The 64,012-nt window shown below is 39.4% G+C and overlaps 3 protein-coding genes across 5 annotated transcripts; 1 reads left to right on the forward strand and 2 right to left on the reverse strand.

Moving 5' to 3' along the window:
- Positions 1-4,283: 4,283 nt before the first annotated feature.
- On the reverse strand, positions 4,284-33,119 carry DUS2 (dihydrouridine synthase 2). 3 transcript variants are annotated; one of them, XM_074913301.1, is made up of 16 exons: positions 33,089-33,119; positions 32,569-32,708; positions 29,629-29,674; positions 28,025-28,116; positions 27,033-27,076; positions 26,164-26,224; positions 22,953-23,000; positions 18,097-18,162; positions 14,599-14,669; positions 14,029-14,115; positions 11,579-11,747; positions 10,508-10,629; positions 7,866-8,009; positions 6,682-6,769; positions 5,957-6,030; positions 4,284-4,765 (listed from the first exon to the last, which is right to left on the reverse strand). In XM_074913301.1, exons 2-16 carry the CDS (start codon positions 32,689-32,691, stop codon positions 4,528-4,530), a joined length of 1,473 nt encoding a protein of 490 aa, XP_074769402.1. In that variant the 5' UTR covers positions 32,692-32,708; positions 33,089-33,119; the 3' UTR covers positions 4,284-4,527. The 3 variants fall into 3 exon arrangements, with proteins under 3 accessions (XP_074769402.1, XP_074769403.1, XP_074769404.1); XM_074913302.1 differs by lacking the exon at positions 33,089-33,119 and adding an exon at positions 32,788-33,047; XM_074913303.1 differs by lacking the exons at positions 27,033-27,076; positions 28,025-28,116; positions 29,629-29,674 and having other exon boundaries at positions 33,089-33,118.
- A 49-nt stretch (positions 33,120-33,168) lies between these two features.
- Positions 33,169-35,241, forward strand: DDX28 (DEAD-box helicase 28). Its single transcript, XM_074913300.1, has one exon. The coding sequence runs from the start codon at positions 33,176-33,178 to the stop codon at positions 34,778-34,780; it is 1,605 nt and encodes a 534-aa protein (XP_074769401.1). The 5' UTR covers positions 33,169-33,175; the 3' UTR covers positions 34,781-35,241.
- Positions 35,242-38,195: 2,954 nt separating this feature from the next.
- Positions 38,196-56,086, reverse strand: LOC141963800 (galanin receptor type 1-like). Its single transcript, XM_074913458.1, has 3 exons — positions 55,379-56,086; positions 53,687-53,752; positions 38,196-38,513 (listed from the first exon to the last, which is right to left on the reverse strand). The coding sequence occupies exons 1-3, from the start codon at positions 56,084-56,086 to the stop codon at positions 38,196-38,198; spliced, it is 1,092 nt and encodes a 363-aa protein (XP_074769559.1).
- Between the last annotated feature and the right edge of the window lie 7,926 nt (positions 56,087-64,012).

Here is a 64,012-nt window from a genome sequence, read left to right on the forward strand (position 1 = left end):
TGGACTAGACTCCCTCTGGAACTCATCAATTCTTCTCCTTAACTGACCTAGGCAACTGCTGTTTAACAACAAACGAGGCACTCCCTCCTCACCAAAGGCTTTGTGTCTTGCTTTTAATGGTTTTCATCAGCTTTGTCACCAGAAACTGAATAAAAGCTTTAAACATCAACATCCTACACTGTGGTAAAGATGGAAACTTAAGCCTTACAGGCCATCTCATCGACATAACTTCTTGACTTGAAGTCCAAATATAAGCAGACTCCTGTTTAATAAGGCAACAGCTCTCCAGTATGTTGAGCTTGTAGGTTTGATTAAAGAAGTGGTGATAAACCACTTTTGTGAATGAACATTTCTTTCTAGCTAACACCTGTTTGGGACCTCTTGCTATCTTGCCAGTTAATGTCTTTGAAAAGCATCCCCTTTTGCAGGTCATAATGGGTAAGTAAAAACCAAACCAAAACAAAAAACATCCTACCTCCCACTCCTCCCCCAGCAACCCAAGGCATGCTCACTCTTTGAATCAGAGAGCAGCTGAGCCGACATGTGGTTCACTTGCCAGCTTTCTGAAATTGCAGAACTGGGGAACTCTAGGATTTTGATATCCAAACTCTGTATTTGTACCGCCAACATCTAACCTCACATTCCAGGGCGGGGTTGGGCTCAGAGCCCGGGACATTCCAAAAAGCATTCCAACCAGCAAGGCCCCGGAGGTAGCCCCACAGTGAGTGCATCCATGCTAAAAGGCTAGTAAAAAATATCTTTGCATTCCCATTCACGTTTCTAATAAGTAGAGTACACATAGGCTATAGGAAGGACAAGTTACAGTTGTCCCCATACCTAAGGATCACCCTTCGGCAGGTATTATTATGAATAATTTCTGCAGCATCAATATCAAGAAACAAAACACAACTGCTTTTTTGTTTGCTTGCTAAAAAACCAGTTGCTTCACTGAGTTCCACAGGATTAATAGGGAAACATTTTCACTAAGCAAAAAATAGAGCACAGCTTTGGTTAGTATTGAGCAAGTATCATATTCACACCACATTAAATTTTTTTTAAAAAAGCAGCTTTCTGAAGGGTGAGGCTAAATATCCTCCAACCCAGCTGCGGTCTCAATTGCCACCCTATGCAAGAATGCAGAAGTGCAATGGCTGGATCCTTAAATATAGCAGAATTCAGCATATTGTTCTGAAAAAAAAAAAAAATCTGCCACCTGCTGTTTGTGAAAGGTACAGCAGAGAAGAGAAGCACAGAAGAAACTCTCATAGATGAGTCAACCAGTGTAGTTTGCTCTTCAAAACTAATGTGAGTAGAGTATTTCTAGAAGGAAAGTACTGGTCACTGAAGTAATTACCTTAAGACCAGTGCTGAGAAGGGAACACACATAGTAAATACAATTATCCCATCTGTAGAACTGGTTAGGATGAACTGAATGATCAAAACAGGATAATAAATCACACAGTTGTAATAGAGTTAAGAGCAATAAAAGCATGTAACAAAGTCATTAAACCAAGCATTCTAACATACACTCACACATGTATACAATTGCAACTTTTTTTTAGTCCTTTTTGAAACTGATCAAGGGTGCCAAACATTATGCTTTCTAGCCATTTGCTAGAATTTACAGCCCTTCTATATTTAGCATTGAATGCTCATTCCAACAGAGTGACTCCTCACTCTCATTTTCACATGCTGTTTGGCCTAGCTATGGCCATCCATAATTACACCACAGACAACCTCGTTAATGTATACAACTATTACAATGAATTAAGAGAAGTGTAAGCATGGGTGACCACATAATTTAAGTAAGAATTTAAAAACATGCAATTGTTAGAAAACAGAAACACCTCCCCCCCAAACTTTTAGCACCCATTTGATTTAATATAAACACAACACATACTCTTCACAGACTAGTGTTAATATAGTATTTGTTTCAGCTCTTAGAGAACTATATATACCCAGTATTATCCATATTCCTCCATCAATCAAAACAAGGCACATACTCTGTAACATAAGATGATTAATAAAGCTTCTACATGCTAGGGTATTCATACAACCTGTTCAACTATAGTTTCTGTGAATTTTTGACAGCATGTTGCAGAAATCTGCTGCCACTCAACATAAAACCAAATTTTACACATTCTCAGGTGCTCTCATGGAGTCACCTATGTCCCACCATAAAATGCAATACAGAGCACATTTAAGTCAAATGCTAGAAAGAATGTAGAAGTCTACGTAGGCTACATCTCATTAAGGAGAAGGAAGGATGCATGTCACATCATGTGACAAAATATCAGGAGAAAAAAAAAGGTACAAATACTGTTATGAAGGCCCTGGCTCCTACATTGAATGATCTTATTTCATTTCTGAAAGAGGTCCTTATCAGCAGTGGCAGACTTCTCCTGAGTGAATTTTTAGAGGGGCTCTTCTATGAGCCAAGATAGAAATTACATGCTCCCCATGGTTGGCTTATCTATAAATTGGGCCTGATCCACTGTAATTTCCACCAACCCATGGTAATTCCTGCCATAGAAGTCTGCACTGTATTTAGGCACCACCATCTATAATAATTAATGTTTACCCAAAGATTCAATCTTAATTTTAGTCAGATAATGATGACAAGAGATGAAGCCAGATTCTTCTAAGCAGCAGAACAAAAGACAATGGGCGCAAATTGAAATACAGGATATTCCATGTAGACACAAAAAGAAAAAAAACTCATTTTTTTTACTGTAAGGGTGATCAAACACTGGAACAGGTTGCCAGCAAAGGCTGTGGGTGGAGTCTCAATCCTTGGAGATAAATGCAACCCAGCTAGACACTCCTGGGAAACTTGCTCCAGCTGACCCTGCTTTGAGCAGGGTAGTTGGACCAGATGATCTCCAGAGGTCCCTTCCAAGCTCACATTCTCTATCATATTGAACCTTGCAAGTCACACTGCTAGCAGGACCTAAGAACAACTTTTTCTCTATTATTCTCTGATGGCTCCAAATAGTCCTGACAAAAACTAGATACCAAGATACCACTCACAAGAGGAAAATGGCTACTTCTGAAATTTCTGATTAATACTGCAAATTCTTTTGCAGCTTTGGAGTAAAACTCTAGCACTAAAGGTAAATCAAATGTAAGTATATTTAACTGCATTTACTGCAATGTACAAAATGAGCAAGAAAAACTTTTTCGTAGATCGTTTAGATTTACTATAAATTACTCTGATCTAAACAGCAGACATTTTAAATATGAATACACATCTATTTAATTTTACAAGTCTGAATATCATCTGGTGGGATATTGTTCTTCTGTTGTAAAAGAATGATTTAATGCTGGCACTATCGCTTTCACTAAAATTCAGATTTTTAAACAGGAAGACTGTTTATGAACTTCGTCATGGCATGATATCACTGTTCCTGTTTTCAGACCAGAACTGATAATCTGAAGATTCCTCACCCCACTGAGGGAAACTAAACCACCATTTCAATAAATTGGTAATAACTGAAATCCCTGAATTCTCTTAATCCATTAAGACATTCTTTCGGGAATTCGGAACTCTAATTTAAACCAGACAAGCTCAGCTGGATTGCCATGAAATCAAACTGTGTCTGTATCGTCTCTTGGCATACAGCATGTACTTGTAGTTTACTTTAATAGGAGGTTATGATGATGGCAAATTAAAAAGAGAACAAAATTAAGACCACCACTATCACCAATGGCTAAATACTGAGGCAAACTATGTCACATTTCAAGAACAAACACATAGGGCCATATTTGGATGCCCATTTTTGCAAGTAATATACATGTATACATTTACTAGAACTTCCAAATTCAAAAGAACAAACCAGCTCTAAGTCCCTTCATTCAACAAATTGATGGCTACCAGGCTTGGTTCCAATTCCTTACTGGAAAGGCAGAATTCTAATACCTCAGACCAGGAAAGGACAGTTAAGTCTACTGTCATATTTCTGGAAGGTAAAATGTAGTAGAAATTATGAAAGAAGAATGTTATTTTAATTTCTAATTCCTTCTATCTGTAAAAAACTTTTTCTTGACACATGATCGGTGTAAATAAAGCTTGCAAGACGTGCATAAGACATCTGACAAAACCGTATCTGCTTGGCTACTAATATTTTCCTATGTTGATTTTTTTATTTAACTACATAGTTCCATAATGAATCCATCTGCTTATGGATGATGTATTCATACATCTTTTACCAGGATACCGTAGACTTAAAAATAAAAAAACAAATAATAAAACCAATGACAAAATCGCTTTGAAAATACCTGGTATTTTAAAAAAATTTATTATTTGGGACAATCTTCTCAATGTTCTTTAAAATCAAGTTACTAATTTATCCTGTCTGAAAGGCACCATAGGGAGAGTGAATGATGAACAGTAAACATGCCATTTGCATTTCTCACAACTGGGTAATTTATCTGTCTCCGATAGAATCCAAATGAAATGTGAACAGCAAGATACACAAATAGGAGCTAATTTGTAGCTGCATAGGTGTGAAACCTCTAATTTCCATGCTATCGTGGCATCTTAGGCACATTCACGTCAGAAGTTTCTTCAATAAAATTAGCTTTTTTATGGGAAGGCTCAGCAAGATCTTCTCCGTGGTCTCTGTTATTCAAGCGCTCCTGGTCTTCTCTCTTGCGCTTGTTAATCAGGTGATTTTCTCCCTCACATAGCTTTCCCTCTGGGACACCCAATGTTCTCAGACAGACAATAGCTGCAGCCTGTTCTGCTAGTTTCTTTGACTTGTCCCTGAAGAGCAAGCAGACAGAGCACAGGTGAAAGTAGAAACTGAAGTCTCTACACTGCCAAGAGACAATAAATTTCCTGTCTCTGATGCAACATCATGAAATAAACAGCATCTGTAATCATCTCACAGCAGACAACAAAACAGGTCAGTTCCAGAAATTATTTGAAACTTGCTCTGCGTCAATGTTGATGCATCACTCCTGATGTAATATTCCTAGAAAAACTGTTTCTTTCAGATCTTGTGTCTCAAACACTCTTCATTTCAAAAGTCAATGTGTGTCTGGCCCAAGAGGTTGCAATCCTCAGGAAATTAAACTTTTACAAATATGATTGCTAAACAAAACTGAGTTTTGAAGGATTGCTTTTCTTGAAGGACACTCAGGCCCAGACATCACCTCTGGCAGGAGTACAAGTTCATTGACACTGACAAAAGCAGGAACTGTTCCATAATAATAAAAACTGTCATTTCTGAGAAGGACTGCAGATTACCGTATCCGAAAACATATTCTTCTCGAAGTTTCTTATCAGCTGAGCTTAACTGCCTACAGTCTCTGAACACTAATGCTGCAAACACCAGTAATTGTTGTGTGCATTTGTCCTCTTTCGAGTGTTCAATGCTGAGCTCTAGCTTTGCAGTTAAGATCAACTTGGGTGCAAATACCTGAAGTCAACTCCAATATTAATGGATGATTGTATAAAATACCTTAATGAAACTTCAGAACAGTCCTGGATGTAACGGTTGATTAACTGTGATCTCTGAGAAGACCCTAAACTGTCCTTTTCTTCACTGTATATAGACTTAATCCTGACTCCTTATCGAGAATGGATCTTTTGTACTGGCTGAAGACATTACATTACCTCCTCCAACCGTCCCCTCTGCCTCCCTTGGTTAGTTTCTGAACTCTTCACAGACACAACTGGATCAGATCGCTTCCCTTCCAATACAATTTGTGAACTAATGTACTAAGTGAATTAAAATCTTGATTATTCTAAAGCTTACTTCCTCTTGTCACACTCAATTCTCAGAAATTTGTAATCCTTTCTCCTTCCCAGAGGTAGCTTTAGAAGGTTGCTTTTAGTAGACTTTGATAAAAGTCAACTGGAATAAACTGGAGTACCCTTTCAGTTCAAGTTTTAAGCAACATTTCAGAAACGATTATAATACAGTCGCAAAAAACATTAAGGATATCTTACCACAGAGTTGATCTGTATTTTTGCTCAGCTACTGTCACTACTGAACAGAATAATCTATCCAGTGGTCTTTGAACCTGGGGAAAAAAAAAAAATAATTAAAGGGAGGGGCGTGTCAAAAACCAGTCATGGCATTTACAACAAACATTGTCAAGGTTCTGTTTTATGTTTTATAACAAACATTGTTAAGGTTCTGTTTTTCTTGTCTTTATACCACAATCAAGTAACACCTTTAAAATTACTGTAATTCACACAACAAATTTAACCTCACATATTTAAGGTTTAAAAATAAGAAGAATGCAATGATTTTTGCTTTACAAAAGAATTAATCGAATAATGTCTCCACCTCACCAAGCAGTCACTTCAGTCCAGTATAATTCCTACCTATAACAGTGTGCAACAACAGAGAAAACATTCTGAATCCAAATTATTTACTCCACAGAAGTAGTAAAAGAAAGTCAGTCATGGACTATGTAATGACCTGTAGTTACAGCAACTTCATTCACACACGAATCAAAAGCAGACTGAAGGTCTGACTTTTAAATTTTTATTTTCTAATAAAACAAGCTGTTATTTTCATACATGTGTATTACCATTTCTGAAGCTGCTTACTCAAGAGCAATGTGAGACTGGAAAGCAGAATTTCTCACTACTTTGCGTCCTAAAATACTTAATTTCATAGATAAAGACAGAGGAAGAGGTTTGAAAGGGTTTCTTCATTGACTCACAGTTTCATAAACAGGCTGAGGATGCTTTTCTTTTCTACACCATTCCAGAAGATACATTTTTGGTGTAATCTGTGGTGGATATTCTCGCCTAGACAGAAAAATCTGGGGTCAAAAACTGTGCACAGAGATAGCTCTGCTTATTATATTACTTCTACCAGTTATTCTTTGTGTTTTAATTTTACAGCTCCAATTACGGGAAAAATGCTGCTTCCTTAATAGATAATTCAAGTAGTAAGTCTGACATAACTTCTAAAATGAAATCCAAACTTTTCTATTAATTCTTCCCAAACATTCACATCCTGTAGTAATACAACTAGAGAAAAGATACGTATCAGAACAGAGATTCTAACTAAATATATGACACAGAATACAGATACAGTTTGGCACTGCTTATTATGAGTATCTATATGAGAGTAAACACTACAAGAAAGAAAAGAAGCTGCTTCTGTTAGGAGACAGTAGTCATCAAATAAGTACCTGATAGAAAAAAAGAAATACTGTAAAACCACCGTATTTGATCCTCAGGGAGTCTCGTAATATATCGTGTAAATACTAAAGCATTATGAGTGGATTTGAGAAGCATTTTATATCACACTCTTCTTGAGCTGTTTCATAAGACTTAATAGCAGACATAGTAAAAATAGCAAACACATGCGTAACATGGAAGCTATAGGCTTCACAGATTATAATCAAAGGTTTCTTAAAATAATATTGTACCTAACTCCATGGGTTGGTTTTTCAAGGAATACCTTATAAGTGGAACACATTTAGAAGACTGCAGATGAGTATATACCTGCTTCAAAGACAATATTATGAAAATTGTGCAGAACTTTTAGGTAATGTTCACTAAAGTAACTGAACTCTATATCTTTGTGTACTCGCATATAGGTACAGATGTTTGAATTCTAAAAAAAATCACTTAGCACTTTTAATAAGTTCACTGAGAGAATTAAGCAGTCTCAGGAAGCCTGGAACTAAAGAACATCTTACAACATCCAAACAGCACAGGAAGAGTGGTGATGCTAGTAATTATGTAATGATGTACACAAATTGCTTCATAAAAATTCACTCAGTAAGCGCTGTTATGCAAATTGTTATTTTCAAAAACCTGTAAGGCACTGTCAAATTCACAGTGTTTTTATTTACAGATGCAAGATAGTGAAAAACTTAATTTGCATGCTTACTTGTCAAATCTAACAGCCATTTTTATTACATCTGGATCTTCCATTTGGTCATCTTTAACTTGTGTCTCAGTTTCTAAAGATGTTTTCTTTGCTTCAAAAATAGCTGTTGTTTCTTCATAGAAGTCAGCCATTTCAAAGACTTCACTATTCAAACAGAATTCCTTTGTGTTAGACATCAGCTTAAAAATTTTTGTATCACATTATGATAGAGAAAAGTAAGTATAGAAATCAATTGTGTTTAAATAAGAGTATATATGTACAGAAAAGCACATGGAAGTGTGGCTATATTCTGCACAGTGACACCGTATTGTTTCTCCTTCAGTTGCTATTAGACACTGTTGAGCTACAAGTAGAAAAGTAATGTTCTCATTTCCAGCACTATATATTTAATTTGCAGCCTGAAAGTCCAGGTAGAATCAATCCGAAATGCAGGTCCTGCAGTGTTCATGTTATCAGCTCAATCAGTAACTTGCAGGTACATGAATCAGCAAAGAATATCTCAAAGTGACTCCTGGTGCATCAGCTCTACAAGGGCAACATGAGAAAAAAGCAGGAAATGGATTCTTCTTCTAATTTTATTATTTTAAAATATTGTAAGAAATAAACACTGTAACATCCAAATACCTCAAAATCTAGATTTTCTGACTTCAGAGTATTATTCACAAGGCCCAGTACAAGGGAGGAAGCAACTAGGATTTGGGTCAAAGGGAAGAGCCTCGAATCCAGATCTGTGGCAGGCTGAATTTACTTGGAAAAACTGTGACTATTCATTTTCTGCAGATGGTAACAACAATAAAACCTGCAGCATAAGAAAACTTTTACTTTCTGACTGTGAGGAGAATGTTCATTGGTATGAGGTTGTTCAATGACAAAATAAATTCTGTCCACAAAGCCATCTGCCATGCTCTAAGTGGAAAAGCAATGAAGCTGAATAACGCTAACTGATGCTTCCAAGAGAAGATAACTTATTATGTACTGTTACGTAATTTTTTTTGTCTGAAACGTAGCAGCCTGTTACCTTGCATTCAGTGGTGAGGCTGAAACCCCGAACGGCTGTAACATGCCATCACCACTAGGGACAGCAAGTGCGTTTTCAATGACTGGATGTTCTTCAGTTATCTGGACACTGAACCAGCTGTTTAGAACACTGATTAAAAGACTGAGTCTGCTGATAGAAAGTAGTTTCATAAATTTTCTAGTGGCTGTCTCTCTATCCCTCTCTCATGCACACACCCTGCTTGAGTACAAGCCGATTTTGAAATTGGTATTGCATCACATCTACAAAAACCAATTATGTTCAATTTTGGAAGCCCTTTGGTAATTTACTATCTCTTTTGGAATGAAAAATTGTTCAACTATTTACATTGCAAAAGTGAAAAATAACTTCCAAAGTTTAAATGTTGGTCATGAATTCTACTGCTCCTTATGAATAATGAACTTCTTTTATATATAAAATACAAACTCCCTTTAATGTATTGTAATGTAATAATCATGGAGAGCAGTGTTTATAGAGAGCCAAAACTGGTAAATCACAATAAACTGGCAAAAGGATTGCAGGCATTTCCATTCATTTTGAACACGAACAGAATGCTGATTAGGGTTTTCTAGAAAACAATAACTCCATTTGCAAAATATTTCAGGCTTTCAACATTTCTATCCATTTTCATACACGTTAAGATAACAAACAGTTTCAGAATGTTTATTTTATAAAAACAGAGAGACTCCCTTCCCCTATATTCCATCAGAAGGATAATTATAGTACCCAACATGGATATGACACACACAAGCTCAGACCTTTATTTTGTTCACTTTGGGATGCCTCTGAACCTGAATTTCCCTCCATTCTGAGTGAATTCTTTAATCACATGTCTATTTTACGGTTTCTCTCAAAACTTTTCCGTCTTCCTTTTCTGTCTCCTCCTTAGAGAAATTTCATCCAGACTGTTCCAATGTCCAGGATGAAGAGATTCATTCAATCTACTGCATTTCCTTAAAAAGGCTGTCATTGCTCCTTAGATATTTCAGGTATGAAAAGCAGCACAGAAGAAATACATTTAAGTACCATATAGGTGACTTTCATACACTGTTTTGAGTTTTATCTCTAAGTGTTCATTTAAAACAAACACCTTATCATAAATATTCCAGTAACATTAAAAACTCCATATGCAAAGGGAAAATTAAAATAAATACCTATCTCTGGAAGAAGACAAGGTCCACAATATTAACCTCCAGACTAACAACAGACAATGCTGAAAGTCTCCAGACTAACAACAGACAATGCTGAAAGTCTCCAGACTAACAACAGACAATGCTGAAAGTTTTCTTAATTTGTTAATTAAAATACTGGATAAATGCCTGTCACTCAGTGAAGTACCACTCAGATTAGTATGTTCAGATTAGTATGTTCAATATATAGATAGTTTTAGGGGTAAAGCTTTAATATCTGACCATGGAGGAAACCTGGAGAAGTTTACTGTATTCCACATCTTGCTAATTAGATTTTTTTTGGTTGGTTGGTTGGTTGATTTTTGGGGTTTTTGCAGCTTCTTCAGAAGGTATGAAATGCCAGGTAGTGCTACAGACAGAGAAGAGGTTTGCAAGTTTGACAGAGTACAATTCCTATTTCTGAAGTGCATGCTTACCAGATCTCCTGTGTGGACTGCGCAGCATGCAGCTTCTTACCCTGAGTAGTTTCCAGCTGTTCTCTTAACATCTGACACAAACAGTATTTTGTGTTGGTATAGTGATTATCATATCTTACTGCCTGAAGGAGAGAGACAAAGCATATAAAAACATACCAAACAAATTTATCTTGTATAATGCTTGTGTCTCTTGACAAATTTCAAAACTGTTTTTGAAAGGCAAATCACAACGCACAATTTCCTCAATAACATTCAAGACTACTCACGTGTGTGAGTATATTGTAATTATTTTGGCATGCTTTCATGATCAGAATTTCAACTTATTCATATACTTAAGAAGAAAGAGTTGACCAGTTTACGTAACTGACTAGCAGTGCACTGATTTTTTAATGACTAGTTAATGGCAGTTCAAATTCTCAAAATCCAAAAAATTTTTAACTCATGACATAATCAAAGCCACAGATTTCTGATTAATTTCCTACTATGTCATTAATAGGATTGTGTATTTTGAATAATAGATATACTTTATATAAATAAACTTTATGCAATAGAGGACTCAATGCAGCTATAGTATTACAGTACAGCATTACTTCATTGGCAAATCATTCCCTTTGCTTCCCTGCTGTTAAAAATTCTTTACAGTATTTGTGAATAGCAATTAATTTCTAAAAATCGATCTAGCAGCAACTGAGTACTTAATATTCCTTCACTTTTTTGTTCAGTATTATTTGCTTTTCGAATATATATAGCTTTTCGAATTCCTAGACATTTTTAGATAGCCTTGTAAGCCTTATAAATGTTCCGAAGAAACTAGGGCTAAAAAGCAAGGTACATAAGTAAAGAATGATTAGGAAAAACTGTTTTCTGAATACAGATTTCTGAACATTTTATTCTTAACAAAAGAATCCAGAGGAAGCAGTGGTTGATTTGCAAGACTCTCATTTGCAGTATTGTTAAAATATCCCCAGAGCCTAAGTGTTTGAAAGTAGGAGGAGTTAAGATACTGTAGTAAGATTTGGATTAACAGTTCTAAACAATGTTAACTACAAGCAAGATTTTTCAAAAACATACATATTTGATGTAATCTTGCATGACTTCCTTCAAGGGGACAAAGCCCTCTTTTCTGAAGATAGATGGGTTCCACATGGCAGCACGAGCTATCATTACTGATGAGGCAGAGGTTGCTTTCTGGAAGGTCTCAATGTCCATGTATTCCTTGATGAAGTCATGAGATCCTCCACTAAAATTTAACATCACTGTTACAATCATGGAAGTTTTATTTGCTATTACTTGTACTTTAACACAGACTTGTATTTTCAATGTGATATTATATTATCAATGGTAGAAGAGTCTATTTAGAATATTATCTCAAATCCAAGATAACAAACAGGTCTGAGAGTTTTATTAGCAGTGGCTCATTAAAACACTGATCATAAATAGTATTTTTCATTACCTGCATACTTCTCTTAAAAATAGAAGACTATATATGAAGAAAGAACATAGTTTATGTTTTACACACTGTATGCTTTCACTTAAAGGATAAGGCTCACAAAGAATCACTTCCAGAGTGTTTTGAAAAATGACACCTTGTAATTGCCAGTTCTGTAACCTTCAACTGCACTCTTATTGTGTTGCCACAACCGATACTGAAAACAAGTTAAGTATGGACAGCATCATTCCATTTTCACTCTGGCACTAACATATGGAAAGTAACTGCAAGTACTACTTCTGGATCAGTCACAGATCGCTTTAAAGTTAAAAGAAGGTTGCATTGAACTGCCTCTGCTTTCAAGTCAGCAAGTCAGATGTGTTAGTAAGCAAAAAGAACATTTAAAACACCTTTTCTTTCTCAAAGTTTCCCTTCACAGCATCTTTTATAGATAAAATAAAAGTTGGATTTCTGAACTATAAAGTAAGAGTATGACCTTTATCCCTTCAAAAGTAGAAAAACTGCCAAAACCAAAAACTAGAGAATGATAAATTACTTTAAAACTAGACACTTCTATTATGAAGACAGAACAAGCAAGCTTTCTGCACTAATGAATATTATTCCATAAACACAGTACCATTCTAGAAATCATAGTATCAATTAAATTTTCTTGCCTTTTTTTAGTACCAGTCTACTTCCTTTCACTGATTCCTTATATTTCCTGACCAAGCTTGATGTATAAGTGGCAAAATTCTCAAAATACTAACCAAATAAGTTACAACAGGGATCAACCAGGATGGATCAAATATATTTAATGAGCAGGACTCCAAGTTGCACATTTACATTTCTTTAGAGAGGGAAAGGTTTCACTAAGTGGATTTAAAATAAATATTCTTTCCAGAGAATTCATTAAGAAAAAAGGATTATTAAGGTTAGTTCAGCATGTTGGGACACCTGCAAAGAAGTAAATTGATATAGGGATTACTTAGAAGCAACTTATTAACAATAAACCTCTGATGTTTTTGTATCTTAATTGCACACTTCATCATAGGAAGTATTCGTACAGAGCTGGCATTTCTCTGACATGCATAAAATCTAAGAAAATTGTTAGCCTCATCTTTTAGCTAGGCAAACAAAGGATTCATAGCAATGCACAATGTGAATTCTGCTTGCTTTTTAATTCCATATTGTTTAAAAAATTATTGTGAAAACTAGAAAGGGGATGAACCACTTAGAAGTGGATCAAAGATTATAAGCATTGAGTATTTCCTTTGTCCAGTACAGAAACAGGTCTAACAGCAAAAACTGTGACTTCCAATGCATTTTCTACATAGAAATGTGAAGAGGAAAACAGTTCTCAAATTTCTGATCCAAGTATATAGTTTGCAGAGATGCAGCTTTTCCATGAAAAATCAAAACCAATGAAGAGAGAACTTCATCTAAGGACACTGCTTCTCTGGCCAAGGATATTCTACTGCCACTTACAAAGAGGTGAAACATCTTAAGATGTTGGTCAGGCAGATCAGATGCAATTCAGGATGGTCTGATACTTTCCATTACCTCTGCATCCAAAATTGCTCTTAAAACGTACCTGTTTGTAGCTAAACTTTTCAGAGTTCTTTATTTTACTATCACAGAGTTACTGAAGCATCTGTCAATACAAGTAGACAGATTCAGTGGCATCACGCCGTATGTCTGGACCCTAAGGAAGTCTTAGGGAAGCTATGAGGCCACAGAATATAACACTGGTTGTGAGCAGTGGGAGAGCTGATCTCCAGGATACACAGTGGTAGGGTTATAACCAGTCACTGCACAGGGCTTAAAACCATAGAGGATTCAACTGCTGGATGAAATCAGAAGCAACTTGCATAGGAAAAGATTGTGACACACAAAAGCAATGCTTTTTGAAAAAAACCTGACGTATGGTGATATTCCATAAGGCCAACTTTTGTCACTGCTACATCTATTCAGATTTGATCTTTGGTAACAGGTAATGTTGCATTCACCCTACATGAAGGATACTTTTCCTGCACTTGCAAGTCTTAAGCCAGGTACAGGTATTTGGCCATAACAGCTAAATAGTCCAACTTACTTTGCTATTACTGGAATAGAGACTGCTTCAGATATGGCTTTGATCACATCACAGTGGACAGGGTGCTGAGGCCTCTCCTCCTTCTTCCTTTCCAACAAACAAAAAAAGAGAAGATCAAAGACTTCCTAACGGGATTTGTAGATATCTGAATCACAGCAGACATGACTCAAGGATTATTGGGACATACTTATTTCCACTTATTTACTTTATGTAGTTGATGTAATTTTCCTTTTTTTTTTTTTTTTTTTAAACACAAGAGAATTGTTTCATATCAAATACATTTTAAAACATTGTTACTTTAATTCCATATTCAAATAAGCAGCATTTTTTAGCTACAAAGTATGCATGACAAATTTAGTTTTATTTGGTCTTAGAGACAAAAATTCTAGAAAAATAGCAGCAAGCAGTTCAATTTCCTAATTTCTGGCCTGATTTTCTACAACATAGATTTAGTTAACAGTTGAAATCAGAACCACACATCATATGTAGAGTATACTCTAAGTTATATCTTGCTGTGCTACACTCATCACCAAACTTTAAAAAAATCTCTCTTGCCTAAAATCGATTTACCTTCCATGGACTGCAATGGCAGCAATACCAGTTTTTTCTATTCTCTTTACCAGATTCACAGTATCTTCAACCTGAGAGATAAGAGAGAATGACATGATTTTACTTCAAAGAAAAAGGAACAACTATCATGTGATCACTGTACAAACAAATGTTGGAAGTCTTTTATCAAGTGGGATATAATTCCTGTATTTCAACAGTAACTCTCAACATACATGACCATTTAATATATCGTTCAGTTAAAGAACTACATATTATGGCAAAAGTAAGAATCTATTTTCAATAATTCCTTGAAACTATAGATTGCAGACTTTCTCAAACCAGGTAACACAATACTCTGTAGAAGGAGAGTATTTTCCAACAGGTTTTTAGACTGTCATTTGAAAAGGATACAAAACACTTGATTACCAAGTCCTCTCTAATGACTACTCTGTAGGTTGTAATCAAAATGCATCTTAAGAAGAGGATGCCTTCTGAAATCAACGCAATCACATCTATAAATAATCCTCTCAGATGTGGCTTAGAACAGTTAACTAGTATCTAAAAAATACTAATGATATTCATACATGACCAGTGAATCAAAAGATACAGGAGAAAAAGGGGAAGCCCCTAGTATATCTCCGAAGAGGTAAGACACTGTTAAAAGGCATGAAGAACTTTGGCACGCTGCCGGATTAGCCTGTCTTATGCAGCTTTGGGGAGAGGGCCAATGCAAAAAAGATAAGGTCAATTTTCTTTTCAAAAGCTGGAGCATGATCTGTGGCTCATCACAATAATAGCACATTCAGTCTTTGAAAAATGCAACATCTACCAGCTGGCATGAACATAGAGACAGGAGCTCACCTGCTGTTCTGATGGATGACATGTTATGCAAAAGCAGCTTGAAACAAAAAGGAAGAGGCTCTAGGATATTTGTAGCAAATAAAAAGGAGATGTGCCAGTTCTTTGATTTAATACTTCAGTACTTCAGAAGTATATGATCTTAGGCAGAGTTACTGATTCTATTCATACAGGCTTCATTTGTTCATTTAATCATTCATTTAAGTGCACGTGTAAATGACTTTTCAACAATAACTTGCTCAGTTACAACTCACCTACCCACAAAAATATCTATCCAGGTCATATGCAATCACAGTATCTAGGCAGGTAATTAAATACAGAATTGCAAAATAATCAGTCATTAAAAGACACATCATCTCCTGGAGGTTTAAAAATACGTAGGGAATCCAACTGAAAAAAGAAATCCAGTAAGGAAGCTACAACAGCTGTAAAAAAAGAACCTATGTATTTTCACTACATTCTTAATACTTAAATTAGAAAAATACCAACAAACCAAAATATAACAGCTTTTGCAACATAACAGTCTTACCAGCATTTATTTGAAATGAATGATTTTACCTGAGAATCTATCCAGAAAAAGTCAATTCTAATTGCAGGGAAGATGTTGCTTCTGAGAAGGAAGATTATGAACCTTTTTGTATAAGCTAACAATTTCAATACTTAGATCTATCAAAGAGTTTCTAAAAAGGCTGCAGAAATTGTTTTTAATTCAGGTATCATTTATAGTATTTATTGCTGTCATTGCATGTTCAGTAAATCATGAGTCAAGTAAGGCAAAATTTCCTTGCATTGTAGAATACAAGTAGTTTATAGAGCACAGGCAGTTTCTTTTGTAAACAATAATTAATTAGTGAAATCTTCATTGTTAACATGAATGTTTTAAATTGGAGAAGTAACATTAGGGCTTAGTCTTCCCCTCTTGAAGTTCAAGCTTCAAGGAGACTGTCAAGAAATTCAAAGTTCATTGCACTGTGCTTACGTACACACGATATTACTCTCAGTCAATTCCACATTTGGCAGTCTTCTGAAATATGAGTGCATTTTTCCTTTTTATCTTCATTTAGTGCCTATCCACCAGCAAAAGCTTTGGGATTAACTCAGTGGGTTATAATAAACAGGACTAAAATACTTTTTTAACAGAAGTATCCCCATTTGGAGTTCAATGGAATAAACCATGTGTAGACATGTAATGTTTAGCATTTTATTGAGTTCTTAAATTAGAGAGGAGAAACGAAGTTTGGCATCTGATATGAGCAGCCATGAAGGTGACCGGGTTGGAAGGGGAAAATCACTGATAGGAAGAAAATATTTCTGAAAAATAATGAGAGAAAAAATGCTTGCCAGCCTGAAAACCATTAGCCTGGGAACTAGGCCTGTGAACCAGAAAGATCCCCAATAAGTGCAGCTGAGTAGCTAGAAACCAAGGACTTCCTGAGATACCATTGAAAAGTGCAAAATCAAGGAACTGTATCAGCAACATATCATTTGAAAAGGTAAAAAATAGTCTGAAAAAAAAAAGGGGGGGGAAACACCCTGAGAAAAATAGAATCACTAACTGCCACTGGCTGTTCTAACTACAAGAACAGAAAAGCAGTCTGGAAAAAGCAAAAATTGGTCTGGAAGAACACAAAACAATAATCTATTGGCTGCCCCAGGTGAAAAACAGGAATTAACAGCATCTACTGGCTGCTCAAGGGGTGGTGTCCCACACCCTCTTGTGTCTCTGTAACATAAAAATGACTTAGATTTTATCCAAAATGGAGCTTCTCTCTCTCCAAAAACATCCCATGCTGCACATACTTTTCCTACACAGGTTGAAATCTCTGCATGAACTTTCTATGAAATCTTGGACTCTTGTCAGGGATGCCTGGGTGCCTCCAAACTCTGTAAAAGATCATCTTTGGAGTGAGTCTCTGTTATTTTATTGGTCCCCCTCTGGGCCTACTTTTGGGGTTGGTTCAGTTTGCCTTTCTACTTCTAGGATGGTTGGGTCCCCTTCTGGGATCAGTTTGCTCTTCCATCTGGTATGGTTTGGCACCCTCCTGAAATCAGTCTAGTGCACTTGATACCAGTACTATTACTATGAACATACATATACACATGCCTACAAGTAATCTATCAAACATATCTACTGTTACATTATTGATAAGTTTGCTTCACTAGTGGTAAGTTTGTAGTAACTTGTAATAGTGTATACCTACTTGGCTGTTGCGCTTATTGACTGTTGCTATAACTGACTGCTGCCATATTAATCATTGCTGTTATACTATTGATTGTTGCTACTAATCATTTGTAATAGCTAGAGGTAGATATACCTACATATACATCTTGCTTTATTAATTACAGGTATATCGTCTATGATGATTTTTGTGGTATTTGTTTTAATCTGTAATACAGTTGAGAAATTTAAAGACTAAAAGCCTCTGTATCCTTGTGTATCATGGAATCCAATGAACCCACAATGATGATCACTATACAGCCACAGGTTAGATAACCCCTTAGGTTGTGACAGCATTCCAAACACAAATTATAATTCCAAGTGCTGTTTCATAATAACAGGTCTAACATGCCAATATATTAGAATGCTATATATTCTAATTGATTTTAAATCACAGAAATAAACACCACTAAACACTTCAGGATAGCAATTTATGTTCTTACTGAGGGCAGAATGCGGATTTTGCAGGTTACTGGTTTACAAATTCCTTTAACAAGGGTAGTCAGTATCTGGAAAAAGAATAAGAAGACAAAAATGTGATCACAACAGTGACATTAATAAAGCTCTCCTCCTTTCTCTCTTGAAGATACAAATAAATTAGAACAATGTAACACTAGTTACTATCCCTCTATAAAAAAAGCTTTACATGCTAGACAGACACATGCAGCCTGTAATTGAGTATATCATTCCATCCAATAGATATACAAACCTATTTCTAGTCTAAGCCATTTTTATTTCCACCTCTATAGGTACATCAGTGATAAAAATAAGACTAGGGAAAATGTGGGCCCTTTCCAGAAGGAAATAGAAAACCTGATTACCCAGGATATGGAGAAGGCTGAGGTACTCAATGACTTTTTAGCCCATCTTCACCATCAAGTGCTCCAGCCATACCACCCAAGTCACAGAAGGCAAAGACAGGGACTGGGAGAATGAAGAACCACCCACTGTAGGAGATGATCAGGTTTGAGACCATCTAAGGAACATGAGGGTGCACAAATTCATGGGACCTGATTAAATGCATCCATGAATCCTGAGGGAATTGGCAGATGAAGTGACTAAGCCACTACCCATCATATTCGAGAAGTCGTGGCAGTCTGGTGAAGTTCCTGCTGACTGGAAAAGAGGAAACTTAACCCCCACTTTTAAAAAGAAAAAAAAAAAAAAAAGACAACCTGGGGAACTACAGACCAGTCAGTGCCACCTCTGTGCCCAGCAAGATCATGGAACAGATCCTTCTGGAAACTCTGCTAGGGCACATGCAAAATAAGGAGGTGATTTGTGACAGCCAACATGGCTTCACTAAGGGCGAATCATGCCTGACTGATTTGGTGGACTTCTACAACAGAGTCACAATGTTGGTGGATAAGAGCAACTGACATCATCTACCTGGACTTGGGCAAAATTTTTGACACTGTCCGATGCAACATCCTTGTCTCTAAAGTGGAGAGATGTGGATTGAACAGATGGACCAGTCAGGGGATAAGGAATTGGCTGGATGGTCACACTCAATAAGTTGTGGTCAATGGCTCCATGACTGAGTGGAGAGCAGGGACAAGTGATGTCCTCAGGGATCAGGGTTGGGACCAGAGCTGTTTAATATCTTTGTCGGTGACACAGACAGGATTGAGGCACCCTCGGCAAGTTTGTGATGACACCAAGCTGTGTGGTGTGGTTGACACGCTGGAGGGAAGGGCTGTGCCATCCAGAGGGACCTGGACAGGCTGGAGAGGTGGGACCGTGCAAACCTCATGGAGTTCAACAGGGCCAAGGGCAAGGTCCTGCCCATGGGTCAGGGCAATCCCAAGCACAAATACAGGCTGAGTGAAGAGTGGATTGAGAGAAGCCCAAAGGAGAAGGACTTGGGGTTATTGGTGGATGGAAACTGACTGTGAGCTAGCAATGTGTGCTCAAGGGAAGGGATTCTCCCCCTCTACTCTGCTCTGCTGAGACCCCCCTGCAGTGCTGCATCCAGCTCTGGGATCCCCAGCATAAGGACGCCAACCCTCTTGAGCTCTTTGTCAGGGAGTGTTGGGATAAAGTAAGAGGTAACAGTTTTAAAGTGAAAGAGGATTTAGATTAGACCTAAGGAAGAAATTCTTTACTGTGAGGGTAGGGAGACACTGGCACAGGTTGCCCAGAGAAGTTTTGGATTCCCCTTCCCTGGCAGTGTTCAAGGCCAGGCTGGACGGGGCTCTGAGCAACCTGGGCTGGTGGAAGGTGTCCCTGCCCATGGCAGGGGGGTTGGAACTAGATGATCTTTAAGGTTCCTTTCAACCCAAACCATTCTTTTATTTTTATTTTTTTTACAGAGCAATTAACTGCTGTTGGAGTTGCAACACTGATTTTAATGAGGTGACCAGTAAACTCTGATAATTTCAAAATAACATGCTAAAGTGTTTCATTTTCATGCAGCTGTTTTCACAGTCGTCTTATATCAGACTTGTGAGATTCTCATGAAAACTAAATGTAAGTATTCCCTAAAAAGTTGGTGTTTCTTTAAAAAAAAAAAAGCCTTCAAAATGGGGAAAAAAAATGGGAGGGAAATGTAAAGCAACTTCATTGAATCTTCTAACAGAAAACAAAAATTGTAAACTGAAGTCCACACTTAATACAAAGCACATTTTAGTCATTAAAAAAACCGCAGAATAAGCAGACAAATGAGCAGTAGTTAGTTTAAATGTTTAAGAACTGAGCTATGGAAAGAATCTCCTTTCCACAGGCTGAATTTAAGTCTAACAGACCATACTTAAAAGGGCTGTGTAATGGCCTATACACGTTTAAAACACTGTATGACTATACAATAAGTGGTACCAAAAATCCAATAGCTCTCTAAATAAAAGAGTGGAAACCAGCTGATCTTGACTGTTATTAGAAAAATACCTGGGTTTCAACTGTTTTCTGAGATATTATCATGCATGTTATTCTGAGTACACTTCCCTTGTATAAAATGGATGCAACTGCAGGTAAATGATTTCTTTCAGAGTCGTGTATACCATGAAACTTGAATTTTGTTTACTGTTACTGCACTTATTAGATCCCCAATACAGAAAGAAGCTGTTATAGCTAGCACTTACAAGTCAGAACAGCTGGTAAGTAATTAGTGTCACCTTGCACTGTCTACTCAAACCTTTCCTCAGTAGAGTTCTCTCAAATAGAACAGTAAGATCCAAGAAAACAATCTAAACCCCCCTCTCTTTAGTATTTTAATTTGCATTATTTTTAGCATATAAATCAAACTAAAATTACATCATTTCTACTGTATCATCATTACTATAATATTTTTCTTACAGTAGCATCATCAGCAAATCTTGACAAGTTTTCAGTGTCAGCCTCAATCAGGGTTCCAATGTGAGAACCAAATCCTACAGTTCTTAATATAAGCTGGATTTGGAGCTGTAATGTCAGATGTCTTTTGCAGGCTACGAGTTTAGTTATACCTTTGCAGTTGGCTATGAGTAATTTTCATGCCTCAGATTTTGCTGCCTATTAACATCTTAAATTGAAAAGAACAATTCTAGATTTCTGAACGTCATGTTTCCTGCTCTTCCAAAGATCAAAATAGAATGTAATGGTTGTAGACGGGAAGGGAAACTCTTAGCAGCCATATGTACAACTGCCACTTCTCCCTGTGAGAAATATTTTTGCCAGATTTAGTTCTAGCCTGCTAAATATTTTCCTCTCAATTCCCATTCCTATTTCTTTGTCTCATGCTTCATATATTACAATTATGGATGGTATCACCCAGCTTACCTAATTGATGGAACACCATCTAGGCCTCAAAAAATTGAGTTCTGGTTCCAGTTCTGTTGCCTGTTATATGCCTGCTAATAATACAACACCTAACTAGTTCTGCTTTCTTTTTTGAAAAAAATGAGACTGATACCAACCTTGTCTAAACATGCTTTGAGAGCAAGACTGGATCACTCGTGGTTTTGCTTTTCCCATCAGCTAATGAGAGAGTAATAGATCCAGTCTATTTGATTTAAACTCTTGCTTTGGCACAATTAATAATGCTTCCAGTTGCTGAATGCTCACATTTATACAGCTTGGCTAACAATGTGGCTTCTGACACCAAGAGACCCTTACATTAGGCAAAAGGTTAACACTCCCTCATGATTTTAACTTTGATGACATGCTCTTCTAATGGCATGTCATCAGAGAATGAAATACATGGTGCACAACAACCTGTTTTGCATTTCTGAGTTTACAAAGAATAGTAACTAAGCAATGGATCAGCCTCTTGAAACTGTAAAAGTCCTACCAGCCTATAAAGCTGAATGTTTTTACCACAGTAAGAGGGAGGACTTACAAAAGACTGACTCAAGATCCATTTTAGACAGAAGGAAAAGTCATGAACTGAAGGAATCAGAAAGAGACCTGGCTATTATTCAGAAAGAGAGTCATGCAGATGAGTGAGGAGAGTCTGGTCTGTTCAAAGAACCTACACCAAAGAACCCTTAAACAAAACACACCCAAAAGCCACATGGAAAAAGGCAGAGCAATGCTTTTGGTAGTTTTGTTTTGTCCAGATGTGCATACTTTTGATAGTACAAGAAATAAAGGCGAACTACCTTGAAACATTTGCCACTGTGTACCATGACGCAGTTATTACTGAGAAGTGAATTATAAACTGGAATTGCCCATAGGAACTCTGAAGGAGAATACAGCAAGCGACTAAAAGCTAAGGGGAAGCAAGACAAACTTCATAGCCAACTCATCTGAACTATTAAGAATCAGGTCTTCAAAGAGAAAGAAAATAAAAGAACTATATGCTAAGAACGTTCCTGGAAACCCAGAGCAATGTCTGCACTCTGTTTAATCTCAGAAAGTTAAGAAGTCATTAGGAAAAAAAAAAAATTAAAAACACATTACATATCTATATTACATACAGATAGATGTACGTAACTTTTTCATATAGGTTCATACAGAGTTTATACACATAAAAAAGACATACATCTATATACATACATATGTATGAACCTTTTGCATACTGGTTCACATAGGGTTTTATACAGATTTACATATATATGCATATAAAACTCCTCCCTCCGCAAATATAGCACCATATTGTGAAAGTTTTTAAACTGAAAAGGAAGAAAGTAGCAATTTTATAGGACAGACAATAATGAGAACTAAATCAGGATTATTTATCCATAACCTTAATTTCAGTATTTAAAACTGATTATTCCACTCTAGCATCTACTAATTTGTCTTCTATGCACTCATTCCTGCTTCCAGTAGTACACAGTACATAATACTTTCCAAGGCAGTTCAAAACCCACAAGGTGATACTTACAGACTCTATTTTGTCAGGATCAGATAGCAGTGCTGCTCCCATACCTCCCTGGGAAAATATACAGAACCAGTTACACACCAGGCGAACATATTCTTCAACTCTATTTTGCCTAACAGCAAAAGTACAATGTTATATTAAGAAAAGGGGGGGAGGGGAAGGAAAAAAACGGCAAAATCTAACATGTAGGAGTATTAGTGAACACTTCAGTGAAACATTTCCTAGACCTGTATCAGATTAATTAAGCAGTAATTCAGGGTACCAATTTGCTCCCCTTACTTTATGAGGTGGACAGGATTTCAAAAAGTCATTTTTAGCAACTGTTATTATCCATTTTCTACTCATTAAGTGACAGCTGAACAAATTTATTGTTTTACCATTACACACCACATTTCAGAGGTCTTGCTGTCAGTAGTTTCTGTCTACACACCACATTTAGACAAACAAGCTTGGACAAATTAAGTGGATATATTGGACACAAATTATGAACACTTTAACAATTTAATATTTTAGCTGTTCTTAGTGCACTATTTCATCTGCATATATAGATCTAGAGGCCAACAGGCAGACATAAGAAATAAGTTCAAAACTGTATGAACTTTTTTGACCCAAAACTACTGTTGGAGAATAATCATTCACCAGTGTTTGAATTTTTTATCTTTCATCCTAGTACAGGGTGGATGTTTTGGTGTTTTGTCCTTAACTATGAGTCTGTGGAAGGATAAAATAGTTTTCCATGTAACTAGTTATAATAAAGAAGAAAGTAATATAGGCTAAATAAAACATTACTGGAAATATCACCAGAAATATCATATGTACATATTTTTGTGTGTGTGTATATATATATATGAATTTAATGACATGTCCTCAACACGACTACAGTTCCTTCCACTTCTAAGTCCTTCCACTTTATCTCAAAAGCCATCTGGCAGAAAACAGGAAGTTCAAAAACAACAGAATCTAAATACATAGATACAAAGACTCCAGAACAGGGGAAATTAAAATTTGGGTTTTAAAGAATATGAAATAATTTTTTCACTATACCTCACTTACCTTGTAATTTTCCTAAGTTACAATTGAAAAAAAAACAGTTAATGGGATTACAACAGAAAAAAACCTAGAAATGTACGTATGTGAGTAAAATTATTCACAAGTTAGATGGAACATATTAGAAGAATTTAAGTAATTACTCTTCAGAGTGCAAGCCAACCTACAAAACTAAGTAGTAGTGAAAGAGAAAATTCCCCTATAAATTGATCCATCCTATGCCTGTCTTGCACCATTGCCTGCTACTTTCAACACTGACCATCATCAGATCCAGGCTGAAACACTATGAACTGTTGAAGTGGACATACCAGATACCTAAAAGGTGTCCAGCATTCTTACACACCTCACATGCTCCAAAGGAAAAGCAACCTTTCTGCTGGAAAGACATCGGCCCTCTCTATGTACAGTCATTAGAGCCTTTTCATTCTTCTGTTTCACAACTCCATGACACAGTCAGTCCTTTTATTTCTTCAGGGTGATGTAATCTAAAATATACCCTTTTCTAGTAGTTTTATCAAAAGCTACATTCCATTACTGGAAAATTAATCCATTCAGACAAGGCATTCTTTTCTCTTGGATGAAACACTGAGAAAGTAGGACAATATACTTATGTGGGGTAGAGTCTGTACAATCTGATGGCATCATGCAAGGTACAGGCACGTTTGTCAGTGTCAACTTTGGCCGTTACTATTCCTCACTTTAACAACATTGTTTTCATGCACCAGATATCCCCTTTCAATCAGCCACGTATTTATGCACCAGATACAATAAACTCCCACAGAATTCTATTTTTTTCTACTTTGAAAGGGGAGAGGGGAGGGGAAAAAAATAGTTTTACTTGGTCCATAGGCAACTTAGTTTGACAAGAGAAAACATATAAGCTCCATAAAAGCTTAGGCTGATACTAGGAATTAGGGCAGATCTCAAGTTAGCATTTACATTTCTGCTCTTGCTTTAGTAAAAGGCCAGTAAAAAGCTTCCAAACGTAAAGAAAAGTAACACAGGATTAGGAACTGAATGTACTGCCTATGTGGATATATTGGGTTTTTTGTTTAAAGGAGGAAGCATTACATCTTCACATGACAGAGAATTTGCCCCAAATGCTAAAAATGCCAACACTAGAAAGACTAGAGGATAGAAAGTTTAAATGCAACAGCCAGGGTTCTTCCCTGGAATGAAATTTTAAGTCTTCCAAGGTGAAACTCTTTGACAGTGAGTATAAAATTTCTCTTATCTATTCCGCATGAACACCTGACATCAAAATGAAGCTCCATGGTCTGATTCATTGACACTTTATCTATACACTAACTAGCTTAACAGTGCTAACAACCAGTTTGACTACTGTTTTAGCCAGACAATAGAGCACTAGTTTAGAATTTCATGTGCTTAACTTAAAAAAAAAATTTTTAAAAATAAAGTTTTAATTCATCCATCCTCCTCACTGAAAACTGACCAATAATTGAACTCAGCATTGGTAATTTGCAAATTTTTACTTGCTCAGATGACAAACTGTGATTTCCGTTTTTACTAAGGCTAAGCAGAACATATTTCACATAGGCTAAGCAGAACAACATAGACTAAGCAGAACACCTTTCACTCATCCAGCAAATTAGTGACCTCAGGAAAACAAACAAACAAAAAAACCCACCCCACTTTATTTTATCCCGCCTTACAGAATTTACTTTTAAATGCAACATACAGCTTAGCTTGTCAGAATTTTCAGAATTCTAAATAGCTTCAGTGTTAACTTCAGACAATAATACAATTTAACAACCTCACTATGTTTTCCTCAATATTCTGTGGTTGTCTTGACAGAAAATACAACCATCACTTGCTCAGTGGTAAATGTCCACACTAACCTGAGCTTACAAACTTCACACATGCTTACCCACTCAGGGTATGTTTAATTACCTAAGGTATGTTTAATTACATGACCAAACCTATTCTTATGGAAAATGTCTAACAGATTACATTATTCTACTGTATTAGGGCCATGACACCTTCAAGACTCTTGTTTATTGCAAAAAAAACCCCAAACAATCAACTCTTAAGTTTATCTGCATGAAAATTTTACTGCTTGAATTCGTTCAACCCAAAAAAACAGAACATGTATCCTGCACTCCACACCTCTAAGAAAATTATTTAAGAGTAATCAAAATCCACTTGCCTTAGTAGAATATTCTTTTGGGCATCCCATGTTGATATCAATACCAGCTACATCACTCTCTCTGAAAGAGAAGAAAGAAACAATTAAAATTTTTTCAGCATATCTGAACAAGAATCAGGAAATAGACATCTTTCCACAAAAGTTGTTCCATCATCATCAAAGCTTAAATGAAAATTTAAGGTTAAGCTTTTATTTGAACTTCTGAATTTTTAGCTTCTCACTTTTATATGTTAGACATTTATTCCGACAGCCATGTGAAGATCAATTTGTCCACAGGTTTCAATGACCAGTGTTCTGCAGAAGCTGAAAAAATTCAACTTAAATATGTTTATATAGGATTAAATATATATAAGTATATCCAGCAATAAATTCACCACTGTTACTAAAGCAAGTCCTATTGAAACTTCCATCTATTTAAAATGGAGGCTTAAAAACAGCTTTTAAAAAGATTTGAGAGACACTTTTCATTTCTGCACAGTAGTTTATTGTGAAACCACGAACGGTAGGAGACTTTTTAGGCATACTGGTCTTACTTGCAGCTGTGCAATACCCAGGGAAATTTCATATTGGAGAGATCAAGGACACACTTACTGCACTAGCAAGAAGCCATCAATCCCAGTACAGAATTTATGCAACTGCTGCTTTGAGCAAGAACTATTTTAAATAGAAGTTGCAGTTACACAATTATACCACTGGCCTTTTGAGATGCTACGCTTCACTGTGCAGCTCGTACAGAACTCTTCTTGGTCCTATCAAGACCTACCCTGATCCTCTCAATCATAAAAAACCCTGTCTTTCACAATAATTCATCTGTACAAAAAACTCCAAACAAATCCATGGTGGGAAGGGGGTGAGAGAACATGACTTACACAAGCTTAGCTACCGCCAGGGCTCTTTCAGCATCTGCTGAACCCTGTGGGTAAAACAAGAGGATATACAATTATAGAATATCATCAAATAAATTTTAAAAATGTGCTCACTTGCACACATGTATAATCATATTTGTTCTGAATATTTAGTATAAAGTGACAGAGACCCATTCACAGCACAACAGATATAGATAAAATATTTAGCTAAAGCATGTACTAGAATCAGCCACTGAATGACAAAAGGTGATGCAAAAAGGGATCTGGAGAGGCCTGTCCACCCTCTTAGCCTACAGCAGTACCAAATGTCCTTAGCCCATAACCGTTATTTGTTTATCATTAGTGAAGCTTCTTAAGAACATAACAATTCTATAGTCTCCACAAGCAACCTATTCCAGAGCTATCATTACCCCTGAAAAAGGTATTTTTCAGTATCTAATACAATCCACACTTCTCCCTCCCTTCAAGCCCCATCAACTCTTGTCCTAGAGAGGGTGGTCTCAAAGAGCAAATTACTAATTTTTCTTTCCAGAAGCCTTTCATCCATTTGTGCAATGTTAATGCACGCATTAATCCTCTCTTATCTACACTAAACAATGCCATTTCTTTCAGTCTTTTCAGTAAGACTGTTTACAGGACAGTGCAAGACTTAAACATATGATCAAACATCAGCATAATTTATTTTTGGTATCTATACATTCAGAAACATATCAAAGATACCCATTACAAAAACAAGCTACTCTCATAGAGCACAGAATTCATCTTAATCACCTCTTCTCAAAACAGCTGTAAGGAGATCTTATAATGAGACATCTTGGTCATATGTGTACCAACAGATAAGAAATTCTGCAGCACATTTTGTCTGAAACTTTACCTCCACCTGAAGCATTGAGAAATTGAGTCTGCAATACAGAGGTCTGCTTCAGACTTTGATGTTACTAGCACTACCTTGTTTAACTATGTTATTAGAAGAGTATTTGCAGTTGGTTTCTTACCATTTGAAAGACAACACAGTGCCTCTCCCTTTCACAGGTTCTGAAAACAACTCTTTCATTAGGTGCAACAAAGTCCACTGTTTCAAGTACTTCTATATGAAATCAGAAACAGATAGACAAAAATTATATACAAATGTAATCATAAAGGGAGACACATGACTATGCAACTTGTATATAAATGAAATGCTACCACATAAGTCTTCCCTGAACAGTAGAACTAATGGCACACTACCTCCTGTATGCCCTTGCAATACCTTTCTTGCACATTGGTGTTTCCCCCCTCCCCAGTACTCCCTAATCATCTCCCAGACTGTTTTCCTGGGCAAGGATCAGCACCAGAACAAGTCTAATGATGAATCAACCAGAATGAATATAACTACTATTTTTGGGAATGGGCAAGAGGGGAACTAGGTGTGTAGTAGACTTCTGTTCCCCAACAGGGACACTACAAGCAACCATTTCTCATGACACTCAGCTGGGGAGGTCTCAAAGATATCTTCTCAAGAACTTGTCTGTGAAAATCCTGTTAGGCTGAATCTAGCCAATGGACCTCAAGTTAATAAAACAATGATAAACAGTGAGATCTTATATGTCTTGCTTCCTTATTGCAGTAGACTAAAAGGTCTATATATTATAATGTCACAAACAGCTTACATTTATAAAGACTCATGACTGAATATGTCTCAGCTGCAGTTCAAATGAATTAATTTCTTGGACACTATCAAACTTTTCTTGAAAAAATTAAATAGTTTTGTAACTAATATTAGTAGTTTTGCTCAGAAAATTAGATTTTATATTAGCACATATATATGAAAAATTTCCTGAAAAAAATCTCACCAAGAGTTTTTTTACTGTTTACTCTTTATTACAATTGCATATGAGGAGGCTGAAGCCAGTATGTAGATATAGAATTGAGGAGAGTTATCTGTTAATTACAATTTTATTATTTGTCTTTTTAACTCACATAAAACTAGTAACTTTACATTTTAAACAATTCACTGGAACTTCAATGTCCTGTCTATTCAAGCTACTAGTTTCTTTTACATGCTGCTGGGAAGCATAATGCTGAAACATTAGTAATGAATATTCAACACTAATCCCATTTTTTCTTAACAAAAAAGAGAAAGATATAATGCCAGGAGCTAAAAATTATAAAGTCCTTCACTTCAGAAGGCCTATGCCTGCACGCCCAGTAACCTGACCTGCATCAAAGACTTTAACAGAAAACTCATCAAATCCTTGTAATAAACTCAGTGGTGAAGGAAGACCTTGTGTTAGGGTCCTAGAAAGAATAACTAACTGTCAGTTTATAATACATTAGCCTTATCTTCCAAAAATGTTTATGGTTTTCCTAAGGGACACTAACTGAACTATTGAAATTCCTTAAGAAGGACAACTGAAAATTTGAAACTGTAGAGCAGCAGACAGGTGTGAAGTAGCACTTGAAACACTCATTTTAAGTCACTAGACACCATTTCATGAGATTATATGTACTGATACCTCATTGTAATAATTAGAAAATTACTTCAGAGAAATAATTATATTTTCTCTTAACTAGAAAAAATAATGCTTACAGATATTAGTAAAAGAAATGCTATACTTGCCATTCATAACCCTCTTACACTGCAGCATCTTTAAGTCAATCAGCTCCTGAGAAGAATAAAAATCTCTCGGTGAGTTGAAGTGTTTAAACCACCCAGCTCTAAACAGTTGCCCATTTTATTATTTAAAAATAACTATCTGAAGATACCAAATACAGAAAAAGAATGCAAGTGAAAACAAGAGTTTACCTATGCAATACACTCAACTAAAGTTTCAAAATACTTATCTAGCAACATGGAAACAAAGCAGAACAATCACCGAGTGTGGAAGGGGAAGATAAATTAACACTATAGCAACAGACCACTTCAAGAATCAGTGTAGATTCGTACTGGCCAAACGCATTGGTGAAAAAAACAGCAGTACGAGACTTTAAGACCTCTTTATCTTAATCCTAAATTTTAACAGTTCACTACATTTGTTAAAAGACAAAATGAAGCTTTATGCTGACCATTACTAAAGAACCTAATACATAGTCACCATTCTTTGTGGCTTTCCCTTAGAAGAAACTCAGAACTTCAATCTACACATATTATTTTAACTGCAGATTTATGCAATTCAATTTATTAAGGACACCAGTTGAGTCCTTTTCTCCTATGTATCTTATCAACTTGATTATAGATGAGCTTTAAGGCAAACTGGCTGCCTTTAATTGTCAAAGGGCTACAGTTTGAGCCAATATAATTTGTTAGCTGTTGAAATAAATATGCAGCGGTTAATCCAACTGTTATACAAATTGAGGAAAAAAAAAAAAAGGACTATGCTCTATAGTATAGTGTTAGTTACATGAAGTTTGGTGTACTAGAGAATCATTGTTTTATCAAATAAGACAAGATTTAAAACTTGCCAATTTACAGGTAAAGGATAAAAAAGCAATAAATTAACCTCAATCTGTCTACGCTATACTATAGGTTTTATGAGCGGTGCTTCTAATTTAAGCTTTTAATTAATGTTCCTCATCAGGTACTATTCACGTTAAGTTCTGGAACACCTTCGAGTTCCAAAATGTTGAGAAGATTGTGGGGGAAAGGACTGGAAGACAAAGGGATAAATCAGAAAGTTTTTACTATACAGAGATTAAGTTATCTATGCTGTTCTGTTGCCAAACAACTGTAGCATAACTGCCTAAAACAACTCTATTTTTTACTATCTTGTCAGTTTTTAAGAAAACCTATAAAGTATGGTTTTTCTGATAACATCTAAGGCAGATATCTAACTGCAAACAGTAATTCATGTCAAAGGTATCTTAACTCTCCTGTTTCTCAACAGCAATGTGGAAAAAAGACAATATGGGAGACTTTATTTATGAGGGAAGATGAGGAAAACTATAACAGGTTTTTGGCTACAGGAGTAACTTTCACACTGCAAGGTTTGTAATATACTGCAACTTGTTAACTAAGTTTAAGGGTGTCTCTTCTTGATGTACTGTTTCTCTGGAATTGTGACAAAAAGCACGTGTAAAATAGAAACTGCTTTAGCTATACAGTTTATAGTGCTGGATTAAATAACTTCTCATACCCTGGGACTTCAGCAGTAAGCAAAGCAATACCTTTACACGCACAGTTTGTTGTGGGTTTTGGTTGTGTTTTTTTTAAAGAACACATACAACAATTTCTACATTATTGTCTTCCACTAATTTACCATACAATGGCCCTGTCAAATCTCTGGTAAGTGAAATCCAGTAGCTGCTCTGTAACAAGGTTCTCTGCTACTATGAAGAAGTGCAAGAGTTACTGGAAAAATATAAAGACTGTCTCAAGCCTGACTTGCTTTTAGTGTTTAAGACTTCTAGATTTTCTAACTCTGTCTGATTTTTCTATACATGATCTACAATTAGCCTATCAGAATTAAAAAAATATATATGCTCACTTAATCCCATGTAAAGCAGAGAGGTCATAATTCATAAACTGGGAAACTGTTAATTATTGTTTGTCAAAGAAAAAAACACCTTATTACTCCCACTTTTATGAGAGAGAGTAGTAACTATTCTACTGAATTTTAAGAGTTCTTCTGAATCATCCAGAAATTCTTCCACATGAAGCTGATCCAACTAATTAAATATCATTTGTAATTCTAGAAGCTAGAGGCGAAAGGTGAGCTGTGGCCAAGATAAAAAAGCATATTGTCTCTCCAAGAACAATTTTTCCTTTCTTCTCCCCCAAAACAGGCAGTGAGCTAAGTCATGACAGAACTGCTGTGAAGATTCCTGGAGAACATTGTAAACAATTGATTCCAACAGTGTCTCACCATGTTCTATGGGTACAGATCAAACATTCTCCGGGAAAGCCAGTATTTAAGCCACGTTTACATTATTGTTTGGGTTTTTTAAGCCTTGGCTGAGTCAAGTAACTTGTACCAGTGCTTACACTTGAGAAGTGCTAGTAATATGACAGAAAGGGAAAATGGGAATACTGATGCACTGCAACAATAAGGATAATGAAGTACCTTAAGTTACAGAGCAGTCCAACCATGATATCTGCAGCAAACTGGAGTCTTAACTTCAGGCAGCTTTAAGAAAAGTGGTTAAGCAACAAGGACAGTAGTGCTGTGAGACACATGGATGCTCTGGGATAGCACAGCAGAACTAACTGGGCGAGAGGGTAGGTCAGTCTAAGACTTCCTTCAATGTTATAACTCTACTCAAAAAAAAAAAAAAAAAGAAACAAAAAACTCCAACAAAAACCAAAACACAGTGAAGTGTGAGGAAACTGGTTATGGTGTCTTGTCTAAATGAACTGAAGTTATTGAACAGTCTTAAAATATAGGCTTGGCATAACTTGTGGACAGCTCAAAAGGAAACGCCTTAAACCATGGGAACTCTTCTTTCCCTATTTGTTCTAGTGAAAAATGCAAGTGAAAAGAACTCCTACGAAACACAATGTCCATTTGTGCTTTTAATAATAATGTTATCAGTTAAGGCTGCCTCATCTGCTCCTCCATCATACCTCACAGTACACGATATCGGCACCATAGTCCAGAGCAAGAAGGCGCATTGGCAGCGTTCCCACTCGCACCATTGGCGCCAGGATCTTTTTTCCTCTAAAGCACAGAGGCGTGTTCACCGTCATCCCTCTTGCGGTGCTACCTGAAAGAGAAAACCAAGGGGGGCAGCCGTGGAACGCAGCTGCCGACGGGCGGGGAGGGGAGTAGTGGCCCTGTCATACCTGGCAGGGCTCCCGTAGCAGCTCGCAGGCCGGCGGCAGCCCCACCGCTGCTCACTCAGCGCCCGCGCCCGCGGCGCCAGTGCCGTGGAGCCGTGAGAGAGCCCGGCGGGGCGGCCCGGGGGTGCTCCCCGACGCAGGGGCTCCTTCCCCCGAGCGAGGGGCGCCGGGCCGCCTCTGCCGGAGCCCCTCAGAGCCACGGCTGCTGCCGCGGGGCTCGGCTCCCCGCCGTCAGCCCAGCAGGCCGGCGGGACGGTGCCGCCGCCTGAGGCGCCCGCCGCGCACCCCCCGCCGCGGCACTCACCCTCCTCGCGTGGCTCCGCCGCGGCGCCGGGGGAGGCGCCTCTTCGTAACGTCATCGGGCAGCGCCGCCGCCACGTGGGAGGCCGCCATGGCGCTGGGCCGCGGCGGGGCGGCGGCGGCCACCCGGGCGGCGGCGGGCGCGCAGCTCCCCGAGAACGTGGTGCGCGTCCCCTGGGCCCTGCGGCTGCGCCTGCAGCGGGGCACGCAGCGCCGCCGGCGCGGGCAAGAGGCGGCGGCGGCGGCGGTGCGGCCAGGGAAGCTGCTGCTGCGGAGCCGGCGGCCGGAGCTGAGCCAGCCCCGCTGGCAGACGGTGGGGCGCTGGGAGCAGCCGCAGCTGGTGTCGGCGGGCTGGAAGCACCGGAAGGCGTACGGGGACTACTTCCAGCTGGAGCCCTCGCAGCAGGCGGCCCCCGCCCTGCAGGGACCGCCGCCTGACGCGGGACAGGGCCCGTCCTTCGCCGAGATGGGGCTGCGGCCGGCGCTGCTGGCCGGCCTGGAGGCGCTGGCCGTCGGCCGCCCCACGGCGGTGCAGCGCCTCGCCATCCCCGCGCTGCGCCGCGGCCGCAGCGCCCTCTGCGCCGCCGAGACCGGCAGCGGCAAGACGCTGGCCTACCTGCTGCCGCTGCTGGACGGGCTGCTCGCCCGCCCCGAGGGGCTGCCGCCGGCGGGGAGCGCGGGGCCGCCGGCGCCCCGCGGGCTGGTGGTGCTGCCGTCGCGGGAGCTGGCGGCGCAGGTGGGCGCGGTGGCGGCGGCGCTGTGCCGGCCGGCGGGGCTGCCGGTGCGCGGGCTGATGGGCGGCGGCGCGGCGGGCGGGCTGCGGCGGCAGCTGCGGGCTGGGCCGGCCGGGGCCCCCGCCGTGCTGCTGGGCACCCCCGGGGCGCTGCGGGAGGCGCTGCGGCGGCGCTTCCTGGCCCTGGAGCGGCTGCGCTGGATGGTGCTGGACGAGGCGGACGTGCTGATGGACGAGTCCTTCGCGGAGCCGCTGGAGGAGATCCTGGCACACGCGCCCCTGGCCGCCGGGGCCCCCGGGCCGGCCGGCCCCGACGAGGTGAGGACCCAGGTGGTGGTGGTGGGAGCCACCTTCCCCACGGGCCTGAGCGAGATGCTAAGGAAGTTCACGGACGTCGGCCGGTTTCTCACCCTCGGCACCCAGAGCCTGCACCGTCTGCCGCCCCACGTCCAGCAGAAGTTTGTCCGCCTCAAAGGCCAGGACAAGCTGCCTGAGCTGCTGCACCTACTCAAGGAGCACCCAGCGTCCGGCGGGGCCGTTCTCATCTTCTGCAACAGTGCCAGCACTGTCAACTGGATGGGCTATATCCTGGATGACCACAAAATCAAGCACCTGAGGTTGCAGGGACAGATGTCAGCAGCTGCCAGAGCTGGCATCTTTGCCTCCTTCCAGAAGGGTGACGTGTCGGTCCTCATCTGCACTGACCTTGCCTCGCGGGGGCTGGACACCAGCAGCGTGCAGCTAGTGGTGAACTATGACTTCCCAGACACGCTGCAGGACTACCTGCACCGCGTGGGGCGGGTGGGGCGGGTTGGAAGTAAGGCGCCTGGAGCCGTGGTTAGTTTTGTCACCCATCGGTGGGATGTGGACCTGGTGCGGAAAATAGAGACTGCAGCCCGGAAAAGAACAGGTCTCCCCGGCCTGGACGCCTCTATTAATAAGCCTCCACCTAAAGGAGGTTGATTCAGGTTGCCAGGCAGTAACAAATGGCCTGGTAGAGACTGAGCTTGAAGTCCTTAAGGCAGAGGGAATGATCTCCTGTGTGTAAACAGAGAACCAGGTGATCGGGTTAACCGTGCACTTTTCTGGAAGCTGCAACAGTCTTCTCCACAGGCGTCGCAACTCACAGTTTTCCAAAAGGAAACCAGTAAGTGAGTAACAAAATGCCTTTGGAGAAGACTGAAGAATCAGCTTATCAATTGATTCAATTACAGATACATGTAGAAAGACTAAAGGACAAATTGTATTTTATTTTCTTGTGATGTAGCAGTTCAGAGAATTCTAGCTAAGGTTAGGTGGGAATGAGAAGGCACAATAAAGCTTGAGGCTTTTTCAAGGTCTTTGTTTGTCATGTTATGGTTAGCTTTCACTGAGGTGATCTTGCTGCTTTGTGTTCTGTTAAATTAAAAAAAAAGCGCCTTTAACTGTTTTCTGCTCATATTTTCGGCATGCTGTAGTGACACATTCAGTCTCTGAACTGATTGTAAAAACAAGTAAAAAAACCCAACCTATCAAAAAAGGTGTTCTGTTAAATGAGTGTGTTGACTCACAGGTTCTAATGACTCCTAGGTAGCAGAGTGAGTACAAGGTTTCTCTTGAGTATCATGCCATTGTTGTTTTCTGCTTTAAAGTGGGGCTGAGGTTATTTCATATCTAGCTGCTGGTTTGTATCCATGGTAAATAATCACACAAAAATAGCATTTTAGCTCTGATTTCTATTGCAGTGATTTATCACAGTCTTTTCTTTCAGCAGTTGTTTTTCCCGTGCTGTCCACTTCAGCCTGTGTTAAAACTCAGTGTGTAGAAATAGTAAGCTGTTAAATGAAAAGATCACAGCATAGTATCTTAAATCATTAGCTTCAGAAGAAATAAGGTACTGGAGCTACTCTTAGTATACTGAGAGTAAAAAACTAAACAGAAAACTTGCACAGATAATCACTTTAAGGATAAGGCTATATAACCTTATCCTAAAAATTGTACACATGTACTCTCTTCATGTTGCACAAAGTTAAGGAGCTCCTAGGGGAAGTTAGAAGCTGTGGTAAAATTACTTAATACAATAGAAAGCTTTCAGCTTCATAGAAATGACAGTGGAAAAGTGATCTATTTGGAGACTGGAAACTTTTATATTTTGGACCCATTCATTGCATGGGCTACTTGCCTCTCACCCAAAGTTCAGTTAAGTTCATCAGGCAGTTTATGTGTCAACAAGCAGAAGTTTACTGTTTATCTATAGTAGTAGAGTAGATCCTTAAACAGAAATCTGAGGACAATCTAGTAGTATAATTTATAAAGATCCTATTTCCATTTGTTACTATGCGTTTTGTGTTGTATTGGGTCCTCTAAATGCTGAGAAATAGCTTCCTTTAACTGTAGACACACAGATTAATTTAAATGAGGTAAATTGTATTCAAGAAACTTCAAGTAAGAAATTTTAATATTTGCTTGCCTGCTTTGCATAAGCAGTTTCAGGCTGACTCCATCTCAAGTGGCATATAACTTGACTCTCATCTTTTTCAAAGCTGTAGCACTTCACTGTATTAGCATAAATATCAAGTTATTACCTGGTTCATAGAGCAGAGCATCTCTTTCCCGAGGCAGCTGGTGATGATGACTGGGCTTCCAAGTTCAAAATACAAATCTGCCCTTTTAAGTTTCCGAAGAAAGTTGTTGCCTGGCATCTCAGATGTCCGACTTCAAGTATTTGTCTTCTCATGTAGCTGTTCTACAGGACTAAATCAATCAATTGTTTGGGCTAAAATTTCATAACTCTTGCAAATGTGTACTGTAATACTTTGCTCTGTTACCTACAGTTTCCAGCTAAATAATGCAAACAAAGTTAACCACAGTTAAATGATGTCACATAAACAATAACTTCTGACACAAGATTCATACTCAAACTATGTGGCAATGGTCATTGATCATTAAAGCATCTGCTTAACTTGCATCAGTAACTAAGTGGCATTGGTGGTAGAGTAGGTTTTTTTTCTTGAGTTAAAATATGTAGAAGGAAAATGGGAGGAAAGTTGACTTCGATAAATTATCCAGACTATAAAAGGCAGCGTGGGCATACTTGACATTGAGGTGTAAAATATACGTTAGAAATGAATAATTGGTGTATGACATGTTACAGAAATTGTGTGCGTTCTGATGGCTGTAACAGAAGATGCTCTACAAGGTTATATTTGGATATTTTTGTTATGTTTTTTAGGTGTATAATTTGTAGTTTAATTTCTGTAACATTTAAAAACTCAGTAATGTAGGCTTTGAATCTGGAATTGTGTTACAGCTAATCCCATGACAGGTCAGTCTGGATTGCAGCACACAATATTATCAAATTAGACAACACAGTGAAATAATGAAGTTATTTCAGCCATATACTTCTTAATTTTGAAGTAATATGCACTTTATATATTTACAAACAGTAACTCTAAACTCAATACAAATGCTCTAAACTGATTATTGACAAACAGTTTATAAAAAAAAGAAAAACCAAAAAATCCTTTTAGCATTTATATACTGAAGTGGCCAATGAAAAGCTCTAGGTAGATATACTCTGAGAACACTATATTTACCAATAAAGCTTTTTGTAAACATTACTTTCAAACAAAACCACAGTTATTTTAAGCATATATTGAGAAATAGCACTTTCCTACTGTTGTTCACAAAGAGACAGTTACCGGAGCCAGTGATTAACAGCAATAATTACATTCAGGAGCACACAGACATTCAAATCCTGAGATATATAAGCTGATACAGAGCCACCCAATGCAGACATCCACATCACTGACACATGTCATGGCAAAGGTTTTACGACCCAGTAGGTGAGTACTGTAGCAAAACCTTCAAGGAGATCAGAGACCCTATCACAGCTAGCGAGCTAAAAATACGTGTAGCCCGCATATTGTCAAACTTCAGAAACAAAGACATACTCAAAGACTTAGATTGACCTTTTCCAAACTGCTTTTCAGTGCTCTCTAAATGTCCCGTCAGTCATTGTCCACACCCTAGTGACTGTCTACATACATAATTAAGTGCTCTTTTCTTGTCTGTCTGTATTCTACCTTCTGTGTAACTCTCACTTCAGACCTTACGGGCATAACTACAACTGCATATGAGCTCTATCTTACTGGCACTACAAGGACATTCAGATACTTCTGTTGCACATAGCCCAGTGCCTAGCAAGGTACCTTAGGACAAGCTGTGTCAAGTGTCCTAACAGCCAGATGAAAAAATGCCTCCTACCACTCTGGTAATTGGACAAAAGTCCACATTTTTGCAGGCTGCACTGCTCCCTGAAATGCACTTGTAAATCTGTTCTCCCCAGACAGCACCCTTTTCCCTCCTCTTTCTTCTGAAATGTATTTGTGAGCCCAATTTACACGTTAGTGGTGGAGTGCGTGGTAGAGAAGTTCTCCATGCGTATTCTGACCAGTTTCTCAGTGGGAACCGGCTGCAGGAAGAACTTGCAGGTGAAGACTTGCTGACAGGCATTGCGGAAGTTTTCCGAGAGGAAAGCGTAAATGATGGGGTTGATGCAAGAGTTCCCATAGGCTAAGCAGTGAGAGATGATGCGGAAGGTGAAGGAGATGTTGTTCAGGGGAAACTGCCCAAACTCTGCCCACATGGTGATGATGTGGTGTGGCAGCCAGCAGAGCAGGAACACGGTGACCACGAGGAGAACTGTCTGCGCTGTCTGGAAAAGACAAGGTCACATATTAAATGGTTGCAGTGATCAAGTGGGACTATGGTATGGGTTAGTTTGCCTTCCTCTGTCAGTAGTGAAGGCGCCATAACACAGGCAACGCTGACAACTGCCAGGCAGGCAAATTATGACAATATGAAAAAGAATGCTAAGAAACAACCCTCCTCCCTGGAAAGCGAGGATTACCTGGTTTTGGCTCAAGCACATAACTCTATAGGTACTGGGGATAGTGCCCGTAAAATCTCAAACAATGCAGAGCTGCAACAGTAATGCTAGCTATGTTACATGGAAGAGTGGAAATAATACCCCCTAACGTTTGGAGGCTGAGGAACATTAAAGCTATTGAAAATAACTGCAGGGGGTAAGTGGCTGCAAGGAAACATGCCATGAAGAGGAGTAACAAAGACTGACCTGAGGAGAATGACTTTTTCAGTATCTCCCCTCTTATAGGAGAAACCAAGAAAAACAATGCATGAAGGATTATTTTTTTTTAAATATGCGATGCTCTTTGGTTATAAATACTCCTAGCTAGACAATTACCTGAGGGAGGTTCACTGTGCCTGTGGAATCCCAGCCTTTGTGCTGGCTAGGCTAGAGACACGCTCCTGCAGCTCTTGCTCTCCATTTAGGTTGGCCAGCCACCATCTCAAGCTGCCATTTGTAAGTCCCAAAGCTCAACCTGAAGTAAAATTTTCCTGAAAACAGTGTTTTTCGAGGTCACTATCCAAAATGAATGTCAACATGAGATGAGCTGTTGACTGTAGTCGTGGTAGCCACACAGCTGTGTCTGTGCAAGAGGGACAAGGGCTGAGGAACCTGGCGGGGCAGTGTGAGGGTGTGGCTGAGTGCTGCCAGGGTGGGAAGGGTGCGGGGAGAGCAAACACAGACCAAAGGTGGGTGGTATAAGCTGCTTAAGCTATTTTGTGTGAAATTTAGCAGGCTATTTTTATTTGGTTTTGTCCCTTTTGTTGAGGGGGAAGCGGTAGCCTGGGGAGAGGGGCTCAGGCTGTGGGGAACCTGGGCAGAGAGAGCGCTGAAGGCAGAGAGCGGGGTGCCTGTGTTTTGGGGCTGCGAGTCCAGGCTGTCTGCTGTCCCTGAAGCGAACATCCTCACCAGTGTAGACAATCTGACCTATAAATATCACTGTGAAGTTAATGTTCAGGGGACCTGCAGGATGCATACCAAGAAATACCTCAGTCTTTATTGAAGAGGTGTTTCTTCTCTTGAACAAAAACTCCTTGACCTTGTATAGTTAAGGGTGTGTGTTATAACAAAAGTGCTCCTTTTTTTTTTTTTTTTTTTTTTTTTACCTGGAAGTCTTCGAAGAGGATGAAGAATGACTTTTATTTACTGTATGCTACAGAAAATAATATTAAACTGTAAGTTACTTTAACTTCTGTTCTGTAAGTTCCTGAGGCCTGTGGGAGTGGGATCTCATTTTCCAAATTTAAGAAGGCTGAGGGTATTGTTTTTGTCTCACTTTGTACTTCTAGCATACTCAGAGAATATCTAGCAAGGCTTGGAGGATTCTAGCTTGGATCCCTTGAGAGCCTTTCCTAATGTTTTTGTAGGGTTAATTCCACCTAAATTCAGGAGTTTTCAATTCAGGAACATTTTAAAAATATATTTAATCCCTCCTTTTTGGAGTACTGCAGCAGATACACAGCAGGTGGTTTCTTTCCCCTCCCCCCACCTGATTCTCAGCAAAATGTGTCCTTTTCAACACATTTAGTGTTTCTCATCTGTATTTTGCCATTTCAATAAATACAACAATTTGCAAATATGCGGATATTATCCTTCCCCTGCAAGTAGGAGAAAAGCAATGGACAAAAATGAAAACTTGGGCTTCATTTCAGCTTAAGATTTACAGCCTTACTAGTCTGAGTCAACACTTCTGTCAATAATTCCCTTGCATGATTTCAAGTGAATAGTGTGTAATTACTTTTCTAGAACAGGGATAATTTTTCAGTGAACAAACACTCGTTTAATCGGTCGTTATAACAGCTACATCTGGAAGTTGTTTTGTCTGCTAGAGAAGACTTGCAGGATTTCATATCTCATTTTAAAGCACTCTATAGCATTCTATCACTATACCTGTTATGCTAAAATGTATAAATAAAAATGATAAAAACTCAGGTTTACATACATGTAACACCAAAACACCTAAGCTGGAATGATCTTTTAGGAGAGGGAAATCTTTTTTTCAGCCTACCCAAAATACAGCACAAGCAACAGCTGCTGCAAAACCTCTGTATGTTCTTTGATTTCTGCAGCGTTGCACAGCTGGCATGACTTGCCAAATTAAGCATGTCTCCCAGGCACTATTTCAGTGATGACCTGGGTGGCTGCACAGAGCTGGTCTTGGGAACGAGATTTTTTTGGATTCCCATTAAACAGGGAGGTTATTTGCTCCTCTCTTGGTACCCTCTGTGGCTGTGTGCTTTGGGTGAGATGGAAATTGCAGTTTGTGTTAGGAAGTCTGCCTCTCTGTGGCATATGCTTAGGCTTGCTGGAAATATAACATGAGGAAAACAAGAAAATTATGGATACTAGAACTAATGAAGCAAGGTTTCCTAAGGAATTATTTTTAGATGGATTCTCTGGTGCCCTAAAAGACAGTAGTGGTATAACTATCAAATACCTCAGGGTATTTGCAGTCTTTCTCTAGTCAGTAGCTCTCCAGGTACTACTTCTACTTTACCAGGTCCAGATTCTACTTTAGTGATGGCTTTTTCTTTCTGTATCAGTGAGTTAGAAGTCATGTTGTACTGGGTCTGGCTGAGCCAGAATTGGTTTTTCCTTACAGCAGCCCCCATGGTGCTGTGGTTTATGCTGGGAGCTGGCAGGGTGTTGGTAGCACCCTGGTGTTGTGGCTACTACTGAGTGGTGCTTACACAGCACCAAGGCTCTTTCCAACATTCCCTCTTCCCCCCCCCCCCCCAGTGGGACAGGGTGGGCAAGATCTTGTGAGGGGACACAACCAGGAGAACTGACCCAAACAGACCCAAGGAATATTCCAGACCATGTGAGGTCTGCTCAGTATAAAGCTGGGAGAAAGGAGGAAGGGGAGGGTCACCCTTGGTCCTTCAAGGCAACCACTCTGCGTATGGGAGCCCCACTTCCTGAGAAGGCCCCACATCGCCTCTTCATGGGAAGTAGAGAATAAATCTGTTTTCTTTTTTTGCTTCTGCGTGCGGACCTTTGCTTTGCCTATATTAAAACTGCTTTTGCTTTACCCACAAGGGTTGGTTGTGGGTTGGTGTGTTTTGTTTTTTTTTTTTACCTATCCTATTTTCTTTCCCCTCTTTGCCCTGTTGAGAAAAAGGGGGAAGGAGGAGAAGTGATAGAGTGACTTGGTTGGGTACCTGGCATTTAGCCAAAGTCAAACCACCACACACGTTCATGAATGTATACTGGCTAACAGGGGGCTTCTGTATTGCAGACTACCTACCAAGATCACCTTCTGGAGATGATGGCAGCATGGAGAAATGACAGCATGCTCTGGGGAAGAGTGGAGTGACACGCTTCATAGCAGAAAGAATATAAGGTGATTAGATATTGGTGCATAACATTCCGTACTGTAACAACTGATTGCAGTCCTATACATGAGAATAGTGGGAGACACTGTTAAAATATTTATAAACAAGTCTTATGTTTGTAACCTGTCTTGTTCAAAGGGGTTGGAGATATGGGGTGAAACTGGAGGAAATCTGTTTGTCTTCCAGGTTTTCCTGTTTCCCTTTAGTAGCTGCCCTATAATGACCCTGAAGTTTTACAAGATTATTTAGAACTTTAAAAACTTTTTAATTATTTTAAAATCTTAAAATACTTCAAAAGCCATTTGCAGCTCTAAGATTCTGCTATGTTTATATGTCTAGATATAGTTCTTTATTATGTATCTAGCTAGGGCTTACTTTATCTAGACAATTGGAGTTAGATCAGGACCTTCATATTATGCTGACTTTCCTAAGTAACAGTATTAAAATCTGCTGAATGTGAAGGCACAGCAGAATTCTAATTATAATTTATAACATACATATAATCTGATCTTATATCTCAGTGAATCCCACTAAAGTATATTCTGCTTGCTAGAACAGTAGTAATGTGGGGGAAGGCTAAAAGGTGCTTTACATGGCAACGGCTTTTTCTTGTTTAAGCCTGCAGAAGAATCAACCGTGTGATAAAGAGGGGTTTTCTCTGTGTTGGACAGGCACAGATGCTTTGCTCTGTTTACACAGGGCCTGCAGCAATGATCTCCTGCAGTAAAAACATATGATTATTGAAGTGGAAAATGTGTTTGGATGTGAGCTAGAAGCACCACCTTCACTTGTCTTAGTTATGTTAACAAGCCAGTTAAATCTGTTAACCTGTCTAGGAAGATGCTATTGCATCAGATCAAGATCTCTGTGTGGGTAAGAGAAAACATTTGCCTACAGTACAAGTGGGAGAAAAAAAAAAAAAAGGGATTTCTGTCAAAGAGGTCTCCTAAGTAGGTTTGCATTAATTTTGAAAGGCAATAACCCGGGGGTTCCTCCTATACCTGGCATACTTCAGGTGCTTCCTTTTTTTGTTTACTAGAATGCTGTCTGACATACAAGGTCACAAAGCATGTTTCCATGTGAGTGAACAACCAGCTTTCAAATGTCCTCAAACTGGTCACACTGGCAACTGGGTGCTGTCCTTAAAAATATACTGGTATGATTAGAAGTGGATGGAATTGAAAGACACAGACATAGTGGTTCTGAGGGGTCTAGCTTGCCTATGTGGTATGATGGGTACTAAAGAAATTATTAATAAACAAGTCTCAGCTTTCACCAGCAATAATGGTGCTACTTTTTTACCCTCTATCAATGTTAAGTAGCTTAGGCTTGTTACCGAGGCAACCTTTCATAGCATCCTTCTGCTTAAATTAGGGGGCTACAAGCACTGAAATATCCTTTTGAATAAGGGATAGATACCTAGATTCTTTTTTTTCTTTCATTATGAAATAACAAACCACACAATTAACATAGGGCTGGGTGTTTTAAAAATGGTTTTGCAGTTGCTATGTATTAGCACAAAGCTGTTTCTGAAGTCCAGCTATTTGGGATTTTGGAGATGGAAAACATAGACAATACTAGAGCAATAATATACGTGACTCAAGAAACATGTTTTGGAAATGGATCTTGTGTCTGTTTTTTCAAGTTAGCGAATATCCAGTTAAGATAGAGAAAACTGAAATAAAACATTGTGTTTGGTTTTTAATGTGGTAACTTTGCTGTAGCTAAAACCAGTGTTAACATAGACTGTGACCAGCTGTGGAGGACTTATCCCAACAGCTTGTGTACCGTTCGGGTTTGTTCAGTGGGCTACAATAATTGGCATAGTTACTAGATAACTGTTGGTCTAGCTGTGCCCAGTTATGCTAGCCTTCTGGTTCACCTCCAAAGGTTCAACAGGCCCATAACAGACATGTACAATGGCCACTACTGGATTATCTAACTCCTAGAAGTCTTTCAAGCAGCTCCACAAAATAACTTAGTGCATTATATGTTGTACAGACAAAGTAAGTGTGCTTAAGTTATACAGTGAATCAATAGCATGGTGGGAAATGGAGACTAGGAGATTCACAAATTTGTTTGTCAAATAAGTAAACTTCTCTCTCAATTCCCCCCTTACTGTTTCTGACATGCACAGGTTGCCTAGAATTTACTTGCTTATTCATTTGTTATCTTTATAGGTGATTTGACTCTCATTTGTGCTTTCCTGCTTTTCTTTGTTTTCCCTTTGACATCTTTTCAGCCCTGGCCAAGTTATTTCTTGCTTTTATCCTTTCCCTGTCCTTCAAAAAGCAATGGGAAATGTGTTAAACCCTTTTTGGGGGAGATGCTTTATTCTGGAGAATGATGATGTCTTTAGCATTGTATTGGTTTTGGCTGAGATAGAGTTAATTTTCTTCACTGTAGCTAATATGAGACTGTTTCAGATTTGTGTGGAAAACAGCTTTGGTAATACAGAGATATTTTCATTATTGCTGGGCAGGGCTTACACAGAGCCAAGGCCTTTTCTGCCTCTCACCCCACTCCACCAGCGAGGAGGCTGGGGGTGCACAAGAATTCAGGAGGGGACACAGCTGGAACAGGTGACCCCAGCTGACCCAGGGATATCCCAGACCATATGGCATCACGCTCAGCATATAAAGCTGGGGAAGGAGGAGAAAGGGAAGTGTTTGGAGTGATAGTGTTTTGCCTTCCCAAGTAATTGTGACTCATCATAGAGCGCTGCTTTCCTGAAGGTGGCTGAACACCTGCCTGCCCATGGGAAGTGGTGATTGAATCCCTTATTTTGCTTTGCTTGAACATGCAGCTTGTGCTTTACGTATTAAATTGTCTTTGGCTCAACCCACAAGTTTTCTCACTTTTAATCTTCTGTTTCTCTCCCCAGCCCCACTGGGGAGTGACTGTGTGGTGCTTAGTTGCCAGCTGGGGTTAAACTGTGACAAGCATTTGTTTGTGTTTGGAGCTGTTGTCCTTGATAAGCTTCTAATGAAGCTGCCTCAACTTGTCAAGGGCAAAATAAAGTATCTGACTCATTACAGGGCAATCTTAAAGTATTCCATGGACTTACCTTTTTTGACAGAACTACCTAATACATTAGATGAATAAACATTTCTGAGATTAAAATATATGGTGGACAGAGCAGCCTAAAGGTAGAGAGCTTGTCACTTTCCTGATCTACTCATAGTTTGAGAGAGCTAGCTGCACATCTGTTTTCAGAGCTGATCAGACCATCCATTTGTACTGTGTACCTCAGCCACAGAGAAATGGGAAAGAACGTTCAATGAGGTTTTTATTAAACAGTACATTCACCCTGCAGAAAAACTGGGCTTCATTAGTGGACAACTGCTGTTTTCTAAATATGGTGTTAAAGTTTTTTTCATTTTGCTTCCGTGATTCTGAAAGAAGAAGCATAAAGAAGCCTATGCCTATATCTTATCAGCAAACAACAACTGGCCCTTCCTTTATTACTGCTCTGTGGGAGGATGTGGGATATAATGAATTTGTTTTGGACCTTGGGTCATCCTTCCCTTTATTCTCAAAACTAGTTTCAGTTAATAATGTTCTGCTGTGACCCCAAAGGGAGGCTTATTCTAGCTAGTGCTGCTGCTTCTCACCATACTGTACTTTTCAGCCTTTTTGTGTGAGCTGGGACTTTTCTCTTGACTTCTAATACAAAACCTATCTGATGATGTGATTTACTGATATTTTTTTCTCTTGTTATGCTCTTCTATAACTTGTATCTCCTTTTCCCTAAAGTTTGAGAGAGAAGTGGTGCATGTTTTGATTGCCTCAGAGTTGATTTGGGTAAGCTACAGAGTTTCAGACTTGGCTATACATTGTACTTTTACTGAAGTGAAGGCTTGGCAAAAAAAGTAGTGACCCATGGTGCCCTAAGCTTTTGCTTTTAGATAGTGCAGGTACACTGTGTCAGTGTCCAGGAAGGACATGTGGATTAGCAGTGTCTACCACTGTACTGCTGGAGGTACTTACCAACTTCTGAGGAAAACAAGTTTCTGTGGCTTCAGATTCTGGGATCCTCTTTTTCCTAAGACAGAAATCGGTCAAGAGCATCTCTTTGCTCAAGTCACTTTTTAAGCTAACGTGCAACTGAAACCTGTCAGCTTCTTCTCTCCTGATGTCAGGTTGTTCTCTACTTTGTTCACAAATCTGACTCCCCCGATGCATTTGCCAATATCCTTTTCCTTTCTACCCATGAATTCTAACGGAAAAGAAAGGTTAGATCAAAGCACAGTTTGATCTCCAGAGATGTGCTTATAGTTTAGTGATAAATGCACAATGTTTCAAACAGCTGATTCAAAAAACACCATACCTATTCTTAACTAACTTAATGTTGGGTAGCAGCTTCCTCTGCTTCAGAGCACTTTTCACTGTCCTTTGGGGTTTTTTTGTTACACTTAAGTGTAATAATACTCTTCAGTGGTCTGAAAATCACACTGAAAGTGCTCTTTTTCATTGTCTGTGTTTTCTTTCTTGCAATCAGAGATGGCAGTTGGCTGTCATGAAGAAGAGGAGGGATTGAAGCAAATGGGGTTTCAGTTGTTATCAGTTCATTTTGGTGACATGCATTGTGCGCTAAGAGGTGTACTCTTCATTTCCCAGCAGCTTGCTTGCACTGTTCTAACTGGTCATTTGCACATCTCTCATTGTGTGATCATGTCACTGATCTCCTCTGTTGATGCTCTTAATTCTAATTTTGTATTCATAAATGTCTTTGAGCATTATGATATTCCTATCATTCACTAATTGGTAATGATGCTTTCTGTTCCTGCTGCCCTAGGCTTAAGTAATTAGGAAAACAACTTGCAGGATTTCACTTCTGATTAATATTCTTTTGCTGGATCCCAGGATCTCCAATACTCATTTACTGTACTTAACTGTTGTTCAAGTGCCAAGGCTTTGAACATCACATTCATTAATTCTATATGAAAACCTTCTATTTTTGTGAACAGAAGACAAAGAAATAGTTCAGCATATAGGAAAGCATTACACTGCAACTTCTGTCTGTCTCTCTTGGCCAAAGTGTTCAGGAATAACTGTCTACCTTGAAGGAATTCTGTATGTTTTACCTCAAGCTGTTATATGACCTTCAAAATGCAGTGCTCCAGGGAGTGCCCCAAATCAGCTCTGAATGTATTTGTGTTTACTTAGTTCTGGGAGGAATGAACAGCTAATTTGCATGTATGTAAATGTAAGGTGGTGAAAACATGAGCTGAGGAAGAAAACAGCTTCACAGAGACAGCTGTGCTTTGAACTGGCCATTACAATTTTGGGACAAGATCGTGGACTTACAGTTTTGTGAACAGCTTGGTTCTCAACTAGTGGTTAGAGGGGAAATTTTTTAAAAAGTAATAAAATACGGCAAATAAAATTTTAGGAATTATTAGGAAAGGAATAGAAAACAAAACAAGAGACACGGCTCTCCCAGCAGGTAAGCATGGTTCACCTTTCTATTGCAGCGAAACAGTGCTAATTTGTTAGCTTTAAATGGCTCAGTTGGTTTGTTCATTGGAGCTTTTGGCCTCAAAGGTTCCACAACTCCTACTGTCCTTTCAAGGGAGCTTGCAAAATAACTGTGAAATTCACATTCCCAGAAACGTTCTTAAACCTGAAAGAGCACTTCAGATTGTTCAGTTTGCAAGTCTTGTTATTTGTTCTTTAATGATGTACAGGACAAAACTGAGTAAACCTTAAGAACCCTGGGGCTTTCCAAAGGCCAGTAAAACACCACAGGGCCATTTCATGATCCGAATAGACCTTGGTTTGCATTAATTTCCGTTGTTAAGTCATCTTATTTACTGCAACCATACATTCAGAGTTCCTAGGACTGGGTTCTTACGACACACCGTCAGACAGGGAATTGTTAACTTTCCTTGGACCAAATTACAGACTTGCTGTACTCTGCATAATGCAGGAAGGAAGTAATGGAACTGAAATATATTTTTATTTGTGATAGAGGGGTCCACAGGATTTCTTAGCATGTGGTCTTGCTGGCTGGCCTCAGGAAATTATTATCCAAAGCTGCAAGAGGAATCCTGCAGCATCACACCATCTCAGTTTTAAGGTTGGCAATCTTGTAGAGCTAGTATGGCATTAAATGGGGAAACAAGCTCTCATGTATCTCTTCTGCCATCTCTGTCATAGTTCATCATGCAGAATTTCAGCCTAAACTTGCAAAAGTCCTAAACTTATTCCTTGGTCTAATGCATAGAATGAAATCCACACTGGAACCCCAGGTATATCTTGTGGCAATGTTGTCCAGGAGACAACACAGGGTCTTCAGATCCTGTTGAAGTGAAGCCTGGCATTTAAGACTTATTTAGAGAAGGTGCTTTGTATACCACTGTATGCTGGAAACTTTTTGACAAGGCTCCCTTGAGGGGAAATTGGGTGGCAGTGCCACTCTGTTTTAGATGTATGTGTCAGAGCTCCTCTTAACCGCACAGATAGCTAAAAAACTTAAAATTGGTTTAACTTTTAACTGGGGTTTGTTTCCATACTTGGGTAGCAGGGAGTAGGCGCGCTTGCCTGCATGGGCAGCTCTGCTCAGTCCCCGGGCAGCCGCTGCTCCTCAGCTGGGTGCAGACAGGGAGCACCAGGTAAGCCTGTACGGAAGGCTGGGCACAGCGCTGGGGGCACAGGCACTGGGAAACCATGCTGTCAGGAAAGGGCAGGAGGAAGTGGTAGAGAAAATACACGAGAGTTCTTAGAATAACAATTTTCTAGTATGGTAGTTCATTAAGCTTTGTTTCCATGGGTTTGATTTATTAAAAAAAACAATAAAAGGCTTTTTTTTTAAGAAAAAGGCATCTGCTTTTTAGAAAAAAAGATACTTTTTTAGAAAAAAATAAACTCTTTCTAAAAATAATCTTTAGAAAAACAGCAACTGCTGTTACAATATGCCCTTTAAAGGGAGAGGTTGAGCTACAGTACCAAGTATCTGGGCTCCAGTAAAATACTTCACATGCTTAAATTCAGTTTTGCTACAGCAATGCAACCGGGAAAGTCAGACATATAGTTGCACACCACTATGACTGTTCATTTGGCCATGCTATCATCATCTCTTTAGAAACAGCCCTAGGTCTGCATCTAGCAGTTTCTCTCACTTGTTCTGTAAATGTTGGCCTTGCTGAGATTCACATGTTGTTTTCCAGGTGCCCAGGATATATTAACAGCAGATAAAATACTGACTCCTCTATGACCTTTCAGGTGGCTTGAATTGGGATTTGTCCCTTAATACTTCTTCACTGGATGCATTTCTGTGTTCCATGGCTCAAACTAAGTGAATTAGGATGATGTCTCTTCTGCCTGTTATCAGTGTTTACAGGATCTGGGGACAGAGGGAATGAGACTATACTAAGACTCCAACAAGGTCAGTGAAAGCTATAGGTCCAGAAATAAGTCATGATATTTTAAAAAATCTTACCCAATATTACTGGGTTTTTTAGAAGCAGCCTGTGATGGAGAATAATAGCAATGTGATATCAGCCAGCATGAGGAATGCTGTTTATGAGAAGTCCCTTCCCTAAGCTCTATGGCATTTGCTTTGTTTCTTAGTTATGTTTTATCTTGAAGCATTCTATCTTGAGGCATCTGTATAACACAAAAGAGACCTTATAGTTTCTGAAAATCTGAATGACAAAACAAACTGTTTGCAGTGGTAACATGGGCAACCATTTCACTGAAAAATCTTGTTCAGCAAGGACTGTGAGTCTGCAGTTTGATTCTTTTGAGACTTTTACTCATGTATGTAGGCCAGATGAACTTAGTGAGATCTGAACAAACAGTTGTTTGCAAAATTTACTCTTTATCTGTTAAAAAACCCCAAACAACAAAACAAAACCAAAACAACCCCAAACCTCCAAACCAAACAGACAACAAAACCCAAACAGACCAAACCCAAAACCTCTTCCCTTAGGGGTGGGAGGAGCATAATATTTCAAGTGTCCTGCTTTCTTGAAATTATAGGAATGAAGTAGAAACTGAGTGGTTGTAGTCTTTTTTTACTGGCATGACACTTTGTATTCCCTATCAGTGTGGTAAAGTTACACACCAAATTAACAGATATGAATCAGGTAATTTTATCACCTTGTATTGGAAGACTGTGTTACATTTTCTTTTGATAGATCAAGGCAATTAGGGTTTAGCCACTGAAGTCACAGATGTATTTCAGAGGAAGCTAGATGGTTTGTATATGCTAAATTAGCCTTTCAAACATGGAGCAAGATTCGACTGTCAAACATCTTTGAGCAAAATAAGCAAAAGCTGTTCACTTAATCTCTGATGAAATTTATGAATTAAATTGAAACAAAATTAATAACAGTCCAATTAAGTACATATGAAGGAAGCTAATTTAATAGAGCTGACATGCACATATGAATTTCCTATTAGGCTCTAATGTGAAGTGCTCTTAAGAAGAACTGCTTTAAATGATTGACACTCAATGTGTTTCAAGTATACTGTGAAAGTGTATGCAGGAATTGAGTGTGTCCGCAACCTACCCAAGAAATAGTCCTTATAATGTGCTAAGAGAAGTGGTTGAAACAAAAAAATACTTTAAATAGGTATACCAAAGATGCTGCCTGGCCTGCAGAAAGGCTAGATGAGCAATTTCTACACAGAAGGTGCTGGAAGGAGACAAACTGTGGAAGATGATGTGCGTGGATAGAGGAATGTATTTGATTTTTCTTTCATGTGAAGGGACCGCCTATTTAAATAGGCCTAACTGTGCCAAATGGAACAAGAATTGCTACAGGGCACTTCAGAATTATGGCCAGGGAAATACTTAAGGGGAGGGAGGAAGAAGTGCTATACCATTAACTTGTTTGAACAAGTAAAGTCAAAGGTATTTTTTTAAGGTTGGTCCTCTCAGCCATATCTAATCAGGAAACCCAAAGCTGAAGAAACTGTAGAGCTGTTTTTCATCTAACTCTACAGGTCAAATCTGAAAACAACACAGATACATTTGAAAAAAATGACTGTCATAAATGAAATTCTGTATCTTACTGCTTTATGGGAAAATGATGGTAGTAACTTTCAACTGTTGGTAGCATTCTCTTCAAATATAGCAAAGAAATGGTAGTGTGCCATTTGTATATAGGTAAGGAAAGGCAGGAGGGGAATTTAAATCAACCAAACTGTTTAGGGATTTGTTGATGATTTTGAGACCTAAAGCAACTTTTCAAACTTGTGAAGCCATGTAATTATTCTATGCAAAATGACAGTGCTTCTTAACACTTTATCGCTGTATTTTACATAAAATTATTAACAGATCTTGGTTGCCTTTTCTCATGGCAGCTGTTAAGCACTCTGACCATGCGTTCTGCTTGTAGTCTGCACTATCTGACTCAGAAATTATACTCTTTGGTCTCAAATTTTAATTTGCAGTGTGTCTGTAGCAGCATCAGCATTCATCAGAAGGTCAGTAGGCAAAAAAAGGTGTGGTGTTCTTCAATACAGTCTGTTTCATCTAGGTCTGGTGGTGTTCCTGCAGCAGGCAATACATAGCATCTAATTCTTGCATTATTTATTGCCTTAGAAAAGGTGATTTTAAAAGAATGTTTATCAGAACCTACTTGAAATTAGATGAGCTGGACTAATAACATTAATCTCAATGTGGTTCAGGAACAAGCAGCTGAACAAAGTGTATTTGTGAGGTGTTACGCTTACTTTGTGAACTCAGGAACTGAACAAAGAAAACATTATCAAAAACACTCTAAGGGGAAAGGGGAAGTAACTCCCATCAAGGAAATATTGTGTATGGTATATTATAACTTCTACAGTCATCTTGAGATAATATTGCAAAGATCAGTTGAGCTCTATCCTTATGGGTGGTCTAGGTGCAAGATCAATTATTGATTGATAGTCATAAGTATATTACCAACAAAACTGTGTATGTTAATGAATGTAACGAACCAGTAGAAACTAAATATAATCTATAGTTAAAACTGGTTAGGATTAGGCATAAAGGACTGGCAAAATCTCTTGTAACAGCTCTAAATCAACTAGAAGCAGCACAGATCATTGGAACATTAGCACAGTATTGCAGAGGAAACTCCTGAAAGATAGTATTATTTTTGTATGAAAAACCCTTGAGTTTTGTTTGAGATGCTACCATAGCTGCTGAAGTGCACAGTTAACCTGTTAAAGTACCTCTGCTTTTTTCTGAAAAGGTTGATCATGAAGACATCTGGTGTTGATGAGAACTGTACATTTTTCTGTGATACCTTAGCTGCATACAGAACTTTACCCTACTAAGACTGGTTTCTTTCTGAGATAAGGAGCAGATGGCTAGGTAATGTTTAGGGATATGCCTTTTTGTCTCCATTACAGTAAGTCTTGTTGGCAAAAGAGAAATCAATAGAGGTACTGGTTCAAGTTATTATGAGATATAACTGCAGCATGCTGAAAATCCAGTATCTTGAATTCTTCATCTTGAGTGATCTAGATTTATAGTGGGGTCCTGTAATGTTAGTGAATAAATCACTGGACACAACATGTCATGGCCAGAGGTGATTCTGTGTTTCATAACGTGTAGCTTGTTGCACCTGTGGTACCAGTGTCTGTCTCTTTTTTGTTGAAGTCATGTCAAAGCTTTGATTTCTGTGTCTTGCACTCTTTTCAATCAAATGGCCATGTTTGCTGTAATGACCCTCACTTTTGTCATGGACAGAATCATGGCAACATCTTGCAGGGCTGCCCTAATGTGGCAGGTAGATGCTGAAACTGGCCAGTGCATTGATTGAGAGCAAATTGAAGCATTCCCTACTCACCTCCACTGGCTGTGCCATCTGCTCGGAGGTGCACACACTGCTCATTTGGGTTGTACAGATGCTGTGCTGCTGGCACAGACTGTGACCTGACTGTCCTATCAGCAGCTAATGATAGTACTCCATTGCTTCCTGCCTTTGACTAGCCAGATAGCCTACAGTGTCACTTACCGCTGCACACTCAGCAATTATAACATTTTTGACTGAAATAGCACTTTCCCCTTCATGTCAGGTAAATCTGATGTTGCATCGTTGAAGTCAGTGAGTTTTGCTACCTGAAAACTTCTATTAATAATGGCTTATTCACTCTAAGATTCTTAGACAGAAAAAAAAATAATCTATCCTTAATGTTTTTCCCAGTAAATACTGGCAATTCTGCTTATTTCATGTAGCTTGAGCCAGGGATAAATGTGTTCTTTGGCTTGCAAAGGGATCAAACCAGGATCTGAATCCACAACCTACTTAGATGCAACCCCTAAGATCTTAAATGCAAGCGGCAGCAAAACTGAAGTACTTAATTTTCAGAGTTCTTTATGTATTTTACTATTAGTTTGCTGAGGTGTACTCAAAGCACCTAGATATTTTATAGTCAAAGTATCTTACTAGCTGCCAATGTAAAAGGACCATATTTGTGGGATTCTATTATAGTACAATAAATCAAAAGGCGGTCCAGCAGGCATGTATATAGAGATCAATATAGCATTTCAATATGTCAACATGAATTCTGAACCTGAGCTTCAGTATGCGGATGAAGCTTGAAAAGGCTATTAGTTATTTCAGAAACCTGACATACCTATTATATTGTAGTCAGTGTACAGATAAAACCAAAGATCTTTACCTTCTTCTTTGATCTTTGAGACCTCTTGGAAATGTTCTTTACTTTCGTATGGAGATGATATAAAACCTTGGAGGGAAAAAAAAGGAGCAATATATTGAATGGGAAATTTAATTGTGTATTTGTACTTCTCATACAAGCACCAGAAAGTAAAATAACTGTTTTAGCATGACTCCAACCAAAGTTGAATTTGATGCTTTGAGACTTTTAATTCTAAGTCCTCCACATTCTTTCTCCTTCAAGAAACAAGATTTGGAAAAAGCATTAAACCTGCTATGCTTCCAGAAGATGTGGTTTAGCATATATTAAGAGCTAAGCTGGCAGTATGTTGAAATCCACAGGAGCCTTTCCACGGATTTTGAATTTTAGATTGTGCCTCAGATTGTATACATTCATTCTCTAGGCTGATTATATACACAGGCAGAGAGCAGGCTGCCAGTACTGTGCTCTGGTGTGGCTGTCCTGCTGCTCCTGAACGCAGCACTAACAAATGGGGCAGGCACAGGGAGTTCTCCTTTCAGAGGGAGAGTCATAAGAAATGTTAGAGCACTGTAGGGAAATTCTCGGTTAACAACATCTAGATCAAGCTTTTGAAACGTGATTACAGCACAGTGGTAACCTGGCAATGTTTATACTTTAGCCTTTGGAGCTAACAGACTAAATTTTCTAAAGCAACTAATGAACTAAAAAATGCCTCTAAATCCAGTTTACCTTCCAGTTGCTGCTGTGCTCGACTAGGGCAGTGAGGGGACAAACAGCTGGAGCTACAGTGACAGGAGTTAAGAGCTCTAGTGTCCTTTTCCTCTTGTGACAAGCAAGGCCTGAGTTTTAGAGATTTTTAGCTTCAATCTAAGTGCATTGTCCCGTCCTTAGCACTGATGATAGCAGAACAGGTCAGTATTGAAAGTAATGTGGTGGGGTTTTTATTAAACAGACATGAACTTAATTTCCAGGAAAACTTTTCCTAAGAGGGTAGGCCTGCAACTGACTAGTGACAAGGAAGCCCAGTCGCTAGTAGTCCCATGGCACTCTACAATAGGGTATTAGTTCATAATTCACAGAAAATTTATTCGGCCTGCTAGCACAACTCACAGGCTTACTATCAGTCTTAAACATGCTAAAGATCAATAAGGAGAAACCAAAAATTGGAGCAATAGCAATCCACAAGAAGAAAGGCAGAGATTTCTTGCTGAATAGAAATCTGATCCCAGGATCTCATTTTGCAAGTCTTTGCAAGACAGTGTCTGAGCTTTGTGTCAAAAAAAAAAAAAAAAAAAGAGAGAGAGAAAGGAAAGAAAGAAATCTGGGTGATGTCTTTATCTAATACAGTTTCTGTACACTTACTGCATAATTTTTCCTCCATGGGTTTTTGCTCTTGCCAGGAACAAAGATTTGTTATCAAGAAAGAACAAACTGAAAAGTAGGGAAAACAGCAAGAGTCTTTAGGGGATTTGGGTGTCGGGATGGGTGTCAATTTAGCAGTTGTAATGTTTTCAGTGAGCTGGTATAATTTCATTCTCTGTTTTCCTTCCCTCCCCCTGCCTCAGAGAAGTATTCTAAATATACCAGGAAAGAATATGGAAAGGATTGGATCTATTGTTGTCTGGGTAGCTTGAGTGTACATATCCAAGCCACCAAGAGTCTGGGAGTGATCTTTCCCTACATTTAAACATTATTTGCATCCCTCTCACCCACCTTGGCATAGCAGCAGGTGATGAGCACCAGGGGCAGGAGGTATCCCACCAGCAGGATGGTAATCTTGTACATCTGCTTGGCTGTTGAACCATTTGCCCAGTGCTCCCAGCAGAAGGAGCTGTTGGGTGCTTGCTGATGACCACTCATGAGGCTCTGGTGCTGGGCCACAGGGATGGCAATGAGTAGTGAGAGCAGCCAAATGACACCCACCCCTAGGGCAGCATTGCGCTTGCTGCGGATGCAGGGTGAGCGCCTGGCATGGACCACAGCAATGTATCTGTCCACAGACATAGCCACCAGAGTAAAGATGCTGACCAGCATTGTTGCCATGGCCAAGTAGTGAACACACTTGCAAAAGAAGGCACCGAAGACCCACTCTGGCAGGGAGTAGATGGTGGCCTGGAAGGGGACGCAGAAGAGCAGAAAGAAGAAGTCTGCAATGCTCAAGTTCAGGATGAAGATGTTGGTAGCACTGCGTGATGGGCGTCCCCCAGGTCGGAGACGCCCCAAAACAACAAACACCAATGTGTTTCCCACCATTCCCAGGAGGAAAATCAACCCAAAAACCACCGGTACAATCACCACCTCCGGGCCACCCCTGGTTGCTCCTGACCAGCATGTTGGGGTCCCTGTTTGATTAGTCTCGAGGCTGCATTTGCTGGTGTTGGCTCCAATGGAAAGCACAAAGTTGTCTTCCTGCTCCTCCATGGTTCCTTGGAAGGCAGGGAGCAGTCACTGTAGCCCTGACTGCTATTGGGCAGGTCTGTGTTTGTCAGTGGTGGCCAGAGGCTGAATGCTTGGGTTTTCCAGGCTCTGTGTCTTTCCTTTGGGGAGCAATTCTCTTCAGATGATTCTTCCAAGCTGTCTGTCTCTGGTGCAGGTTCTTGCAGGAACTGGCAAAAAAGGGAAATTTTTCTCACCCAAGACGTAACTGCAGGGTTGGCAGCTGGTGCTGCTCATGTGGCAGAGTAAAAGTCCGTGCCAGAAGGGCTGAGGATGAGGCTGCCCTGGGAGCCTGGAGCAGAGGCGAAGCGGCTGCAGCTCGGGTTCCTCATGCCCCTCCTCTTCTGCTTCCCTCCCACGCCAGTCCCTGGATCTGTGGCTGTCATACCTGCTTTCCCGGCTCTGCTCTGAGCTGTAGCAGAGAGAACAAACGCTGTCTGTGACCTGAGCCCTTCAGAAAATAGCCCCCGATCAGCTCTGTCCCCATACATTACTACTCAGGAGGGGAGGAGCAGAGCAAAAGCAAGTTCTCATCCAAAGGGATGGGTCAAGCAGCAGCTGCTGAGCGATAAAAGTGTGCAGTTCCGTGAGGAGCAGCATGAGGAGGAAAAAAGGCTTAAATATGTTTTCTATCAACAGAGCAGGATTTTTTTTTTGTTGTTTTGTAGTCTTTAATGTGCTCATATTAGAGCATAACGCAATCTGAATAGTTGTGTTTTCAGCACAAAAACCTGGGAGAGCCTTAGATTCAGCAGCTGGGTCCTGCCACTTCTTGGATATCTGCCCAAATTCTTTAGTGCCTGAATATTCAGAGATCTTGTTGATCCTGCTGTAAAGAAGTTCTGGGTTCAGCCCAGTAGTGCCAAGAGCACCTGCACCAGAAAAAGAAAAGTTCAGTCTTGGTAGTTGTGAGCAGCTGTAATATTCCCTGCCAGGGAACAGAGATATAGATTAAAAAAAAAAAAAAAAAAAAGTTTTATTAAGGATTAATAGTTTAGTTATTGTGGTTTTTATGTTTACTTACAGAAACAGCATATATGTTTTAAAAGGCACTAAGTAACTTGGTTTTAATGGTCTGTTTCCTCATGTTTCTTATGGAATTCTGTGAAGTCTAAGGGCAGTAAGGAGGGAATAAAGATAGGCAAACATTAACAGTACCTGCACACAGTGATTTATGCATGCAGGACAGCTTCTTGAATAGAAGAGTACACATCTCTGTTTTCCATGGTTACAAGTCTAGGCACTTGGTCAGAGTGGGCGAGCACTTGCTCCTGTGGATGTGAGGGTCAGGCTGGAGGGAGCCCCTGAATTTCTGAAATAAAGATCAGTAACTGAGAATTGCCCTGCTCTGTGACTTGTTCCTAAGCTCTTGTTGAGAGACATTAGTGCTGCCTTCCTTAGCGGGCTCCAATACACTCTTGTTTAAAACCTGTTATGAAGCTAGATTCCTTATTTCTCCCCATAGTTTTGAGGCTAGTTACACGGGATGAGGTGGGAAGTGGCCAGGGAGTAAAGGATGTCTAAGTTGCAATGGAAAAATCTACTCCCGTGGCGCGCCGGTGAGCAGATGTCTGTGCCTGGATGCCACCTGCAGCTCTCTTGGTCGTCTGCGGCCCGGCGGCCTTGCGAGCTGTGGCACAGCACCTCGGACACCATTAAGCCTTCCAGTCCCCCAGACCTCCTGTCTGCTTGGGCTCTCCGCCCTCAGCTTGCCGCCAGCTTGCAGCGCACCACGTCCCGGGGACCCTGCAAGCGCGGGGCTGTGCCGCAGCTTTGAGTGCCGCCTGCCGGCACTTCCCCGCCCTCACTGCCCCCGGAGGGCTCCTGCGCCGAGCCTCGGCCCTCTCCCCCACACGCAGTCCCACCGTTGAGTAATTAACTCCACCTGCTGTTATTTTCCTCTCGTCCTTGTGTACGTACACCCTCCTAAATCACGGAACTTAAATACCCTTGCTTCTCCTTTTGTGATAATATGTGACCGCTCTAAGGTTACTTCTTGTAATATTATTCATCTAACTTCACATAACATTTTAGAGAACAGTATTGAAAGTTATTTCAATAGCTATTTCTGTATTTTATATCTGCTTGAGGTTTTTTTTCTTTTTTCCCTCTTCTTTAGTGGACAGTCATACCAGAAAGTATTGTTTCAGAAGCACCCGTAGCAACCGCAGCAAATGAGAGCATGTGCTTTTTTCTTTTTGGGGGTTTGGGCAAAATAATAAAAACTGCAGCGTGAATGGTTTCTGCTACAGGGGATTTGAGCCAATGCAATGCATGCAGGAATTTGAGAACTGCGTGCACGCGTCACCTGCAGAACAAACACAGCTCTGCAGGTCTAAAAGACTGCGCGGCACACTGGGCAGAAAATGGGCAGAGGACAGCACAGTTCAAGCAGTGAGGAGGGACAGATCGTAGGATTGTTTAAAATTGTAACAAAAAGTTTCAAAAATCTGTAACTTCTTACAGAAGGGACATCACCAGCTTTCTTCTCCATCTTCAGAATCCTATTCAAATTAAAAAAAAAAAAAAAAAAAGGACTGGTTTGGGTTTTTTTTCCAGATTTTTGTGAGAGTGTTATAACTGGGGGAGTGGGAGGAAAGGTGAATATTCTGGATGGATAGTGGCAGTGACCTGCTGAACTGGACATCCAGCAAATGAGGTGCAAAAACTCAGCTTGCTTTCAGCAGGGAACTGAGACGCTGCAAATATGACTTTAAATGGACGCTGGCTGGTGTGGGAGGATTCCTGGCTGGTCTTACTTGGAGGAAATAATTTCCAGTGGTAATTTATATTCTTTGCTAGGAACTTACCCTGAAACTATGCTTACCATAGCATTCAAAAGTTCTAAAAAATGTAAAGATTCCTTCTTCTGGTTCCTTCTGTCTGCCACTTTCTGCACTCTTTTCAACTGTTTTAAATGGTGTGTTTTTGACAGAGAGAAATCCCCTGTCCTCAAGAATTCACAGCTCAAATGCAGAAGATCAAGTCACTTTACTGAGTGCAGAAGCACAAATAGCAAGTGAGCCTGTAATGTCATGTCTGATTTACTAGGAGTATCCACATTGTGTGTGTCACCTTAAAATTTGTGGTATTTCACCTGAAAACCAGAAATGCACTGTGGATTGAGCTGCATGAAATATCTCAACCCTACAAATTCTGGTGTTTTTTAGAAACTCTGTTGCTTCCTGGATGAAGACAACAAACATTTAAACGTGAGTAAGAGGATGTAGGAAAAGCAAACTGAATATTCTCTTTGGGAGGAAAAAAAAAAAAGGTAGAAGTCTGACAAACGTCGCCTAGTTTAAGATTGAACTGGAAGCCAGATGCTGTTGCCTTTGTCTGAGTTGATGTTGGGCTAAATGAAAGAGCTGGACTCGCATGCTGAGTCCCTGACTAAACAGACATCAGGTGTCTTGTTGTGAGAGTACAGCACTGGACCTCTATGGATAAATTGGCAATCCCACAGTGAGGAGAAGAGAGGGAGAATGTCAGCCCTAGGAACAAGGGGGAAAAAACCCAAAACATTAGATGATAGTATTTAAGTGGTAACATTTTTAGCCTCTGTAGGTACAAACTAATTTGTCCATTTTCTGATTGCTAATGGGTGCTTCAGCTCCTAATTACACTGAATATCAGGTATGTTGTAAACCACTCTTACTCTTTTGATAGTCATGGTTCAGCTTTTTGATACCTGTGCATTAGCTCTCTAAGCCTCTTGACTTTTGAGTGGAAGGAGGTCACTCAAGCATAACGTTGAGCAAGAACCTTACTGTCACACTTCTCTCTGTCTCTCTCTGGAGAATGTGGATTACAGCTCAGATCCGTTTAAAGGAAAACAAACAGGCATACAGCCCCAAAAGGCCAGTTTGTGGCTTTGAGCTCAGCAGCTGTCTTTGTATACCATGCTCTTCAGAAGGCTGACTTGGGCTGAAAAGACCTTTAGGTTGAGTAAAGAGCTACCTACACGCAATTACTAGGAAACAAGCAATGGTAGGTCTAAAATCTCTGCATTTGGGTTGTAGCAACCCTCTCCAGTTGTGATCCTGAGATATGCTCTGGTGAGAGAAGGTGCGGTGTCCGTTCCTCTTGAAGTATGAGCCCAAGAAGGGCAGGAGGTCCTGTTGCCTGCTCTGTATATATTGGCCAAAAAAATGAGAACCCAGATTCAACTCCTTTCCAACCCTGCATAATCCCTTTCTTAAAGGAACTGAAACCTTCATCCCCTGGACACTAAGTTACTTGTCCACCATGGCCATAAGCCAAGCTGAACGGGGTAGTCTTGCTTGTGTTGGACAATGATGCAGTGAGCACAAACATCACAGGGCCAGAAGAAAAATTGACTGTTCAAGCTAGGCACTTGGTGGAGGAAAGAGGGAGTTCTGAACTGTGACTTCTCTGCTTCATGGAGTTAAAAAGTCAATAATTAATAAGTAAATCCTTTCAACTTTTGTGAGCTGTAAGGTCTGAGTCTTTTGAGTGGAGGATTGGAATTGAACCTGTGTATCTCACTTTGGCCACGAAAATGTCATGAAAATGTATGATATGAAAAGATGGAGACATTGTTTATGAGGAGTGTGAAATTGTTAATGTGCTATGTCAGTATGTGAACTAAACTGGAACCTCAGGGGTGATAAAGAGCAATTCCCTCTCATGTGTGGATCTTGGAGGACTGGACAGGAATGTGGTAAATAGCTGCCCATTTGGCACAAGCCTCTGTGTGTGTACACAAGGGAGAGACTTCAAAGCACACAAGAGGTTGCTTTAACTAAACAGCTGACTGAAAGGGTATTCTGCTGCATACAGGTACCTAAAGTCACAGTTACAAAGATCTATCAGTGGGTCTCTTTTGAACAGTTTCAGCTTGATCTGAACAGTTTATTAGGCTGTAAAACTCTTTTCCAGTGAAAGGGGTCTAGATTGAACATAACTGAGAAGAGTATTTTAATTTTATTTGATGACAGCTTCTATTTATACCACCAGTCTACCTTCATATAGATTTATGTTACAGTCTCAGGTTTTCAGAGAACCTATGTTGTTTTGCTCAATACCTGAGTGAAGATTTTGCTGAATTGTTTTCTATCCTATATGTTTCATATTCTTCAGATTATTCACTAGAAATCACCTGTGGTGTGGGTAGTTTATCTATTTTGCAGGTGTCTTAGCCCATAAATTATGCTAAGGATTCAGTCTTCATTCCCTGAAGGAATGCCAGTAAAATAGGAAGTATTTTTGGAAATCTCTTAGGAGGCCTTATGGGAGATTCAGACCACAGGACTGAATATGTAGTCTGAATACTGACTTATATGCAATCACTGAGTGCAGACAATTTATTTCAGAAGAAAAAACAACTTATTTCCTGATTAATGTAGGCTGTGTGAAAATAATTACCAGTAGTGGCGAGGAGACAAGTCCAATGTTACAGAACATTCTTGGATGTATGAGAAAAATATAAGGTAGTTATTCAGAAGCTTATGGAACAGATAAAAATTAAAAAAATAAAAACACACCCCACCCCACCCCCCAAAACACAACAAAACCCAAAAACCAAACCAAAAAACTAAACCAAAGAACTTCTAAATAATTACTTCAGTGTGTATGTAATTTGGTGACACCAAAACCATAGACATGGCTCATGTTCAAACAGTGTCTTTAAGAGTGTGTCTAGAAAGCTTCAAAATGTATCAGAGTCTTGCCTTTCTCATCCTTGAAGAGCTGTTTTCTAATGACTTGTAAAGTCAGTCTCCAAGGTAGAAAATTATGTTGGTAATAAACAGATCACATTCAACCTGATGCAGATCAAGGGAGCAGAAACATTTTGTCCAATCTTCCTCGGAGCACTCTACCATATAGTTACTGAAACAACTGATAATAATCTCTTTGCCAGACTCCTTTATCTCTTGAAGTGTTGTTTCGTATTGTATGCTAAGATAAAGACTTTCTCAATGCCAGATCCTATCGTCTGCTAAAGAAGGAAACTTAAATATACAGCCTGGTAAAAGGCTTAAGGCTCTCAGTAACTTACACACTTCATACACTCTGCTAAAATATCTGATATTTTTTAAAAAATCTCTTTTTCTGTGGAGTGGGCTGGGACTATTTTTTGTAAAAACAGCATGTCTTTTGCTCCCTGTCTTCTGTGATTTGAATGTTCAGTGTTCAAAATGCTTTTTTACACTTTAACTTCATGCTGGTTTCAATTTTGCTAGAAATAGAAAGTAAGTCACATGGAACTTGCACTGGTTTATAGTATAGGTTTTAGATTCAGCATGCAATGTATGCTTAGGGAATATGTCTAAAATGATTCAGTCTTTTGTGATTAGATACTCTGTAAGGTCATATGGGAAGAGTGTTTTTAGTTAAGCTCCATGTTGTTATATAGAAACAATCATGTAATTCAAAACTGTTGGCAAATAACATAAATAACCTGCACCCTTGTCTCTACATTGAAGGAGCTCTAGATAATATAATGTGTTATTTATCAAAATCTGTTTTAATTTAATCTGTGATATCTTTCAACGCCCACAGTGTATGACCCAGTAATCCAAGATCTGATTCTTTGGTTTAATTTTGAGATTATCTAGGTTAACTCTATGTATATGACAGGAACTTGAGTACATTTTTCTGTGAACTCCGGTGAGAGTCTCTTCAAAGTGAAGTACAAATCAGCCTTACTGGCAGAAATATACCCAAGCTGAACAACTTTTTCATCTTTGATTTGTTAGTCATAAATCTTTTAGTGAAACCTTTTCCTTTTGGTAAAGAGTCAGTAACAATACTTTCCAAATACCTGAGAATATGCTCAAAATATCCACAGAGATCTTTTGCCACACTGATGAATTAGACTAAGAAATGAAATTAGTACTTCAGTGAAAGTTTTGCAGCTTTAGCTAGACACTTAGTCAACAGTCTCAGTCCCATCAGCTCCACTCTTGAAGCAATGGCAACTTGAAATCTGTAAGAATTTAAAATTCAGACAGTGCCTTTTCTTTGTCTAATAGGTATCATGGTAGCACATACAAATAAAAGCAGTAGTGTAGAAATATCAGTCTCTCTTTATGTAAACTGAAGTGTGTGATGCCATTGACTTTGCTTTAGGGACTTGGCAGCCTCTTTGGAAGCAGTTAAGTAAATTAAGAACTGGTAACTTCCCTGTTTCTCCTAAACTGGCTCTATCCCAGTCATGATGAGGCAGGTCTGGTTAAACACACCAGCAGTTTAGGTGCTCCTTAGTGTGGGAATAAATCCTTCACATGACTTTTTCATGTCTTCCTTACTGGACAGGTAGATGCATGGCAGCTATTGCTGATTATAAATACCCTACAAATTACATTTCTCTTACCGAGAATTTATAATAAAAATAAAACTATTCTATCTGAATAGCCAAAAGTATTGTGTCCACACTTTCCTTGCAGGCTTTCTTCTGCAGTTTAATTTTTGATAAGGCAGGTAGAGTTTTATAACAAAGCTTGTTATTCACTTATGACCAACAAATTATTGTAATATATTGGTTCTAATAGAAATTATATTGGAATAAAGCTGCAGAAAGAGAAGACTGTTAGGCATACAGTGTTGGCCAGTATATATAAAACTAGGACAAGAAGACACCAAAACCATAATAAAACTTAAAACAGGATGCTTGTTGATACTTGTTTATTTTGTAGAGAATAAGGAACTTTTCCTGCCTTGTGTCATCAGATTCAAGACAATGTACCTCTTCCTGTGTGTTCCTGTGGTTTTGTGCACAGCTCTTTTGCGAACTGAGTGTGGTCAAAGTGATATGAGTGATGTCTCAGGTTTTGGCTTTACACAGAAGAACAAGATGTCTTGATTTGGGTCCTCATATGTGATGTAGTTGTAAACACACATATATGACTCTCTGCAAAGGATAATCAAATTCCAGTGCAGAGTCTG

The sequence above is a fragment of the Athene noctua genome, chromosome 9 (genome assembly GCF_965140245.1).
Source record: "Athene noctua chromosome 9, bAthNoc1.hap1.1, whole genome shotgun sequence".
Taxonomy (NCBI): domain Eukaryota; kingdom Metazoa; phylum Chordata; class Aves; order Strigiformes; family Strigidae; genus Athene; species Athene noctua.

Excerpts from the sequence above, each read along its gene's own strand:
- LOC141963800 (XM_074913458.1), bottom strand. The coding sequence starts at position 56,086 with ATGGAGGAGCAGGAAGACAACTTTGTGCTTTCCATTGGAGCCAACACC. Across the intron at positions 53,753-55,378 it reads TCACCTGCTGCTATGCCAAG|GTTTTATATCATCTCCATAC; the intron begins GTGGGTGAGAGG and ends TTTCCCTCCAAG. Across the intron at positions 38,514-53,686 it reads CTCAAAGATCAAAGAAGAAG|ACAGCGCAGACAGTTCTCCT; the intron begins GTAAAGATCTTT and ends TGTCTTTTCCAG.
- DDX28 (XM_074913300.1), top strand. The coding sequence starts at position 33,176 with ATGGCGCTGGGCCGCGGCGGGGCGGCGGCGGCCACCCGGGCGGCGGCG.
- DUS2 (XM_074913301.1), bottom strand. The coding sequence starts at position 32,691 with ATGACGGTGAACACGCCTCTGTGCTTTAGAGGAAAAAAGATCCTGGCG. Across the intron at positions 8,010-10,507 it reads CAGTCCACACAGGAGATCTG|TGAAGTCTTTGAAATGGCTG; the intron begins GTAAGCATGCAC and ends CTGTTTGAATAG. Across the intron at positions 6,031-6,681 it reads CTCAGCCTGTTTATGAAACT|GTTCAAAGACCACTGGATAG; the intron begins GTGAGTCAATGA and ends TTTTTTCCCCAG.